Genomic DNA, 72,089 nt, shown 5'->3' with positions numbered 1-72,089 from the left:
GGTTATACACATCGCTGGACCCTGTTACCTTGCAATTAAACTGAAAGATCTGGTCGGCCCAGATTCTTCTGCAACTCAAAAACATTATTTCAAGAACCTTCCACTTTCAAACTGGAGCGCGCAATGACACAATCTTTCACTGGTAGTGTAGCAGAATGTGGAACTTTTCCCCCCAGCTTTAATTTCTGTAGTTTTTAATTGTATAAAAAAATATATATTTACATGGAGCATGGCGTATAATGTTCTCGTGAGCTCCTAGTGAACCTCGATTCGCTGAGAAGTGGGCCTTTCATGTTTTTTTCTGCTTCCCTGATTTAGCACTTAATGATAATGTTGTTCCTTCTATTGCAAGCGCTCCAACACCATCGGGCTATATTTGCGCGCTATAAAATAAAGTAATAGGTAAATAAATAATTCATTAAATAAATGTTGGGATTTGTCTGTTAATGAACTCGTGTTGACTTACTCTGCGGTACAATTTCTATGATAACCTGTCAGCCCTAAACGAACAGAACCATTTCGGGTTGATTAGTGCTGTAGGGAAGATCCTTACGAGACAATGGGCAGTCTGTCAGCGTTAATGGCCGCCATGACATTGACGCTGAAGGCCCAGTAACCTCTCACTGGGCGGCACACCTCATTAGCAGGGGCCGGAGGAAACCAGGCCACGCCACAGATTACGGCTCCAGGAACCAGCCCCCCCCCCCCCCCCCCCTCTCCAATTAGCCCAATCTATGCCTTGGTGAACGCGCGCACTTGGATTGGAACTGTCGGGCCGCAACCAATAGGATTTACTTTTCAATTAGGTGATTAGGAATACCTAATTGCAGATTTATAATCTTTCCGAGATCTCCTATTACGCTAGGACAGCTGATACAGATTTATGCTCATCCCCGAAGAAAATCTGATTTTGTTTCAAGACCTAATGAATTGTTAGCTGTGGCTCAACGCGGCCTGTGGTGTAAAGATTACACATTTCTATAAATAGATTAGAAAGCAACACAATATGATTTGGGCATGTACATTACGGATAAGTAATGACGGTTGACGCAAAGCTCTTGTCTGCGCATTCAACGACGAAGACGAGCTAAACAGCAAAACAAGGACCAACGTTTAAGACGTGACAGTTACAACGGTCGAAACACCGCCAGTGTTTGGAACGCAAAAACGTTGCTGGGCGCAACTTAATATTATCTTTGCTATGGCTGATTGTCGTGTGGATGTTTGCTAGACAGTTCAATACTTGCATTGCACAATTAGGGTCAAACAAAATATAACTGTGTACTTCAAATGCTACATTTCAAAAGAAATAGACCTCATTCTTTTGACCTCATTTACACAAGGGTGTGTCACAAATTTCACATTAGTGTTAAACAAATTGGTGAATGATAACGGCTTTTATGTATTTGTTTTTCTTTGTGTATAGTAATTGGTATGTGTTGGGCCCGTCTTCTTCCTCTACCTGAAGGGGCATTGCCTCCTCTATGATGGACAACTTTTTTAAGAGCAGCGCCACTGGGTAAGACCTTGCTCTTTCAGGCGGTTAACAGGCCAGTATTTTTGTGCCAGTTTGCATGGTTTTGACACGAGTACTTATGTTCATCCTGTAGATTGACAGCAGCTAGTTTTCGTAAGTCACTTGGAGACAGTACACATTCCACGAGGGAGGCACAGTCTTGTTCTTCTACTCAGTCGGAGTTTTCTGCAAAAGACCATCTCAAACGGGAAAGTGGCAATACATGTTTGCGGAGTACTTCACCAGTCTTTGGATCTGAGGCTGAGTTTCCGCAGCACTTTTTTTAATGATACTATTGTACCTATGGCGGGAACGGCCTGTTTAAAGTCTATTTAGCACTTCATATTGTCAGAATATATAATAGATCAGTGCATTTCTGCAATAGCATATGTTCAGCTTTTTGTGTTTTTTTTGCTTCTGTCCCAAATAAGCATTTTTTCTTCTGCACATTAAAAGGCCATCAAAGCTGGCCTTAATTTGAACTGGGACTCAGCAATGAAGCTGTGCCACATCGTTGTGCACTACCACAACCAACAGCATATTGGTCAGTAGTGGCCTGTAATGCGTAGGAGGTTTAGGGCAGGCACACACACGCACATTATCTTTCACATATGCACACACATACTCACACCCAGCACATACACACGTACACACCCATTTACAGCATGCACACATGCACAAATATTCACCCATACACACACACACACACACAACATTAAAAAAACGTACCAGGCCGCAGCAGTGATCTCAGGTGGCAGGAGGGAAGCCCCTGTGGTTTCTAGATGATTGGAAAAGCGCCTCCTCTGATTGGCTGACCTTGTTATGAGATAGACAATGAGAGAAGGTGCAGTCCTTTTACTTCTCATCGAGTGGGATGGGGCCAGTGAGCCTTGCTGACCTCACTCCACTCTGTGATGAGTGTCATTGATGGACATATGACCCTTCATCATGAGGGGGAGGCTCACAGAAAACTTTGCCGAGCCGAGGTCAGCCGAGGCTGTGAAATCTTGAGCTTGGCAAATTTCGGCACAGGCAGCTAGGTGTTTGTGCATTACTCGCATGTACAGTGCCTGGCTGCCCGACCCAAGCATGAGGACCATCTGTCAGGCTGGCCCTTGCTCAGCTTGACAGAAACTTCTCCTGGCAAAGAGGCCCCCTCCGTCCTAAATGATGTGAGTCACATATCTGTACTTGCAGGCATTATATATTAAGAGTGCTTGGTCTGGAGAGATACAAAGTCAGGATTTAAAATGTAAAACACATTGGTTGGGGCTGTCTGTACAAAAAAGATGTTATTACTACCCCAAGGAACCCTTTGAGCAACTTTAGAATCACGAAAGATGAAGAAAAAACAATAACGTTCCAAACCTTTTCCTTGCAGTTTGAATGCCGATCCATGATGCTGGTTTTCCCTCACTATGCTACATTAGAAGAATTGTAACTTATGAAGTAACAAAAGGATCTGTATGAGAAAAGCCATACCCACTAGCCATCTACATAAAATGTAATTCTTTGATCTGCATCTTATAAGTTGTGCTTTGCAGAGAGCACAATAACCCTTTCAGCTACTTTATGAACAGTCAAATCAATGAAGAGACAAAAGACAGCTCTATGCTGCAAGTGCAATAACCACCAGAGTTATCTTATGTTATTATTATCCCCTGAGAAGTGGTGGGAACGCAAAGATCCCTGCAGCAGGCGCCATAACCCAATACAATATTTTAAAAAAAATGAAGCCTCTTTGTGGTCAATTTAGTAAACTGGAACAGATTTACTATCACAGTTGCCATTTTTGCCATTTAATTTGTTTTTCTTTTAACTAAATGTTTCACTTGATGGTCAGACTCTGCTTTTCATGACTCTTTGTCATGACTCAGTCTCTTTTGTGCTGCCACACCGTGGCCCTCAATTTATGGGATCCGGCAGTAAATTTGTTCAACTTCCATCACTGGAGAAAAATTATTCTAAGTAGCTCGGTTTGATGGTGGACAAGAAAGGTTCCCTCTCACACTTGATGTGGTGGCAAAATGGAAACGTAAGCTTCTTCTTTTGTTGTTTTCTTGTCCCTCCCTTGCGCTTTGGGGCAAATGAACCTTACACAGTTGCAATACTGCAATTTTTACTTTTGAAGGTGGGCACCAGCACCTCTGGCACAGTGCAAGTGTACTTCACTCAGTCAGCTTATCTTCCTACTGCAGCCGTGATTGCGTCCCTCTCCTCTCCAGCCCCCTCACCAGCACTAGCGTGCCTGTGCCACAGTGTGGCTGCCTCTCCTCTGATGACTAGTCTGGTGAGAGTCGGTGGTGAGCCATGAAGGACATGGTACCAAGGATAGCATGCTGCCATGCTCCCTGACATGACTGCTCTTTGATTTTCAGCCTCCAAAACATATGATCTGATTCAAAGGCTTGGTAGTCCTTGGGACTGGTACACAATGATTCCTGACAGTGGACTAGCTACATGCTTTCGAGGAGGAGGAAAGGAACAACTGAACTTGGCACTCGGTTGAGATTGGATTGACCTGCATATATTGAATATTTGCCTGCCCCCTGCCCCCTTCCCTCCCACTGAGTCTTAGTCTTTGAGGGCAACATGTTTCTAACTCAAAAGGAACATATTAATTGTTGTGAACTCAAACTAAACAAAGTTTAAATTAATAAGGGCGAACAGTGCAGAATGCCATAATGACCAATATTCGAAGCTTCCATGTCCCTTTCCAGGGCGACATAAGAATGTACAACTTATAGGCACTTAACTTAAAAACCAACACGATAAGTGTGATTGACTGTAGCACCACATAAAACCTAATTTGAGACTTTTGCCTGTATTTTGTCATATGGTTTGTTATACTTTCATTCATTGTCTGAGACTTTTACAGCTAGAAGAAGAGGCTGCCTTGTTGGATTTTCCATTTATTTTAGAACATAATGAAAAATAAGAATGGTCCACTACAGATCTTTTACTATTTTATTCAATTAAACTTCGTAGCCAACACATTTCATACCTTGTTCTGGTAATCTTGGGGCTTTTTAAAGCCTGAAAGCTATAAGTTCAATATTAATAAATATTACTAAATGTAATATGTAACTTGCAGAATCAAATATCTTGGGTTCTGGGAACCCTAAAACGTTGATGGGCTATCGCTTCAAGAAACATGCCCGTGGTCTGGTCCCTTGTGTAATAATGTACTTTTTTCATTACATTTTAAAATTAACTGAAAAATAAACACATTAGCCATTTATTATAACGTGTGAATGAAGTAATACTTGATAAGGACAACCAAGATAGTCAAATTGCCGTTTACTAACACAGTCAATAGTATCAAACCTGGAATTATATAGTACGACAGGTCAAACTCCCTTATCTAGATGCTATAGCACAACTGTTGTAAGGTAAACCCAGTTAGGCCAAATACCTTGTTGTGATCTGTGTTCTCTGTCTCCGTCTCTTGTCACGTGGGTTTGATCAATATTCTAGAATGTGAATCTTGTTCAATCGACAAGAGAAACAAGAGAGAGACAGAGAGAGGAGCGGGGGAGGTTTGATAGGGAAGTTGGCTGTCCGTGTATCTCTTACATTAATAAAGAGGCTATGTTCACACCTAAGGCTGATCTCTACGTATTTGTTACCCGTTAACACTGGCGATGAGCGGTTTCGTTCTCGTGTTTAGAGGAGATCTAAACTACGGTTGGCAGACGATTCTTGCAGAAGTTCCCATTTGAGCTCGATATGGTGGGTTATGCCACCAGGTGTTACAATAAAAACAATACAGCAGAGGTTACTTACTTGCAAAAATCCATCTCTAGAAGAAGCAATAGCCAATTGTATTCAAGAGTCACAAGAGAAATCTGTTGAAGTCTTAAACAAGGATAGTGATGATGTTGTGTGTATCGTAAAAGGGATTCAACAAAAAAAATCATTACAGTACTGAAAAAGAAATTCTCAAACGGATCTTGTTTATCTGCCTAGGATCACACAAATTGGCCAAGCAGAGGTTTTCTAGTTTCATGATGTACACTAGATTAGTATAGATTTCTGTTAACTAAGCTGCTGATGGAGCAGGGTTTTGCAAAATGAAACCTGCTCGGATCAAACCTCTCACTGTGTGGATTATCAACAAAAAGAGTTGTGTAAAATTAACTGAGAAAAATTAACAACGGGTTCTTGGAAAAGGAAACAGGGAAAACGTGAAGATGTGCAAATATGCTGGGAACGTGATCAATGATTCCTGTAGACTGCAAATGATTACTGTACAAATGATAGCTGAAAAGAATAATATTAGTAGCGGGAGCTTTGAGAAGAGACATTTCTTTATCTTACTGGCTGTTTTGATTTGCACTTAAGAGGTGGAGAAGTGCAATGTAAAGAATGATGCATTAATAATGAAGCTTTATTATGAACTGTTAACTTATTTTATGTTTGTCTTTCCTAGAGAAAAACTGCATGTTATACCGGTTTGCAGAGAAGTCCTCAAACATGGTAGGTTTAATTTGCTTTCTAACACATCGGATGCAAAGAAATGTATCTTGTTTTTCGTGAATCAATGTGACATTCTTTTCTTGTCAATGGCTATGTGGAGGGAGTAATCTGCGGAACGTCTTTGCACACCAGGGAAATGTTCATTTTTGTGGTTGATTGTGCTAGAAGTTTGTTACAAAAATTACATGAAACACTGCAGGCTTCGGAAGAAGATTACCATGTTTTCCTCTGCTGAAGGACGATGACGACAGCTTGTTTCTAACAAAGAACTTTTGAAAGTTCGGTGCGATGGAACTGTGATCGAACACCCTATGTTTTTGGACTAATGAGAACTGTGAATGCTCGAGGTTTCGATACATATAGGGATGGACTTTAACAAATTAGGGTATAATTACTAGTGTTAGAATTATTCAGGGGTCTGTTAGTGTAGTTCTGTTGTGGTTCTGTTGCTGAGACAAGGCATGAACTTTGTTGCTGTTTTCCTTACATAACTGGCTGGCTGCTGTTCTGCTGATCCTGACTTAGCTCTTCAGACTAAAAGTCCTTTATGCTATAGTTTTCTCTTGGTTTGTATGATTATTCTGAAATTACATTGATCTTATTAACAATGTTCTTTTGTCTCTTCTCCTGTCCACTCACTCATGACTCGTTATTGAGATGTATTTGTAAATTGCTGTTTTCTCTTGTATGAAGATCTATGATTCGAGCTGTATTGCACGATTGAACATTCACATTCTTAAAATAGATAAAAACAAGTTGATAAGTAATCAGAGTCTGTCATTCCTAATGTCATTGGTTATTGTGACTTTGTAGAATAATTTCCCTTATTCTAGGTCCTCAAGGGGTGGGGTTTTAGAGACTGTTTTATCAATGTTCAATACCTGACAACTCTTCAAAGGTTTAACGAAAAGGACCATGTTATTATGAGTATGGGTCAAATTTAGTCTGAGCAAGGGTGATTGGTGGATGTTGAAATTAGTTACTGATGGTAAAATTTGTAAGCGCTTTCCCCTACATCTGTTTTTGGTAGTAGACAGGGATGGTTAGATTGATTAAATTGGCAATTGATTAAGATAGAATTATTATTATTTTTGTGTTATTAATATGGTTTATGCATCTAAGTTATAAGTTGTGGTCCGCCGTTTGACCCTAATGCAAGTTGAGTAACGGGTCCGGAGTGGCCTAGGATCTTGGGATATTAAACCTATTGGCAGGTCTTAGTGTGGCATACTCTTAGTAGTATTGCGGTAAATGTTATTGATGCAGTACTGCGCAATAGTGGTATGCTTAGTATTACACAGGGAACTTTGAAGTAAGTATAGTGGAGATTTATTTGGGTACCTTTAGAAAGCGCAGTTAAAAAAGTCCTGAAGATTTTCACTTGATTGAGAATAGAATAATGCTGGTTGAGATTCTAATGGTAGTGAAAGAATTCTTAGAGTAATTGAATCTATTTTCCTTTTAGTGGAGCAGACAAGCTGGTCTGTTTATATAGTCTAATCCTGTTTTATCTTTTAAAAAGTTATTTTTAAATTGCTGCCATTATTTTTGTAAAGGGAGGGTTAGTCTCAAGAGTTAAAGAGACGCCACAGCCGCGCTGGCATTGGTCAATGTGTGAGAATCGTCACAAAAGTGCTGTGCTGCTGTTGGTAGGTTGGTGTGAGACGGGTTGGTATTGGTCAGTGTGAATAAATAGGAGTTGTAGAGATACTGAAGACGTTTCTGTTCTTGTTTGGGTTCTAGTATAGTGAGCAAGACAAAATGAAGTTATTGAAACTGTTGAAAACTTTGTTTAGAAAGTATGCGCCAATACTCATTAGAGAGGGAATTCCTGTAGCGCCTGAGGGTATGCCTGCTTCTTTCATGTCCTTAGAAAGGGGAAATCACTCATGAACATGGTTAGAGAATTGGGCGAAATATACAGGAGGAAATGGAAACATGGCGTTTCCAGAGTATGGTACATTTAACACCAGAATTTTAGGAATCGTGAGATATCAAATGAATGAACTGAGACCAAGTCCTAACCCTATGCAGAATGAAGCGCTTGAAGAATGGGAACATGAGGCATACAAAAGAGACAGAGACAGGACTGAGAATAAATACAGAAATACAGTGAATAGGCAGTCAAAGGCAAAATTGGATGCTCAGAGGAAGAAATGGAGGAGACATGTGATAGCAATGGGGGAAGTATTAAATCCAGGTGTTGTAAGGGAGAATCAGGAAGGAGGAAAGTGCACAGAGAAAAAGAAGATTTATAAACAGATCCAGATCCAAATGAAGTTGATGGTGAGTTGTTAAATAGACCTCCACCATATCAGGAAGAACAAGAGAGACTTATCCCAAGTGTTCCGCTAATTCAGATAGAAGCTCCTCGGTTCCCTCAAATGTTGTGAGTCAGGTGAAAGATGATTTAACAAAGAAGATTACTCAATTGAATTTGAATGCAGATGCTTTGTCAGTTCCCATGACTATGGCCCCATTTTCCAATTATATAGTGATGGACAGAGTATTTCACAAGTACATGCATTAACAGTGCCCACTAATAATAGGACTAGTAGTGGTGCAAGTGAGACTGAATCGTTGATTGATATTTCAAAGAAGTCAGTGGAAACCCCAAAGCGTGGTGTGCAGATAGAACCAAGGAGATTGTTGCAGAATACAAAGGAGTGACACCTACATCAGGAGGGTCATTAGGGCCATCACCAGAGGAATTGGATGAGTGGATTAGAGGGATGATGTCTAACAAAGTTGATACGAACATAGATGTGGGCAAATTGAAAGCGGATTTGTAAGAAATGATTCGGGGTACGATCAGTCCTGAAAGATTGAGTAAATATCAGGAAGAGGAGTAGTTTTTTGTGTAAGAATATTACAATAAGAGCGAAGAGCCTTCATGAGAAGTTTGCTGAAGTTGCACAGACCTATGGTGTTGACATAGAAAAGTCAAAAGCTTTACAGTAAACATATCAATTGGATTTTAGTGATAAAGACTCGAAGAGTTTGAATGTGTCAGGGAAACGGTTGCAAATCAAATAATTAATGAATACATTGAGACAATGGGGTGAATTGGAACGTTGAAAAGGCAGATGGGCTAAAAAGAAAGAAGAAACAGTTGTGAATCAAGGGGTTTTACCAATGTTCCCAGTGAGAGAGACAGGTGCCAAGACAACTGAAATTATATATTCAATGAGAAAGGTACCAGGAGGTGGATATGTTTATGTCCCTGGGTCATTTACAAATTAATTCCCTAGACTGGGAGAAAAACCGGTTGGATGGTACAAGCAGGTAGAGAGGTTTGTGAAAGTTTAAAAAGTCTTGTTGAAGGACTTAGATGGTTTGTTTTACATTGTGGTTACAGCTGATTTATGGGTAGAGTGTAAGATTGCTGTAGATTGGCCGAAGGAAGAATATCCAAGAGATGCAAAGACTGGAGCACCATCAGATGAAGTGCTGGAAAAATACAATCAGGTCATTACCTATTTGAAGGGAAAGATTTTACCGAAAGAAATAGATGTCAAAATAGATAGAACAACTCAGGAATCAAAAGAAACAGTGCATGCTTATTATGAAACGCTTCCCCAAGTGTTTAAACAGTACAGTGGTATTGAAAATATTACTGACAAAGATATGGATAATTTTGTATACAGGTTTGTATCTGGTTTGAAACTGGATATTAGTAGTATGATTCAGCAGCATTTTATTTGTTGGCAAAGGAAAAGCATTGATGAGATATTGCATTATGCCAAATATTGTAGTGATGATATTGAGACAATACACAAAAAGCTGAAAGAGAAGTTGATGTGGGCTCAGATGAAAGTGACACAGGAAGGTGGTAATTTTGTAGGTTTTTGTCAAACAGGTTTCCAGGGAAAAGGCCAGAATGTTCAGGATGGTCAGAATGCTGCTATAGGAGGTGTCATGGTAATTGGTGGTGTTTCTGCACAACGAAAAGGAAGAGGTAGAGGCAACAGAGAGGATTTGAAGAAAAAATATCTGTGTCATGCGTGTGGCAAGTTAGGACATTGGAAGTAGGAGTGTAGGGCTTTACTAGGAAATAATGATATTTATAAGAATCAACAGATGCAGGTTCACAAGAATAAGAGTCAGCAACCACATATAACACAGGTTCAAATACCACAAGCTCCAATGCCAAATCAGAATATGAACGGTCAAGTACAGAGATACAGTGCAAATGTGGGTTTTCATACGGGTGAGTCAGTTAATCCAAATGTGCAAATAGTTCCACAGTTTTTGTTGCAGTTCCAGGGGAGTGATTCAGATACATCTCAATGACGATGCCTGACGGGGGAGGAGGAGTACGTGCTTGGCGCATCTCTAGTGGTAGATCAGTGTGGTCCCTTTGTGGATGTAGAAGTAGAAGGTAATGTGATTACATTCCTTGTAGACACTGGTGCTACCCGTTCCACTGCCATAACTGTGGAAATTCCTAACCACCCCTCTCTGGAGATAGTATCCAAGTCATAGGCGTTTCAAATCAATTGACCAAAACTCCAGTGATCAAGCATCATTTTGTAGTGTGTGATACAAGTCCAGTTAACATATTGAGCAGAGATTTGCTGTGTAAAATTAACTGTGCCATCTATTGTACACCAGATGGAATAGCATTTCATTAATTCATTCATTAATTCATTCAATAAACCTTTATTCGGATATAAAATATCCATAAAAACACAGAGCAAAATACCAGCAAAAATGTACATTTAAAAACATTACGCAATTTAAAACAGTTAGCAGACAGGGGCCTGTGATATCTAACATGCACGGCAATAACATACACGTATTACAAAAGGAAAAAAATGCGCAAAGCAGCTAATTCTTAAAAACTTATGGTAAACTTAAAAACTTATGGCACCATTTCTCATGACAGGTAGCAGCATAATTTGATAAAGTGCAAAGAGATTTAACAGATAGCAGCATAATATGGTATGAATACATTCAAATGTAAACAACTAGCAGCATAACATTTCATAGAAAAGATGAAGATGTGTGGTTTAAAATGGCAATGGCAAGGCAAGGGACATAAGTGAATGATTTGTATCCTTTATTTACAGCAAAGGTTTTGCATGATGAATTGGGACACACAGTGTTGAATGATGTGTGGGATTTTCCAGGGAAAGATATTGGACTAATGAAGGGAGTTGATGCTATTCAGATTTCTGTCAAGCAAGGGGCAGAATTTCCAAAAATGCCTCAATACAAAATGAGTCCTGAGACGATTGCAGGAGTAACACCTGTGATCGAAATTATGATTGAACAGGGTATTTTAAGAGAAAAAACTAGGAAGTCCTTGTAATTCACCTATTATGAGAATTAAAAAACGAGCGGGAAATACAGAATTGTTTAGGATTTGAGGAAGATCAATCAGACAGTAATACCCTGTTGTTCAATAGTGCCAAACCCCGCAGTGATCCTTTATCAAATTCCAGGTGACACAGAATGGTTCACAGTGATTGATTTGTGTCAAGCATTTTTCTCGATACCCTTATATCCCGATAGCCAATATTTGTTTGCATTCTGGTTCAGAGACCGTGTTTTGGCATGGTGCAGAGTTCCTCAAGGGTATACATAGAGTCCTTCTATCTTCAATGAAATTTTGAAGAAATGCTTTAAGTCATTAATAATGCCTAAAGACTCAGGGGCAGATTTACCAGAAAGTGACTCAGTGCTGAGCGCAAGCCATTGGGCTGCGCCACGCTGAGTCACTTTCAAAGCACAGGGATGCAACATATTTACAACAATATATCGCATCTCTGTGCTTCCTCGTGCGCTAGCGCACAAACTGCTGCCATGTGCCGGTGCAGGCACCCTTGCACCATGGTGCAAGGATGCCTGCGTCGCGGGGAGATTGTTTATTTGCAGGAAGGGAACCCTTCCGGTACATACATTAGAGATGATTTCCTCTTTCTAGGTGTGCTGCAGAATGCAGCACGCGTAGAAAGAGGAAAAGAAAATGAGGAGAAATTAATACATTTCTCCTAGTTGCTCCTCCCAATGCCTTCCCTGGGGAGGCGTAGGATTCACACGCATTTCCAGATTTACGATTCCTCATAAATCTGGGAATGTGTCTGGTTCCGTGGGTGTTGCGTGGGAACTCCCTCAGCAACACCCATGGAACATCCCTTTCACGCTAAGTGCTGCGTGCAAATGGGCCGTATTTACAAGGACAGAAAAAGTCACGCAGGGTGGCTTTTCCTGTGCTTGTAAATATGGAGCAGTAAAATGTGCCACCGTTACGACACAAAAAGTGACACACCGGTGGTGCAAGCGGCTTGAAATCTGCCCCCCAGTCTTGGTGCAGTACTTTGATGATTTGCTAATTGCATCAAAGACTAACGAAGCTTGTGTGACAGATACTATTGGTATACTGAACCATTTGGCAGTAGGTGGGCATAAAGTGTCACCAGCAAAACTGCAAATTTGTCAAAAAGAAGTTCTCTATTTGGGACACAAAATTGAAAAAGGAACCGGGAAAGTATCACAAGATCAAATAACTGCGATTTTGCAAAGGAATCCACCAAAAACGCAGAAAGAAGTTTGAATGTTTTTTGGTATGGTTGGATATTGCAGACAGTGGATCAGTGGTTTCCCATTGGCAGCCAAGCCATCACAAAGATTGACACACAAAGATATGACAGATCCGATTCAACTGAATAAGGAATGCATGAAAGCATTTGTGGAATTGCGAGACAGCCTTTGTCAAGCACCCGCATTAGGAATGCCAGATTTTAACATGGACTTTGCATTGTTCTGTTGCAATAGAGTCAGTTGTGCCTTTCAGTTCTAACACAAATGCATGGAACAGCATGTCACCCTGTGGTGTATTTTTCAGCCACATTAGATTCCATAGCTGCAGCTTTACCAGGTTGCTTGAAAGCAGTTGTTGCTAATTGTGTGAGTTTGGAACAGAGTGAAGCGATTGTGATGGGACATCCGTTGAAAGTGTATTTGCCACATTCTGTTGGGATTCTGTTGGTACATAAGTTCAACAAAATGGGGGTGCGCAGCTCACAAAGTCCAGACGTTCACAGTAGATGAAAAAGTCACTTCTTTATTTGAAATAAATTCACTTTTAAAAACATTCCATTTCAATCATCAGCCAACGCGTTTCGCTCCACAAGGGGAGCTTCCTCAGGGCAAAAATACTATCCAACAGCAAAGTAACCGTCACAGCGTTGTTCTATCCGAACTGAAAGAGCTTGTTAATCCAAAAATAACCCGTCGCCGTATATCCGACACGTCTTGAAAATCAAATATACTCCTGTATACAGACAATATCCAATGAAAAGTGTAGAATAATATGGAATAAAAGGGGAATTAGTGCTGCTGAGATTGTGGGTGATATTTTTGGACCATTGATACCTTCAGTTGGAGTAATTCTAAATGCGCACAAAATTGTCCACAGTGGTTGATCGATTATCAACAGACACTGCTGGTGGGTTCTTAATGATTGATACTGAAATGGTGGCTATGAGGTATATGGTTTTGCAAAATAGGCTTGCCCTTGATGTATTATTGTCAAAAGAGGGCAAAGTCTGTAGCATGTTGAAAGTCCAACAGTGCCGCACATATATCCCTGACAAAAGTAAGAACCTAGAGGGATATATAACTAATATTACGCATTTACAGGAAGATTTGACCGAACTGAAGGTTGATGGTGCTTGGGAAAAACTTGGTAAGGGTTTCTCTTCAGTGGGTAAATGGTTTACAGCTTTTGATAACAGCTTGTTAGGAAGAATACTAACACCAACAATTGCTATTGCTACTGGGATATAAATGCTGATATTAATATATAAATGCTGTAGGTGTAAGGGTCAAACATTGAAGACAAAACAGAGTAAGAAAGAGAAAGAAAAAAGAAATAGAATAGAATTGGAAGACAGAAGAGGAAATACTATGAAGTAGAAGAGGCTATAGATGGGGTTATATTGAAACAGATGAAAACCACAGCCTTTTGAGTGGAAAAAAAACCATTGTAATGACATTTTTGGATTTATAATGGCTTAAGTCGCCATCAAAGGAGGGATTGATGGAACAGGAATTTGCAAAATAAAACCTGCTTGGATCATACCTCTTACTGTGTGGATTATTAACAAAAAGAGTTGTGTGAAAATTAACTGAGAAAATTAACAATGGGTACTTGGAAAGGGAAACAGGGAAAATGTGAAAATATGTGATCAATGATTCCTGTAGGCTTCAAATGATTAATGCACAAATGATAGCTGAAAAGAATAATATTAGAAGCAGGATCTTTGAGAAGAGACGTATATTTTCTTACTGGTTGTTTTGATTTGCACTTAAGATGTGGAGAAGTGTAACGTAAAGAATAATGCATTAATAATGAAGCTTTATTATGAACTGTTAACTTATTTTATTTTTGCCTTTCCTAGCAAAAATGGCACGTTATACAGTTTTGCAGAGAAGTCCTCAAATGCTGTTAGGTTTAATTTGCTTTTTAAAACGTAAGATGCAAAGAACTTGTCAATAGCTATGTGGAAGGAGTAATCTGTGGAACTTCCTTGCTGACCAGGGAAATGTTTATTTTTGTGGATAACTGTGTTAGGAGTTTGTTGCGAAAATTACAAGAAACACGCGCAGGCTTCGGAAGAAGATTACAGTGATGACGACAGCTTGTTTCTAACAAAAAACTTTTAAAAGTTAGGTGCGATGGAAGTAGAGTGATCGAACACCCTATGTTGTTGGACCAATGAGAACTGTGAATGCTCGAGGTTTCGATACATGTAGGGATGGACTTTAATGAATTAGGGTATAATTACTAGTGTTAGAATTATTCAGAGGTGTGTTAGATTAGTTCTGTTGTGGTTCGCTGAGGCGAGGCGCGAACTTTGTTAGAGGAGAGAGCTGTGTTGCTGTTTTCCTTACATAACTGGCTGGCTGCTGTTCTGCTGATCCTGACTCTGTAACTTTGCTTCTCATACCTTCGTGAGGTGCCCCAGCTTTCCCTTCCGGCCGGAGGGTTAGCTCTTCAGACTAATAGCACCTTGTGCTATAGTTTTCTCTAGGTTTGGATTATTATTCTGAAATTGCATTGATCCTATATACAATGTTCTTTTGTCTCTTCTCCTGTCCACTCACTCATGACTCGTTATTGAGATGTATTTGTGAATTACTGTTTCCTCTTGTGGGATGATCTATGATTCGAACTGTATTGTACAATTGAACGTTCATATTCTTAAAATAGATAAAAGCAAGTTGATAAGTAATCAGAGTCTGTCATTCTTAATGTCATTGGTTATTGTGACTTGATAGAATAATGTCCCTTATTCCAGGTCCTAAAGGAGGGAGGTTTGGAGACCGTCTTATCAATGGTCACTCCTTGACAACTTTTCAAAGGTTCATTGAAGAGGACCATGTTATTATGAATATGAGCCAAATTAAGTCTAAGCAAAGGTGACTGGTGGATGTTGAAATTAGTTACTGATGGTAAAATTTGAAAGCTCTTTCCGCTGCATCACTGCTTTGTGTCTACTTAAAAGATGCAATTAGATTTTGGTGACAGCCAGAATCCACATTTTATTTTGTGCAATTTTACATACCTGAAACTTTGGGCAGATTTTTCCAGCCCTTAAGCACAGACCCATATATTAAGTTCAGTTAGTGCCACTGACAGCAATACATCCATTACTGAATCGTCACCCAGATGTTATGGCAAAATCCTGGCAGAACACCCACCCGGCACTAGGAGTGAGAGCAGCATGTGTAACAACTGCCTGCTCTGAGTTGTGTCATCCTCAATGACAAAACACATGTCTACAAGAGAAAGACTCTGCCTTTCACACACATTCTGCCTCTCCAACTGGCATTGGAAATTTGCGACTATTGGACTTAAGCTCTAAGAAACTGACCATTTGTTTTGCACCGCTCTTTAATGTTTCTAGGTCTTGCATGGAGCATTGAAGAGCGCGGTTTGTAAGAGTGCGTGCGCGCTGGAGAAAGGCAGTGTGCGCATCCGCCAAACACACATGGTACAGGGAACAATGTTAAGGTGTGATATCTTCATAGGGATTAGTCTAACTGAGAAACTGATCTGCATGTCATCATCATTGGAGTCCCTTTACTGAAGCTGTGGAAAAAAAAGAAAGGTGAGCCGTGGATGATGTTTTCCATTCCTGGGAACAGCTGTATGACAAGAGTTCTGAGGCAATGTTGTTTCAATTCTAGATAATCTTGTCAGCAAACAAGTTAGCTCAATTACTGTAGAGCCTTTGAGAAAGTGGGATCTGTTGAGGTTAGTTTGGTAATGTCCAAGAGTTTATTTGACAGTGCAGAGATGTATTTCTTTTTATTGGCTGTACATGAGATACTATTAAATGGTAGGCTTTACGGGTCTAACAGATGGCCTGTGTGTATGAAAAGAGTTTATTTTTATAGATAACATTTGCAATCTGGTAGAAGAATATTCTCCACATGCACTTGTTTTGCCTGGTTTCTAGTTTCATAGTGTGACGAAAAGTTGTGAACCAAGGTGATCTCTTATTTTTACCCTTCATTAATAGTTTTTTCTCAGGAGTGATGGAGTCTGCTACTGAAGATGCCCAAATGATAAATTCCACATATTTTCATTTAAGGGATTGGCTCTCTGTGCAGTAGGATTTAAAAAAAGTTCTGAAAGAATGACCTGTTCAAGTGAGAAGAGTGAGAAGTAGGAGTTGGTGAAATTCCCAGGATTCTCAACCGCTGTTAGGATATGTTCAGCAATGCAAGTGGGAACGGGCATCAGCTGGAACTTACAACAATCTACAAAGCAATTAGGGAGTTCAGTGGGACCAGCATTAGTCTTGTTATCCAAGCACAGACTGATGTCCCTGGGAGTGAATGGAGATTCATGGTCTGTAGTAAACAAAGACTTCATGTCAATGATTTCTGTTAAAAAAAAAATGGGGTGCCAGGAGGGCTATACAGCAACATTATCGCGATTGAATGGTTATGTGTGAGGATGAGAGATGTAACTAGGATGTGGTGCTAGGTCATAGTGCCAATATTGTGCAGTAGCTAGCCTCAACTGACTCATTTGGATTTTCTGGACACCAACAAACAGAAGCAAAAACCTATGTTGAAAAACCACAGCATGGTTCTGGTGTACACAAAAAAGATGAAAAGGGAATTTCTTGAAATGTTGAGGCAAGAGAGCACCAGCTAGACTGGTGAGAGTCCTCGGCTATTCCATACTCTGAGGTTCACATCTGCCGGACTCAGTTATGCCTAGAACATCTCACGCTCATTGGCTTAGCCAGGTAGAAGCTAAATTGAATGAGACCTAAGTGTTGATGATGATGGTTCAATCACGCAATTCTCTGCAGGGGCGACCATCACGGGCAGCAAAGACCATAGCTCCAAGCACGGCCCACCAGAATAGAAGGTTGAGCCTGAGAGTTAGAGCTGACACTTTCTTCCACATCTGCATTTCATGTGGTAACACTGCAGTGCTGCTGAACAGCAAGAGTCTCTGATTCCCCACGCCTTCTTCAGGCAATATGAGCATCTGCCAATGGTAGAGGACAGTCTGGTGATGGATGCAGGGTCAGGATCTTCTTGCTATTTCATGACCCTCTACCTTGAGGCTAACAAGACTGGGGGTTGAGGGGGGAACCAGAGCAAGCAGCCTCTGCTGCTCAGTTTCATGTTGGCACTGCACCATGGCACCTAAGTGCTGAAAGCGTCATGGAGGCGGTGTCACACATCTAGGGGAGTCCAGGCAGCAGTGCACCGTTCAGCCCAGGCCATCACTGCCCATTCTTCTTCAAGAGGCTCAAGTAGTTTTGTGAAGGAGACGAGGTAAGAATAAATACGATAATTATTTTATATTCTCAGTAAATAGCAGGGGCAGAGGTGCAGAGGCATTAAGAGTGGAGAAGGGAAAACATGGGAGCAGCACTCCTAGCTGCCAAGTTTTTTTATTTGCTTAAGTGCCACATTTCCATTTACGTGGCATCTTCATAAGCATACCCACTATTCAGTAAAATAGCAAAGAAGGCAGAGATTGCTTGCACAAGCAATGCTCTCTTATGTTTTTATCCTTTCTGTTTCAAGATCCTTCAATTCATATTCTAGCGCGTGTAATGTCCTTGGTGATTAGAGTGACACACTTAAGAAACCGTAATGTAAGGCTTGAGAGCTGTTTGGATCAATGTTTCTAAAGGTTTCCAATTATTATTTTTCCATGATCATATATTGAAATGCAGTACATTGTCTAAGCTTAGTAGCACAGTGTTTTGCTGCAGATGGTAATGTTACTGAAGGTTAAACATGAGGGTTATGACATTCATAACAAACTGGCGCTCAGCTTCCTTGGTACGTTTAGTGCAGAAAGTAGTGATAGTGAAAGATTTTATATACTGACTCTGCAGTAGTTGGAGAGCTAGGAGTAGGAGCTCAACACAGGCCCTGCCTGGTGGAATGACGCGCATGCGCTGTAAGCAAGGTCTTTCGCACAGCGAGGCTGGTCTCACTAGCCTTTACTTCACATATATATTTTTTTAGCCAAAGATGCCAAAGTTCTTTACAATTGACCCAAACACATTACATATGGACTTCAGAGTACCTGGATTACATATAAGATATGAAACAGATAATTGAGTATCTATTGGGACAGTTGAGGGCGGACACTCGGGGCCAGCAGGTAGACTTCCCTGATTGTGAAGAAAAATAAGCCAGTCACACAAAAAGGGAGACATGTACCACAGTGACAAGCCACAGACTTGCCTCTGCTGGCGGTCCTAATAAAACAGTCTCATAAGGTGACAGCATTTACACTCCGTGCTAAAGGGAACGATGCCACCTGAGAATGCAAGAAGGTCGTATTCACGAGTCTGCCTTAAGAACACTAATACCGTTCTCAGATTTCCAACCAGGTCAAAGCTGTTAAATGCGTCCACAGTCATCAAGACTGGGACCACCTCTTAGTTTAGATCCTCGGGTGCTTAGACACCTATGGGTAGTAGTTCGCGTTATGAATTTTTTTTAAAAAGCATGGTAGTGCCAAGCAGTAAAGCTCCTCTCTCTGTGACTAGGTGAGGCCATTGGGCTACAATTTGTATTGATTGGCAATATGTCAGTTGTTTACACACTGATAAATTTGGCTTCTAAACCCTAGCCAAGCCTAATACATAAAATCAGTGCCTGGCATTGGTGCTAAACCTAGCTCTCGGGCATGACGCTGGGCTCAGAATGTGAATCGGAGCTAGAATTGGCTCTGCTTCCATGACAATGTTTGAAGTAAGTAGCAGAAACACATTTTTATGAGTAATTGTCAGTCTTGCAGTGATGAGGAGATTAGACTCATTTGTTAGTCTAACATGAGATGCGTGACAATTGGCAGGCCTGAGCATTGCATCAAAATTCATGATTTTATTCTTCAAAATGAGGTTGGAAGTTGTTTTTGAGCCAACCCCAACACCTTCCTTTGATTTCGATTCTCTTAAAAAATTCAAAGAATGAATAGTTTGTGATTCATTAATCTACAGAATGACGTTATGCTTGCCCACTCACTTGGTGTAAAACATGAGTCATTTGATCATGTTTTCAGGGTTCATATTTAGATATTACCTAAAACAGCACATGCACTGTCTGTTGTGAGACATTTTGTTCGCTTTCAGTGGGCCTTGAGTCCATCCATTGCTTACCATTAGTCGGTCTCACTGACACTCTAATTTGCTTGCTTCTTATTTGATAGCTTGAATGGGCTATACTTCCCTGTCATACGTTTGACCTATCCTGGAGCATGGGCGCATTACTGTGACCTTACAGTACTTGTTTTGTTTTTGTGCTACTTCTTTCTTTTTAGTTCGGCACTCCACAAGAGTGTCTATCCATTTTCCAACTGTTTCCCTGGTGTCCTTCTCTGCCCCTCTGTCTCTGTTTTGCTATGTCTTGCCATGTGCTTCTTTGCCCTCTTCTCTGTTTTGCTCTTTCTTGTGTGCTTCTGTGCTCTCCTGTCTCCAATTTGCCCTGTCTCACCGTGTGCTTCTGTGCTCTCTACTGGTCTCCGTGTTGCTTTGTCTTTCTGTGTACTTCGCTGTCTCTCTGCATTGTTTCGGTCTCCCTTTTTGCTTTTCTCTGTCTCAGCATTACGTTATCGCTGTGTGCTCCTTGCTCCACATCCAACTCCTGTAATTGGGATAAACCTATGTTCTCTTACAAAAGAGTAAAAAGCCTCAAAGATGCTTTGGTACATACACGGCCTAGAAAAACACCAGAACCAACTAGAAACGTCTTGAATTTGTGGGGTTTACCACCGGTAGTAGGCCACTATCCGTGTGGCAGTTGTAGTGTTTGTCCTTTCACAAGTAGCTCAAAAACACTGACCCTGGAACCCAATAAAATCTGGGAACAAAGAAGCCACACAAACTGTAATACAACGAATGTTGTTTACCTAATAACCTGTCCATGTGGTTTTAAATACGTGGCAATGACAAAGAGAATGGTCAAACTCCGTATTTGCGAACATAGGAGCAATATACGATGTGGAAAGAGTAACACCAAGATGACCACTCACTTTTTAGATCAAAAACATTCCCCCGACAATTTCCACTGGACAGTGATTAAGCATCTACAGGGTGGCAATGAACAAAGATTATTCGAACAAGAACAGAGATGGGTTCATCGTTTGGCATCTCACCAGGTGGGCTTTAATGACAACATCCCTTGGGGAAGCGTACTCAAATAACCCCTCTAATCCCTTTGTTCATAATAATTTCTTAAGAAAATAAATATTTCTTATGATCAGGTGGTAAAATTTCTGAATCTGAATTCCAGACACCTTTGCCAATTTGCGAAGTGATTATATTTTTTGTAACATCACAGTTCGCATTAAATGCCTTGAGGAAGTTACTAACATTCAGCTTCACTACTGGCAAAAGGTTAGCGGTCTAGCTTTCCATTTGGCTAATACCGGAAGTGTATTCTCGCTAACAAGGACTAGAAACAAAACACTTAGGGGTCGATTAGGATCGCGGACGGACGCAAGTCCGTACGCGACCCCAGAGCAGGAGGGAACCTCCGCATGGCATGCGGAGTTCCCTCCTGTGCAATTAGGATGTGACCGCCACCCTGGCGGTCACATCCTCTATTTTTAACATTGCCGCGGGTGCAGCTTCAAGCTGCACCCGCGGCAATGTTAAAAATGCATGCATCGCATTTGCATGCAGAAAGAGGCAGGCACCGCGCGGTGCCTGCCGCTTTCTGCATGCAAATGCAGGGGGGTACCATAGGTACCCCCCAAGTGCACCCCCCACCCCCCCTTCACCTAGGGGGCCCGCAACGGGCCCCCGCAGTGAAGTTCCGTATGCTTTTCCACGGCGGAAAATCCGCCGCGGAAAAGCATAACTCACTGGCCATCCTAATATGGTGGACGGTGTCTGGAAGACACTGTCACCATATTAGAGCTTTTCCGCCGCGGTTGTAATCCGACCGCGGCGGAAAAGCTGCGGACGGAAACAAGGACCCACCAGCCATCCTAATGTGGCGGTGGGTCTTTGGTCAGTCCGCTGCGGTTTTTCCGCATCCTTGGGGCTGGCGGTGGCTTCCGCCGGCCCCGAGGATGCGGAAAAACCGCAATCGTAATGACCCCCTTATTTCAGTGTCCGAATAGAAAAATGATAGCATGACTAGGTCGGCTGATCTATATTAATGTGCACATTTAATTTTACAAAATATCCGATAACAAAGAAACATTACAGATCACGTAACAGCGTCATAATCACATGACCAATGACGCGATTATACGCCGGAACACGGTACTTCAAAAACCAGTAAACAAACCCGTGTGGTAAGATCCGGGCCGCAGTGGTGAGAATACCAGGTTTCGGGCGGCAAGTCTTCCGGCACGCAGTAAGTGTATGCGCGTTGTTTCAGTAGGAATGCGCCTCGCTTCTCGGTGGGGCGTTCCTCACAATATACATGTTGAATTCATAGCGATAATCACTCGCTTTTCCTAACATGCTCCGTTTGGGTTCATCAGACAGAGCTGGGAGTGAAAATATGCCTAACACTGCGAGCTTATGAATCAAGCTGACTTTTCAAGCACCGTAAGTCCATTTTGATTCACTAAGTCCGTTTTTACCTCTGTCTGTCATCTAGCCTCTGTGTTCCTCAGAAGTCGACTTTGAGGACTAGATTTTTATATGCATTGCTGGTATTTTAATCATGAATTTCGAAATCAAACAGATACATGTCTCCTTTGGAGTCAAGATGCCCGGTATATTTAGAATAGCATGTATATCTGCCAAAATAGCGTCAATATATACTAGAATATTACAATGGGCAATAACTAAAGTAAATGGAATAAGAATTACACAGCTGGTCATTTAACTTAAAGGGACACACCTAATACATTTGTCTGTTTTCTGATCACTTTACAGAATTCATCCTGATGATTAGCAGGAACTCTGATGACGGGAAAAACCGTGAGTGTAAAGAGGAGAGTAAAAAATTGTATTTGTCTTTTCTCTGGAGTCCTAACGGTGTGGGCACGCCTTAGCGTGCGTGGACCCCCATAGAACGTTTTCTTTTGTCTTCTTGGTCCTGATGAAAGCTGAGCTGAAATGGCATCACCAGCAGAAACATGTTGACCATCCACATTAAGTTACTGGAATTCTAATACAAATCCCAGTAACTTCACTGTTTTTATTGTGAACAACTGGCCTTTAATAAAGTTTGTTGAGGCACAGCTGTGATCTTTTAAATACACTTTTCTATCACTGATCACATTCACCACTTCTTTTCACACATACCTGCTCCGCTGCAGTTGCAGGCGTCGAAGCACACAGGTGGGGATAGTCGGCCCCACCTGTGACTGAACCCCATGATGAAGCATGTCACCACTAGGGTGAGTGAGGGTTCTTTTAGAGAATAATCTTTTCTCCTTCACCTTGGCCCTTGTGTTTTTGACCATTGAATTGAATTGAATTGAATTTATCCACTGTGTTGTTGTTCTTCACTTGTGACATGCTGTCGTTTAACAATTCACAATTTTAGGCCCTCTTTTGTTGTTAATAGTTACTCCTTGCTCCTCACCCATGTCCGTGCTGCAATGTCTCGCTGTGTGCATCTGTGCTCCCTCATGCTGCTTTATTCTACCGTGTGCTTCTCTACCTATCCCGTGTTGTTTCTGTCTCCATGTTGCTTCCTCCCTGCCCACATCCCTTATTTTGTGCCCCTGCCCACCCAAGTCTGTGTTTTGCTTGTGCGCCCTCTCCTGTCATATTTTAGGTATCACCTGCACATCGCTTGCGCTGTGCTTGTGAAATCTTTTGTATTTAATACATTTTAAAAGTGGACATTTTTCAGTTCCCAAACCCAGATTACTGTGTGCATTCACTTTTTATGGAACTTTTCTTTTGTTAACTTCCCTTGGCTACACGCATTTACAACACTTCTACTAAAGCTGTTCATACTGTTTAAGCCCCATTCACTGTCAAGATAAGATCTCTTCCTACAGAAAAGGGTGACAGCTTCTAATGATTACTTAGTTGGGTAAAGCAGATGCTTTAGCCTTAGAATGTTTGTGGAATTTCCCATTCATGCCTCAGTACCTTCCTTTGTACTTTGTAGGGATTGTCAGAATGATATTTTCAATGTAATCTATTTTGGCATTATGATCAAATCATAAATGTTGTAATAAACATTTCACACAAAAAATAAAGTTAGTATACACGAGCTGTGTTATTCTTTAAAAGTAAACAGGCGGCCACAACTGCAGTTACCTTGCAGACAACACAGTCATGGTTTTAATGGTGGCACCAGGCCCAAAGGTTGTCAGACTCTCCTAAACACATGATATTGCTTAATTTGCTAATATACAGGCAGACACAATTGCAGTTATCTTTCGGTTAAAAAGGGCTTTATTTGAATGGTACAGCAGGTGCCGTGGCAATGGGGCCAAAAGCTCTATGGACCCCACTAAACGCAGAATATTGCTACATTTTACTGCTAAACAGGTGCAGTTATCTATCAGGCTGTAGGAAGTGCAGTGGCACTGGGCCCAAACTTTGTCAGACCTCCTTTAAACACCAAATATTGCTATATTTAACTACTAAATAAGCAGCCATAAGTGCAGTTACCTTGCATGCACTATGGTCATTATTTCAATGGTGCAGCAGGTGCAGTGAAATCGGGGCCAAAGCTCTAGGAACCCCTCTAAGCACCAAATATTGCATTATTGTACCACTAAACAGGAAGCCGAAAAGTGCAGTTACCTTACAGGAAATAGGGTCATGATTTGAATGGTGCAGCGGGTGCAGTGGTACCAGGGCCAAGAGCTGTCATAACTCCTCTAAACACCAAATATTGCTATATGTTACTACTAAACAGGAAGTCACAAATGCAGTTATTTTGCAGGCACTACGGGCATGATTTGAATGGTGCAGCAAGTGCAGTATCAGGGGGGCCCAAAAGTTGTCAGAACTCCTCTAAACATATACTATTTCAATTAAATCAATTAATTCTATGATTTCCCTCTTTTCTTTCATTTATCGAAATTTTGCTTTTACTTACCCACAACATACCACTAGTAACAGCACAATATATTGTTTTTTGTACATAAATAAGTCATAACACTTTAACAGAATTTCTGTAACTTATATTGGACAACTACTCAGCAAGCTACAACTTACAACAAAAAACTGCTTATTATTAATCACATAGGCAAAACCTAATGCATTTAATAATGCTTGTTCTTTTTAGTTACTGTTCCAACTCAGATAGGTAATTAAAAATAAAAGATAACACCTGCATATTTTGTAGGAGAATTCATGTGTGATGCGTGTGCTAACAAAATGGCACCAGCATCAGCGGGGAAAAGTTTTTAAAAAAAGAATTTCTATGCAGCGTGGCTAAAACCCAATAGGTTCCAAAGATGAAACCTATTGGCTTTACCTATGCTTGTTACAAAGGCAATGGCCTCTATGTGTTTAAATAATCATGTGAGAATAAGTTAGACACCTCTGAAATATCTTTGAAGTAAGTTTAGATTTATATGAGGAAAATATACTTTCTTTTGCTGATTTCCCCAATATGTTTACTAGACTTGACATGAAAATACAAATAGTTATGGTAAAGTACATGCCAGTTGGCAACCTATATATGCAGCGTGCCAGCTCCAGTTTTTATGTACATACTCTACTTCTGCACTGCAATTTCAGTGACAAAGAAGAAGCAGAAAAGTGTCCTTTCAGATATCATTGATGCCCTGGTACAGCATACCTGCCAGCTGTCCTTTTATTTTTAAGGCAATATCTTTTAAGCAGATAACAAACTTGTGGCTGATTCAAAGAGTACTTAGAAGTATTAGTAATTAATTATTAGAGCAACTAAAAACTCAACTCCTTGGTCTTCAACTTTGCCCTGAGTTTCCATTATTGACATGTTATGTTATGTTATGTTATATTGGTATTTATAGCGCGCACAACTACTCATGAGTATCCTGGCGCGAAGCAATAATACACATATGGCGAGAGAAATGCATTAATAGGCCTGGCCGAAGAGGTGGGTTTTGAGACGTTTTTTAAAACATTTTATCTCCTGAGTATGGCGTAGGACTGTAGGAAGGGCATTCCAAAGAATGGCTGCTTTTACAGAAAACGATTGGCCACCCAACCTGGCGCGACGGAAGTAAGGAATTACCATCAGCATTGGGATGCCGATCTTAAAGGACGTCGGGGAGTGTAGAAGGCCACTCTCTTCCTAATGTAGTAGGGGCCTGAGTCATGCAGGGCTCTGTGAGATCAGACATTGCTCTTTGAGAGAAACAGAGGTTTGGAAAATCTGCTTCTGTCCTATCTCCTACCCCTAGTAACGATACTGCAGTTAACCCTTTCCAGTGTTGTGGACTCACCAAGAAACTATTTAGTCAGGATCAGTCCATGCATTAAACTTATTTCATAATTCAGGGGAACGACCACCTCTTTCATCCAACATAAACCAATGCACAATTTCTTTACAATCCTGCCTACCCTATACATTTAAGGATCTTAGGTTTACTGAAAGTCAAATGTTGAGCGTTCTTAACCCCAAGGGATTTTAACTAAGATAGTGTTGCATACTATAGCTTTTTGTGTCCACCCTGGCCAACATAAGCAATGCACATAATATAAGTCCAGCAGCTTATCTTTTCATTATCGTAAGAGGTGCAAAATTTAAGCTAAAAAACCCAATAGGTTTTAAACAAATGTATTAATTGAGAGTTTTATTTACAATTGATGTTTCATCTTTCCAAACGGCTAATGTACCTACATTTGTCATAATTCAGACTCTCAATACTGGACCTTTCTCCAGGTGTCATATGCTTATGATCAATAGCTGAAATACTCTCCAACTCAATTTGGTTGAAGGACTACGTTCTGGAGTGTCTGTACATAAAATAAATACATTACCTATTAATAAACCCCCTGTCCCCGAATGTGGTTCTTGCCAGTCAAACATTTTCAAAGTAAAACTCTAAGTGGACCTTCCTAGCATGTTGCAGAGAAGGAAGAAGTAATTCCTTGTTCATGTCTAGCGCCACACATCTTTTGATTACACGTTTTTATCATTTCAGTGTCTCGTGTGGGAGTGTGTAACTATGCTGATCTGTATTACTATTTCTATTTCAGGTTGCATAGTCATTTAACTATCCAGTGTGTCCATGTTGTGTGTGTGTCATTAACTGCCTGTCATGGCGGATGTTAACCAGTGCAGCTCCCGGACTCGGGCAGACAAATCTTCAGTCATCCAACAGAAAAGCTCGTACCTGAAGCCATAATTACCCGCAGGATACCTTTGGGGCTTCTGGAGATCCTTCTGAGGAGATAACCGGCTGTCCTGTTGCGCTTACTAATGAGGGATCCCTCCAGCTGCATAGCTGAAGATAATGGTGGCCATGGCAAGCACTTGAAGGGCTGCTGCGACACTGATCAATCATTCAATCAGTCAATCAGCGTTGGTAAAGCGCACCTATTCACCTGTGAGGGTCTCAAGGCGCTGGGGGGAGGAGTGGCGGCTCTCATGAGTGCTGGGGTTTTCCAGAGAGCCAGGTCTTGGGGTCTTCACTGAACTGGGGCCGTGTGGGAGCTTGCCGTATGTGGAGGGGGTGGTCGTTCCAGGCTCTGGCTGGGAGGTAGGAGAAGGACTTTCCTCCCATCCCCCACTGATCATTCCAGCATCAACCACATTGGTGAGAGAAGAGGCTTCTGACCTGTTCCCCAGTGACCCAGATCTCAGCGGGGGCCTGTACCTATGGCTCATATTTAAATAGTGTGCTGGTGCCAGTGTGAAAACTTTGCCCGGGGGTGTAGTATTCCATGGTGGAGTGGGCGGAATGCTGGAGCGGGCCTCGGGTTTGGATGCTCCTGGAGCGCAGCCTCCCCTTTGGACATCTGTTCTCCTTCCCCTGAGACTGATGACTGTGTTAAGATTCTACCGCCCCTGGGGCACTAACTGCGCATAGTCCCAGAGCAGCGCCTCTTGTTCTGCTGGGGGCTCCCTGAGACCAACCTTTACCAGCAAAGTGTCAGAGGCCTGATTTGGTGGTGGCCGCGCAGGGATGTTGCTGGGGCCCATCTCACGTGCTGCAGACAACGGGGCCACTCTTCTGCTGAGATTTAACCACCATTCACGCTGCCTGATTCTACCTCTGGGATGGGGTACAGGATCTCTGACCTGCCTCACCGGTGCCATCTCCAGTGGTGCTCTCCGTGGGTTAGCATCCGGTGTAGAATCATCACCCACCTGACTATAGCATTACAGAATCTGACGTAGACTATCTACGAACACCAGCTCCAAAGTGAATGATGCTGCACATACACCCATAAGAGACTCGGCCTACGCCTTACCTGCTTGCAAAATGAGCTCTTCTGCCTCCCCCTAACTGCTCCAACCATAAGTTATAGCCATTATGTCCTCCTACAGATTGCTCCTGGACTCCTCTATGGCGACAACAGCTGCTCTTGCGGATGTCGGAGAGCTGGCAATTTCCTCCCACGAGAGACTGGGGGTCTGTACTATATTCCTCGCCTGTACACGGGCTGGACGCTACCGGGAGTCTCGGCTCACCCAGAACAAGGACTAATACGGACTTCGTTTTGAACCATTGTTACACGGGACATGATTTACACATTCTTGACCTGACGGGAGGGTTTTACGCCAATATTACGTTTCATGGAATATAGTATTTTCACTTAATCTATACTGGCCTGATGAGATTTGAATTTCTTGGGAAATCTAATATAATTCTGAAACCAGAAGCTTTAAATAACTTGAGGATCATTAACATCAGTGGATTAACTACAGCGAGGTATCGAAACGTTTTGATAAGATTAAGCCCTGACGAAGCCGCAGGTTTACCTAACCACAGCGAAACGCGTTGGCACAAGGAATTGGAATGTTTTGAAAATAAAGACCAGAATTACAAGAAGCCCCACTGTTTATCTTGGAATTTTTTTGTTGCTTTGTGTATCTTACGGTTTTACATAATTCAGACTTTATTTGTGCTTGTGTGCTCTGAAAACTTTGTTTTATATTCCTTAGCACAGTCTACACGTCTGGATATGCATCCTTGTGAACTTACTTCCCTCAAATGGGTAGGAATAAAACTAGGAAGACCTTACCACAAGCGACAAAAAACCTACCCAGCTCCGCCACTGCAGAAGACTTTCCCCAGGCATGTATATCGGACTTGGGGCAATTAAATACAGAGGATACATCACCAGAGAAATCAGAGGATCTTGGCAGCTGCTCTCAAAGCAAAAATAGATGCTTTAACGATCAATTTGAACTTTCTATGGGAAGATCAACAGAAATTCTATGAGTCAAGCATAACAGGAAAACACTTAAGGAGCTCTTTCCACAGACCTCTGATATGTCCCACACTCTGCTAGACTTCAAAGAAAGGATTGCTTTACCTGTAGTGCTACGCCAAAGATGCGGCGTGCTACATGAAACGAAATATAGTGGGTTTTCTGGAGAATACTGAATGGTCTAATGCCACTCTGTATATAATGAAAACTGGCTCAAAATCAAAGTATCTTTGCAACGCCTGTCACACATGCTCATGTTGAAGAGAATGCACTGAATCCTGGGAAAAAGACCCCCATAGTGTCCCACCCAGGTCAATCATTGCAAAAATCTTGAATTTCCGAGACGCCAAGCCCCCAGAAAGCCTGAACTGGTCTTGAACAGTCTTCACGGTTGAAAACTTCAAAATAATGATTTTCCCTGGTTATGCAGCAGCGTTGAACATACAAATCAAAAATCATAGCTGAGTGGCGAACACACTTCTTCACAAATCCAGACAGTTCCTGGGATTGGCTGGAACAATTCCAGGGCACGTAGCATGCTGCTAGACCCAGTGGCAGGAAAAAGCGATCACCAGTACAGTCGGATTCCAAAAGACGTGCCAGGAAGCAACACCGAAAACTCTCTACAGCTGGTCCATCAGACAGGCAGCACCATGAGGGCCTCAGAGCAGCCATTGTGATGCAGCAGCAATTAGTGGATCAGTTCCAATCCTGCCATCTGGGAAATCCTCTGAAGGCACACCAGACTCAGACTCTAGTGAAGAATGCTGTGGTTCCCCACTTGGTAACTCCTAAAACTGCAGACAACTCGTCTGATGCATGAGAGCCCACACCAATCCACCAGACTCGTGTTACTTTAGCAACTTTCAGCCCAGAGCCCCTCATGTTTGACCCATTTATATTCATCCTGACATAGAGGTTGGCTTTCCTAGAGCGATGAGTTGAGTTTTAATGTCTGTTGCTGAAGACACAAATGCTGTTTACTTGTTGGTGTTGTCTTCATTCTTCAGCTGCCTACCTTGACCCGCTGGGCTGTCATCGTTGTTGTCAGACTGTTTGTTGCTTCTGCAGGGCCTTAACAAATAGGATCATCGCACGATACATTTACAAAATATTACAAAGTATGAATGTCTTCCAAAAATAAATAAAATAATTAAATTAATCAAACAGATGAATCAAAATATATATATACATAAAAAAATACAGGATGAATAAAGAACATTAAATTGGGATCCGCTGACTCATGGATTCCAGTAAATCAATCTGTGTACATTCCTCTCATGCAATCATTCTCCAACAGTGTTTGTACAGTATTTGATTAAGGGTATGCCCACCCTCCCTCACATCAGACAATATCTCAGGTTGGTCTAGCTTATAAGAATGATTTCCCAAAATAATTTCCTAGAATAGATTGGTAGTTTCAGAAAGTGGTGATGGAGATTTTAATATGGGAGATTTTATTATGGGATTAGGAATAAAGCTGGTCATATTCATGTTGTGAGGGGAAGCAAGAGACAAGTAGTCCTTGTATAATTAAATGCTCACAAAAATGGGGCATATGTACAAGCCCCTATCGCCACCATACAATCACCTATAGTGACGTTGTGGTGTGCCTTATGTACATGGCAGCGTTAAGCCACTTAGCATGGATTAACGCTGCCTTGTACATAAGACACCCTTTCACGCTATGGTTAGCGTGGAAGGGGCGTACAGTGGGTGTTGTGGTAGGCGTTCCACTCCAACACCCATTGTATTTGTTGCTGCCTTTTATGTATAATTGTGCAGCACACATGGAAAAATGCCATGGTTTGTTTATGTACATGACGGTGCCCCTTCCTGTACATAAACAAACATTTAAAAAAATACTATTTTGTAATTTTCATGTGTGCTGCATAAGGCAGCACACATGAAAGTTACATAGTGGCATTTTAGGATTGTTTATGTGCAGGAAGGGACACCTTCCCCAATCCTCCTCTGCACACAGACACCCTTGCACTCTGGTGCAAGGGTTGCCTGCGTTGGCGCTAAGTTGTAAAATGTAGTGCCATCGCAGGGGGAGCCTTTCATTGAGCCAAGAAGACACGCTCCGCCACTTCCTAGTACATATCTCCAAAGGTATTTAAACCACAGATATTAAGTTTAAATGCCACCCAAATTTGACCAATGTTAATTTACTAATATGCTTTTAAATGTCACACTGCCACCACTAACTTTACACAAATATTCTCGAATGTGAGCCCCTAGCCGTCCTAGCACCTTTGTAACGTTGCCTTTAAATCAAACGTAGATTTAAATACTAGATATAGCCCAATGTGCCATTTACCTCGGCTTGCCTTAGTCTCCTAAGAAAAAAACCTTCCAAATTTCTATGTCAAATTATCTTTTATTCCTGTCCAATTTTGATCTTTAAAAAGTAACATGTGTTCCAATATTTCTTGTCCTTTTCTTACGGGAGAAACCACAAACCTCTCTGAAAAAACTACCTTTACTTTGTATCCCACTTTGGCCCATGTTACCGGCCTTATATGCTTTGCTGTGCGCCATTTTCCTTAACGTTCCATAACATTTCCTTTTGTGGAGAACTCACAAAGCATATATTATTCATCTATGACAGGTATTTTTGATGTAATATGCTTCAAGAGCGCCTTTTGAAACAGTTTTGAACCATGATGCTAGTCCAAAGTGCTTTCAGAATTCCTCGAATACTTCTTCAAGTGTTGAAATGTGCCTATTATAACCATAAAAGCCCTAATGTTCTCATAAAAATCCTATGGGAGAACTACCAAGTCCCTTCATGAAATCACTTGCCAGTTCAATAACTTTTTGTCAGAGTCCATCCTATTGAGAATTCCTGGGGCTTCCTGTACTGGCATGTCAGCTCAACAAACGGAAATACCTAACTTTAGCTCTGCCACCCCAACAAGTGATGTTCCATAGGCTATTTCTCGATCCCAATTGTAAGTGCAATTAAACATACAATGTAAACTGTCTTGCATCATGTAATGCACCCTGGTACCACCTAATGAACACATGTCAAATGTGAATATATGTAAGCATAAACCTAGCCAAGAGCGTTCAGCAGCTCTACAACAAAAGACATTCCTATATATTAAGCACCCCAGGGGCTATATCATACATACGGCGCATTCTCCGTGTTTGCCACTGGGTGCACCTTTCAAAAGGTGTGCCTGACGTATACAAGGAAAATACACCATATTAGGATGTATGTGCTGCCCCCACTGCAGCTATGAACTCGCGCTGCCCTGGGAGAAGCGTATTCATGTGAAAAAGGGAGCGGCTGTTTTAAAGTTGCACCGTGTTTCACAGTGCAGGCGGCAACCCGTTTGCAATTTAAAGGAACTTCAGCACTGTTTCTGTGTCCATGGACTCTTGTACATCAACTTCCGGCCATTTTGAATATTTGTCGACGACCACACACAAGAATTTATTTATGCCTCGGTTGTCTAACACTGGTCCTAAAAGATCAATGGCCAAGTTTTCCCACGGGTTCTGGGGGTTCTCAAATTTCCCCAGCGCTGGCCTGAGGGGACGAAGTATCTTGTCAGCTCCTTGGCATTGTTCGCATTCTCTCACCTGCCTTTCTATCTGGGCGTCCATGCCTGGCCACCAATACATTTGTTTCACTCGGGCTTTTGTCTTTACGATGTCCAGGTGTCCCTCGTGCAGTTGGTTTAATAACGTCGGTACAAGGGTTTCAGGTGGAATGACTCTCTCACCTCTGTACAGGAAGACTCCTGAGTCGCTCAACGACAGTTCCTCCCGAATCTCGTAGAACTTCCGCATCTCCGCTGTGAGCCTCCGTTTGTCTGGCCATCGTGACTTGAGGTGTTGTTTGACCTCCGACTTCTCCAAGTCGTGCTCATACGCTGCTGCCCCGTCTTGTCTGCTTATTGTCATCTCGTTGTCGGCCATGCTTGCTACCATCTCCTCCATGTCCGGTGCGATTTCTGGAGCATCTTCCATGGCGGAAGCTCTACTGAGGTAGTCGGCTACCCTGTTCTGGGTTCCTGGTAGGTATTCGACATCGTAAGTGTAGTCTAGTAGCTTGAGCGTCATTTTTGCAATGCGCGGGGTAGCAGTGTCATGGCCTGAGGACGTCAGGACTTTGACCAACGGCTTGTGGTCGGTTTGGAGTTTAAACCTGGTGCCCCAGATGAATTGACGGAATTTGCACATTGCCCAGGTGACCGCTAGCATCTCTTTCTCTATGACGCTGTACCTTTGTTCCGTGGGGGAGAGAGCACGTGAGGCGAAGCTGATAGTCTCTACGGAGCCATCCACCCTCTCCTGTGCGAGCACCGCGCCCAGGCCTTTGTCGCTGGCGTCCGTGGTTAGGATCGTGCTGCTCGAGGGGTCGTATCCTTGCAAGGGGATGGCCCCACTGATGTCCGTCTTGACGGCTTCAAATTCACTCTGCGCTTCAGAGTCCCAGTCAAACTTTGACTTGTCTCGGATGAGCTGGCGCATCCTGTGCGTTTTGGTAGCAAAATGTCTCACAAATTTACTATAATACTCGGCCATGCCGAGGAACGACCGTACCTCTTCTTTGGTTCTCGGGGCTTTGGCTTCCTTGATGGCTCTCACGTTCTGTTCCTTGGGGGATATGCCGTGTGTACCGATCTCGTGTCCCAAGTAGGTGACTGATGACATCCCTATCTTACATTTGTCCCATTCCGCCGTGAGTCCCCTTTCTTGCAGTACAGTGAGGACCTTGGTTAGCTCTTTGTCGTGATCTTCTTGGGAGGACCCCATTACCATGATGTCGTCCTGGAAATACTGGACTCCTGGTATTTCCTTGAACAACCGGTGCATCAACTTTTGGAAGACCGCGGCTGCCGACACCAGGCCAAATGGCATGCGGCGGAATTGGTAGCACCCAAACGGCGTGATGAAGGAGGTGTACTTCCTGCTGTTGGGATGCAGGTCGATTTGATGGTACGCCGAAGTGAGATGAATTGTGGAGAAGTGGGTGACACCTTTTGTTCTCGCCAGCATTTCCTCAATTCTAGGAAGAGGGAACTTTTCCACCACAAGGCACTTATTGAGTTCGCGTAGGTCCACACATAGACGGACCTTGCCGTTGGGTTTATTGGCTACGACCAAGGGGGCCAACCATTCTGAACTGTCTATGGGCTCTATGATGCCCTGTCTTTCCAGCCTTTGGAGTTCTTGTTGTACAGCTTCAATGGTGGATAGGGGAATGTTCCTAACTTTGTGGGACACTGGAGTCGCCCCCTCCTTGAGTATCATCTTGTGGACGAATTTGTCCAGTTTCCCTACTGTTCCATCAAACACCTTGGGGTAGGTCGATTTCCACACCTCACCGTTGGTGGTGCATAGTTCTTCATTTAGGAGGATTTGTTCCTTGCCGCCGGGATCTAATTTGATTCCTAGATCTCCTGCGTCCCTCCAACCGAGTACGGAGGGTCCTCTTTCCGCCACGTATAGTTTGCAGGTTGCTGTTCTCCCTCTGAATTCGAACTTCAGCGGACGATAGCCTATCATGGGAATTGTGTTTTCCGTGTATGATATGGCTCGGATGTCCGGTGGGCGTAGGCCAGGCCCTACTACGGGTACAAAATCGCCTTCCCAAATGAACCGTTGCACAATCGTCCAGGGAGACCCCGAGTCAACGGCCACGTGCACTTTCACTCCGCCTATGAACATGTCCGTGCGTGGTTTGTCTGTGCGTTTCCCATTGACGTCTAGTACCTGACCTTCTATACACAGCACCATGTCACCGTCCTCCAGATCGTCCTCCGCTCCGAATTCTGATGGTGCTGACTCCACGCATTTAACAGTGGACCTTTTTCCCTTTTTGCAGCATACTTTTTCAAAATGGCCGACCAGGCCACAGAACGCGCATCTGGCGTGAAAAGCCGGGCAACGTTTGTCTTGAGCTGAGTGAGCAGTGCTTCCGCACCTGTAACATGAGAACTTGCTGTCTGCAAACTGTCGTCCCATCTGCTTCGCTGCCCCTTTGGGTTCCTGCTTCTGGTCACCCTGTGGTCCTTTTTGTTTGTATGTGGTCGAGGCCTCGTCGATCTTGTTGACCATCAGCTTCTGTGTGCTTTCACGTTTGGCGGCATCCGCACAGCGTTTGGACATCTCGGCTTTCTTCACCATGGCTATGACGTCCTTGAGTGATGTTTCGCTCTGTGCCCAAAGTTTGTCCTGGACCGATTTGTTGGTGGTATGCATGACAATCTGGTCCTTTATATACTCATCTTTCAGTGTTCCATACTTGCACGTGATGGCCAGACGTCGCAGTGCGGCCACATAGTCATCAATAGATTCACCCGCTTCTTGTTTCCTTTGCTGGAAATTGTAACGGTCTATAGACACACATACTGCTGGTCGAAAGTGGTTATCTAGATCTTCCAGCGCATTCTTGAAGACGTCGTCCTCTGTTGCTTCTCTCTCCTTGGGCACTATGTTGGCGAAGACCCTCACCCCTTCGGAACCTAGGTTGTGGAGCAACAACCTCTTCTTCCTTGCTGGGGCATACGGTTCCCCATTCTCGTCCTCTAACGCTTCAATGTAGTTCCTGAAGTACTCCCTCCAGTCTTCCCATTTCATCTGGGGTTCCCCTGGTCGGGGTAGGAAAGGGATAGGAGCCATCAACGCTGAGGACTGGTTTGCCATCTTCGGTTCGCCTCTGGGTGCTTCTGCTTGGGCCCTGGGGCTGTTGGGCGCGCTGGGGGCTTCCGCTACACCTGCGGCATCTCCCTGGTTTCTGGGGCTGCCTGGGGTGTTGTCCCCTGTCTCTCGTTGTGGATTGGTCAATTGTTCGCCCTTCTCTGGCTCCTGGTCGATGCTTTTAGTTGCCAGTGTGCTGGCTGAGGAACCTCCCTCTTGCGGGCTGCACTGACCTGAGGATTGTCTGTGACTGCACCTCTGCCGAGTGGAGGGGGTTGCGCTGCTGCCACGCTCTATGCTTCCACGATGGTGCTGCTGTGTTCGCTGCTCTCTGGGCCTTGGGATGGTCTCTCGAGTTCAGGCTCCGCTCCCAGCAGGCTGCGTGTGGACAGTGGGGTGATCCCAGTCCTCGTCGCCACTGTAATGATGTCAATGTGTCCTACACACAATGCTCTGAGTCAGCTGGAGTTAGGGTAATAGGTTTATTCAGCATTAACACAAGTGAAATGCACATAGAGCGCCGAGCGTCTAACTAGCGTCTGCTCCGGTCGCCAACTGCCGTTTCGCCTTCGCGCTCTTCAGTTTCCCTTCATCTGCGCATGCGCGCGTCCTACGCTCTCGTGTACCGCGTGACGCATCATCACGTACACGCTGGTAAACTAGAGCGCAACACCACAATTCCCATACAGACGGGTGCAGTGAGTGACTTCATCCACCTGCAAGGAGATGTCTTGGGGTCCATGAGACCCCCTTTCCTCCCACCAGAGGCTGCCAAGAGTTGGCGCACTAACAGTGTGCCACCTTGTAGGTGGTGAACTGTCAGTGCGCCTCCTGACTGCTTCTTTGCCTCTTCACCCAATATAGCACAAAGGGATTTCCTTATTTGCAGAGGTACCTCTGTGACATTTAAGTCTTCGTGTTATATCTGTTTTGGTTCTCCTTATATTTTTCGGGGGCGGGGTGTTCTTCTTCTTCAAAAAAAAAAGAGAGAGAGGGAGTAAAATATTTCATCAGTCCTCATTCTTCAGGTGTTCACATTTCTCCCTTTTTACAGGTTTGAGACAAGTTGTTTGCATATAATTCTTGCATATTTTTGTAAGTAACTTGTGATACTATGGCTGCTATGAATTTGCTGGCTCCACAACTATTCATGATAAGCAAGGATGAAGTTAATAGTTTGAAATGGTAAAGTGGAAAGACTATTTTATTAATTACATTGACACTTTCGAAAAAGTAACACCTGAAAGGAAAAAGAACACTCTATTACATTGCCTGGGTCCTGGAGGTCTGAAGGTCTACAACCACATGGAAAAGAAACCGCGGTCCAGAGACTAAGGAGACGTTTTCACACATGCAATAGCTTATTTCACACCGACAGTTTGTAAATCAAAAGACTACCATAGGAAGCAAGGACGAAGCGAAAAAATTGAGGAATATTTTGCAGATTTAAGGAAACTAGCTATTACTTGCATGTTTGAAAGGTTGGAAGATGAGTTAGTAAGGGACCAAGTTATGAATTGTAACAATCCACATTTGCAAGATAGGTTGTGGGTACACAGAGAATCTAGTTTACAAGAGGTCACTTTGGTTATTAGCAAATCAGAACTTACATCTAAATGTGCAAAAGCTGTTGTATCCTCGGGAAAGAGAGAAGGAAGAGACCATACTGTGAAGAGATTGTGAAGAAAAAAATACCTGGAGGGACATTCCTGATAGAAAGAAGCTGAAGGGAAAATTGTGGGTAAATATAAATATAAGATGGATGATCTGAAGAGTAAATGTTTTCGGTGTAGCAGTACTGGACACTTAGCACATGATTTGAGGTGTCCAGTATTAGGGCAAACTTTTGCTAAATGTGGCACCAAAGGGCACTTTGCACGTGTTAGACGCAAAGCAAAATCTGTTAAGTGCTTGATAGAGGAGTTTGGAGAGGAATATAACTCTGATTCTCACTGGGACAACACATAGGCACTGTGTGTCCAAGTGGGTGTTTTGTGTGTAGAAGGTTCTAATAGGAAGAAACCTGTGTGTGGCCTAGATGCGGGAGGAGTTCAAGTATCTTTAGTAGCCGATTCAGGTTCTGCTTTTACCATAAATAACAACGATGCATGTTCAAAACTATTTTGAGACAAAGTCAGTTCCAATCTAGAGAATATTACATCTGGCCTCAAAGTTTCACTGGGGAACCCATTAACCTTTTGAGTTTATGGAAATTACTTTTTGAATTTAAAGGTAGAAAGGCGGAATGCAAATGTTTGTGGCTGTTGCAGGACCATGTTTCTTAGGTTGATGGGATCAGGGAGACCTAGGCATAGTACTCGATTCTAACAGTCCTGAACCTGTTTTGATTGTGAAGAATGACAGTAGGGACAAAAGGGATGTGGTGAGAAAATTCCCAAAAGTATTTACGGGTAAAGTAGGTGAGCTAGAAGGATTTGTACACAAAATTGTTCTTAAAGAAAACGCTTAACCTTGCATTCACAAGCTAAGAAACATTCCCGTGAACGTTAAAGAAAAGGTAGTCAAGGGACTCAACAAACTAGTAGAGATCGGTGTGATAAAACAAGTGGAATCCTCAGATTGGATGGCTCCTTTAGTTTTAGCACGTACGTCTAATGGCTACAGTCACCCATGTGTTGACTTAAGGGAACTCAACAATATTATTTTTGTAGATATGTTTACCCTACTCAGGATTGAGGAATTATTAGCGGTAACCAAAGGGATGCAATGGGTGTCAACCATAGATCTATCATCTGCTTATCACTAGGTACCTCTGCACCACAGTAGCAAACACCTTATGGCATTCATAACTCACATTGGCTGTTTTTAATTTAGGAAGGTTACATTTGGGTTAGCCTCGGCTACAGATGTTTTTCAGCGCTTGATGTACAAAATGTTCAGGGGCAAGAACAACGTCATTTCTTTCAAGATGACATCCTCATCATGTGAAAAGAAAGGAAGGGGCATGATCTAGAACTACATGTGATACTTTAGAGAGATTTAGATGAACGGCAGAGGAATCTAAATGTAGATTTGCAGAAAATACCGTAACTTACCTTGGGCATGAGATCAGTTCAAAGGGCATTAGTCCCAAGTCGGCTCTTGTGGATACTGTAAGGAAAGCTCCTGTCCCCCAGAACAAGGATGAGGTACTCTCTTTTTTAGGGTTAGCAGAGTTTTACTCCAAGTTTGTGCAGACTTTTTCAGGGAAAATGTACAATATAAAGCAATTGTTGAAAAAATGTAACAGTTTTTGTTGGTCAAAGGAATGCAGAGCCAGCTTTGAAAGCATCAAAGAAGATATTTGCAGCGCTCTTGCCCTCCAGGTTATGATCCCCTGTGAAAAAGTTTTGTCACCAATGATGCTAGTGGGAAAGGGTTAGGGACAGTTCTGTCACAGCTGCAAGATTATGGATGTTAACGGATAGTGGTGTTTGCTTCACGAGCTCTCACCCCTACAGAGAAGAAGTACTCCGTTATCGAATGGGAAACTTTAGCATGAGTATGAGGGCTTAAACACTTCACACAGTTTATTTGGGGTAGTGAAGTTGTAGTGAGGAGTGACCACGAGCCGCTTACTAAGGTGCTCACTTCACAGGGTTTGAGTAGTGACTCTCCAAGGATCAGTAGGTTGTCCATGCAATTACTAGACATTGTGTATGAAGTAGAGTATGTTCCAGGTGCACGCAGCAGGATTGCTGATTTTTGAAGTCACTTACCCTTAGCCAACAATGATGTAGGTATTGATGAGTGGGATGAGTATTGTGTAGCTCTAGTAGCTAAAGAGGATGTCCAGGGAAATCCTGAAAGAGTAGTGTTTTTTTTAAAGGAGGTGTTCATAGTTTCTGATAACGGAGGACAGTTTATGTCAGAAGTATTCAACGCATTTATAAAACAAACAGGAATAATGCAGAAGACCACATCCTTATATCACCCGAAGGAACCGGCAGTGTGGAACGTTTCAATAGGGTCATCGAGGGATCCATTTAGTTGTCTAGCAGCACCGGCATGGTTTGGGAGGAGCAAGTGAGAAAGACCATGGGAGCATATAGGATTGCCAAGTGTGCAACCATGGGACATAGCCCTTTCAAACTGATGAGGGGTAGATCACCTCACAACGTGGGTAACGTGGGTCGATTAAGTAATAACACGAAGGTTGACTCGTCACCCAATGCAGTAAGGAAACATATGGAACAAGGACTGGGGAAGTACAAGCAAAGGTGTGAATAATACCAGGGTGTAAAAATAAAAAAAGAGTAGATCTTAAGGAAGGAGATGTTGTGAAAGTAAAAGAAGAGCGGTTGGTATGCAAGGGTGAGAGTATGTTTTCTGACCCTTTAAAGGTAATCAAAATATTGTGCAATTTCTCTTTATTGAGTGACGGTAAAGTGAGGCGTGCGAAAAGGTTGACAGTGTTACAGGATAAATTAGGAGTGGTTATCCTAAAAAGAACTTTGTCATAGTTTTGGGTAGATGATGTATGCCTGGATAGTAACCATTTTGATGTTGTTAACTGGAGACCCATCATAATCAACCAACACAGTATTAACAATGTTCCGGAGCAACAGGGGGATGATAACAATGACACTACCATAGTCGAGATTATAGTTTCTGAGCAATAGAGAGGAGATTAAAATGGTACTACTTCACTTTTTAACAAGTCTGAATATGGAAATCTTGTTCGACATTAAATGGTTTCCAAATATGGCAGGGTTTGTGTGAAATCTAAATGTTAAAGTGATTTTTTTAGTTTAGGGAATTCTTCAGGGCTGACATGAGTGTCTGGAGTTCCTTTAAACAAAATGTTGTTTTGTTCGCATTCACTGTATTACCATGTTGGTATTCAATGTGTAAGTTTTTTAGGGGTAATCATTTATTTTAGAAGGGGGGATGTGTTTTGTTTAGTTCTTAAGGTAAGAGTGCTTTCTTTCTCGTTAGTATTATGACCATTCAGCACCTCTCCTATTAGAATGTACAGGCGTAGGGTAGAATGTGTTGGTGGAATGCTGGGGAGATTCGAACTGGGACGAGCTAGGAAGAGGACAGTTGCCTCATTTCTCCACTTGCTATATGCCATTTGTTTCAACTGCCTACCCTTACTATATTTTATCTGATTTTTTAATGTGGACAAAAGGGTTTCGGCCCACCTCGGGGTACTGACAGTTGTCAATCTTAAATTAAGCCACCATTGGATGTGGTTCTCTTAGTCAGCCCTCTGATCCTTCTTTCAGATAGTCCTAAATACTTATCTCAAATCTGGAGAGATATGACTACATTTAATTTTTTACATAGAGGTGCTTTGTTGTAAACCCCCTACTAGTGCATAGTTACTATCACTGCCAATGGATGCTTCGGTGAGTGCATTTATGGAGTTGCTACATAGTTTGCAACTCCCTGTGGTGATCTGGGTAACATCATAGATGTAATTCCTTATACTTCACATGATTACCCTCTGTTGTAATTGATCCACCTCCACATTACCTTCAGTACCCACTAAAACTGACACAGCACTAAATACACTATATACTTGAGATACAAGCCTAATGTTGGTCCTGGGTGAGAGGGTTGTAAAGGGCTGCTATATAGGAGGTTGCCTTGGTTTGCGGGTTTGCGCATTCCACCTGAACCTGAGATTAATCCTCAAATATGGTCATTGGATTTTTTATTCATGATGGTAGGATATAGCCTCCACTTCTGTGATAGTCTTAAATTTTATTGGGTGCTGGATGTTGCCAGTCTGTGCAGTTCAGCAGATTACATTAAGCATGTTCACATTCAAGCCCACCACAATGTTTAGATCAAAAAATTACACCTTGAGAGGTCATATTGAATATTGTTCAAGTTAATAGAGCAGGAATTAAGGTTTTTGGAAGGGCGCCTCAACTAACTACAACTTATTATGGCATGCTACATCATAGATGCCCTATCCACACCAGGCTCGGTATATTATTATTATTATTATTAGTCGGGTTTTGTAGAGCGCAAACAACCCAAAGGCCTCGTAGCGCTAAGTACCGTCATACTAAAAGAAAAGAAGGGATTAGATGAACAGGTGGGTTTTCAAATCCTTCCGGAATTTTAGGAGGCTAGGTTCACTGCGAAGGGAGGTGGGCAAAGAATTCCATTCTTTTGCGGCGTTCCAGGAGAAGGAACGCCCGCCCCATCTGGTCCGTCTGATTTTGTTGACAGTAGCCAGGAAGGCAGTGCTAGATCTTAAGGACCTGTGAGGAAGGTAGGGTTTTGCCAGGGAACAGATCATAGCAGGGGCATTCTTCCACATAGCTTTGTGCATAAAGCAGAGTGACTTAAACAGCACTCTGGCCTTGACCGGAAGCCAGTGCAGTTTCCTAAGGGCAATGCTGGCTGAGTCTCGTTTATTGAGGCCTAACAGGAGACGAGCTGCAGCGTTTTGAGTTACCTGTAGCTTTTTGATTGTAAAAGCAGGGGCACCTAAGTAAAGGGAATTCCCGTAGTCTAGGCGGGACAGAATGATGGCTTGAACCATTATTCTGCGGGCTTCAAAAGGGAGAAGGGGCAGCACCTTTCTCAGCATACGCATTAGCCCAAAGCATGTGGCAGAGAGAGTAGTAGCTTGCTGCATGAAGCTGAGGTTGGAATCGAGCCAAATGCCTAAGCTCTTTATATGGCATTTTGGTTGAGGCATAGGGCCCATACATGGTGGCCAGTCTAGCAAAGGAATAGGAATGGTTGAGTTACCTAACACCATAAGCTCAGTTTTCTCGCCATTTAATTTTAAATGCGAGGTTGCCATCCACTGAGCCACTGCTACCAGGCAGTTACTTAGATTGGAAGGGGAAGAGTCTGCCTGATTCATAGACACGACTAATTGCGTGTCATCAGCGTAGGTTATTATGTCCAGACCGAATGAATGGACTATATCAGCTAACGGCTGCATGTAAATATTAAAAAGAGTAGGGCTCAACGAAGAGCCCTGAGGTACACCACTCTATTGGGCAATCCAATGATGGGAGTGCATAGATAAATTAATTCTGGATTAAAAAAGGGATCACGTTATTAACATATGTATTTCAGGGTACACTCATAGAAAATACTTTTATTTACTGGGTACCCTAGATATAGCTAAAAGCAAAAGGTGGTTTGGATTTGGATGAAGCACAATGGCTCATGTATCCAAGTGGTTCACTTCAACATGTTTCATCGGATTTAAAATACCTGTATGGGTTGACGGCCTTCTTGAGGACTATTACACTCCCTGCCTGGTTTAAACATTCATGCCATGCACACACATGATGCTTAATGCTGTCATACTTATTATATTACTTTTCATGGGCACACCTTGATTTAGGGTGGATTTGAGCTTATATGGTCAGGACTGGGGCGGGGGCATGTACCTGTAGACACACATTTGTCACGGTGTAAATGCTGCTGTTATACCTGCTGCTTTCCCGCCTGCCAATTGCAGAATTGTTTTCATAATAATAATAATGCAGCACGCAGCAGCTTCAGAAGAAGCGTTAATACGCTAACAGAAGAGAAAGTCTTCAGGCACTAAAAGGGGATCAGATAATCAAAATTAATTGAAGAGAAAGGTCTTTAGCTTCTTTTAAAAAATGGATATAGAGGGAGTCATGGATAAAACCAAGTGCAGTGTTCCTAAAGTTTGGATGTGAGGTGTGAAAAACATCTGCCCCTCTTCTGTCTTTAAGAACTTTAGGAACTTGCAGCAGCCTGAGATTGTTAGGTTTGAGAGATCTGGATTGGTAGTGCGAATTAAGTATTTTCTTTATATAGATAGGACCTTTCTGGGATAAGGCTCTAAAGGCAAAATTAGAGATTCAAATTGAATATGTGTGATCACTGGTAGCCAGTGCAAACATTTCAAACAAGGAGTGACAGATTGCAGAAAAGAGTATTCTCAGAATCAGTCTTGCTGCAGCATTCTGAATGATCTGAAGTCTGTGAATCCAATAGGCTGGGAGGCCCAACCACAAGCTGTTTGCAAAATCCAATCTGGATACTACTACAGTATAAACACTGGTCTTTCAAGGATATTCTGGGACTAGATCAAACATTCTTTGTAGAGACTTGAGTTTGAAGAATAAATGGAAGAGATATTCAAAATTTGAAGTAGAAATTTGAGATTGGTGTCAAATCGTATACCCACATTTCACACTGTGGAAGCAGGTGTAGGAGAGAGACCTAGTTTATCTGGCCACTATCTACTTGAACTTGGAAAGACATTGAGACAGTTTTTACATTTGAGACAGTTGTTATCCACCCACTCAGTTACTCCTCTTAAACACTGCTTAAAAACTGTCAGAGCCTCATCACTGTTCTCCTGAAAAGATAGGAGAAGATGGGTATCAACTGCATATGAAATTATTGGTATATGCCAAGATTCAATTGATTTAGCCAATTGCTCAAGATATATATTAAATAAAGTGGTGCTCACAGCAGAGCCATGTGGGACCCCATAGCAAAGTGGTTTGGCAACAGATGTAAAAGGCAGAATATATACCGTCTGAGACCTGCAATTGAGGAAGGATTTTAACCAGGTAAGAGTATGTCCTTGGATCAGTGCTTAATGTGAGCCAGACATCGAATAAAGAATGCCGCCTATGCAAATTTAATATTATTTTCTGTGTTTGCCGAGAGATAAATGAAAGAAAGGAAACAAATGCTGAAAGGAGAGCTACAAATACGAACATGCAGGCAAGCTGTTACCTTTTGGCTGGGTGGCTATACCGCTTATGTGTCGGGGAGTAACATTCGCAAAAGTAGACATTAAGCAATCGAACAACCAATATAAGACAGTTGCACCTTAATAAAGAAGAACAAATAGTAAACAAAACCAGCAGATCATTTCATGAATAAAGTAAAACGATTAATTTGCACAATGGATCAGCACTTTAACCAAGGGTTGTAACGCTGAAAGGAAGAACATTTTTACTCTGGGCATTAGAACAGAAGATCAATTAATTGAAACCAAGTATTGAAAGGAGCAATGAAAAACAAGAATTTCTGTATTTTGTGTATTAACTGGCAGATGCATCAAGCAAAATACCTCCCGCTAAAATACCGAATCGGTAAAACAGGCCGTTACCGAACGCAAACCCTGAAAATGCTATGCATCAACCCAAAATCTGTAAAAAATAAAGAATCGCTAACAATATCCCCTCGGTAAATTACTGAATCGCAAATCAGACAATCGGAAATAACGAACACCAAAGCTGACCTCGGAAATACCGAATCGCTATTAAAGAATCGCAATGGAATGCATGAATAATCGTTAATACCGAAAAACGCAAAAATCGCTATTTAGCATCAGCAAAATAAGGGGAATCACAATCAGGAGGTAAAGTTATCTGAAGGATAGGAAAAAAAAAAAAACTTCTCAGCAGGTGCTGACAATCAGTAACCCTTCACAAATGCCCTGGCAAACCCAACATGTCATCCAAAATGGCTGCCCTCTACGTGCTTGCTAGGAGGAGGAGGATCAACGCCCAGGCTCAGCGCAGGAGGATGATCCAGGACAGGGTCTTCAGGGTGCACTTTGCTGGGGCAGACCGAGGAACAGGTGTACGATAAGTACAGACTCAACCGTGCCATGATCATGCGCCTAATAGCAGACCTGGAACCATTACTGCAGCACGAGACCCGTAGGACCAACGCCATACCAGCCCATGTCCAGGTCCTACGCTGCCTGCACCTGCTGGCGTCTGAAAGCTTCCAGGGGGTAATAGCTGAGACTGGAGGCGTGTCGCAAAGCGCATTATCACGCTTCTTCCACCGGTTCCTAGAGGCCATGCTGACATTCTTTAATCGCCACATCACCTTCCCCACAACCCCCCAGCAGCTGACCCGCACCAAACGGGAATTCTACCAGGTGACACAATTCCCCCATGTGATAGGGTGTGTTGACTGCACGCATGTTCCCATCTGTCCTCCATCAGCCACCTAATACATATTCCGCAACCGGAAGTCATATCATTCAATTAATGTGCAGGTTGTGTGCAATGCTAAGTACATCATTACGGACCTTGTAGCCCAATTCCCCGGGAGCACACACAACGCTTACATATTCCGTCACTGTGGCCTCCACAGGCGCCTGATCAACGGTGAATTTGGAGAGGGACACCTACTAGGTACATATTGATGCATCATCGTTCACTCCATCCCCACATGTATAGTTGCATTCATGCTGATGACCTTTCTCTCCCCATCCTGCAGGTGACAGCGCTTACGCATTGCGTGAATATCTACTCACTCCCTACCTCAACCCAGCTACACCGCAAGAGCAGCGCGACAACAGAGCACACATCAGCACAAGGAATGTGGTGGAGCGAACATTCGGCATCCTCAAGAGTCGCTTCCGAATACTGCACAAGACTGGAGGTGCCTTGCAGTACGACCCAGTGACCTGCTGCCAGATCATAGCTGTCTGTGCCATCCTGCACAACATCGCCACGCGCAGGGGGATACCCATAGAGGTGGGCTGGACGGAGAGGATGAACTACGTGCACAGCAACCCCCCCCCCAACACCAACAGGCGCATGTGTACAACACAGCATAAGGGCAACGGAGGCGGACATACATCACACAGCATCATTTCTGAGACAGGTAAGAGAGTGCCTTGACAACAGGATTAGATTTGGAAGGGTTTAATGGTCATGAACACCTGACTGGTGCAGAAATAAGTAACTCAAACATTATGCAGCTGCAGTAGAAGTTAAACTTAAATTGTCCCTTCTCAACACGGGCGATGCTTGTGGCACGATAGTTGGCCCATGGTTACGTCATCATGGATAGTGTGTTTTTGCCACATGTCTACTTGCGTCTGCCGCGTACCCCCAGTCTCTTGTCCTGTGACTCCTCCGCTTATGCACGATGGGTGTCAGTGGCTGTTGCGCTGCGCACACTGCGCCTCCTCCCGCTGGTCTCCGGCAGGGAGACGCTGCTCACACTGGAGGCTGCCTCACTCCCCTCATCCACTCCCACATTGCTGACACTGGCAGACCAAGGCTGCAGTTGCTCCACGGCAGTGGTCACCCTCTCAAGGGCCCTTGCCACATCCCCACAATAATGCCCTAGGTCCACTTGCAGGGACACAGACCTGCGGGAGAGCACAGCTGTGCTGTTGCACTGCTTATTGATGGCCTTGTTGGTGGAATTCACAGCAAGCATGATCTGCCTGTGACGCCGGCGCTCACTTTGTTGGCCTGTGACTACGGCACGTGTCAGTTCCTGCAGGCAAAGCTTGATCTCATTGTTGCCGGCAGCTACGGCAGTGGTGTGCTCATGCACAGCGTCAGTCATGTTGCCTAATTTGTTGCACAGTTTTGTCATGGAGAGTTTCATAGCACCCATGTGTCTCCCCTGCAGGCACTGGTCACGCAGCATCTGGGTCTCAACAACTCCGTACCCACGGATCCACTGGTCTTGCAGCTGCCCTACCCAGGGGCACAGCCCTCTGTCTGACACGCTGACGTGCTGCAGTTTGGGTGGTTGGAGTGACGACAGCCTGGCGTGGGACATTTTGGGGTGCTGAACTCTGCTCCGACTCCATCACGGCCAGGGAGGGAACATCTGCCCTGCGGCTCTGCGGAGATGTCCGCACTGGTGGTGGTGGTGGCGGTGGTGTCTTTGCCCGCAAGGATGGCGGTGGTGGTGGTATCTTTGCCCGCGAGGATGGCAGTGGTGGTGGTGTCTTTTTCCGCATGGCTGGTGGAGGTGTTGTCCGCGGTGGTGGTGAAGGGGAGGACATGGCTTCATGTCCCTGTGAGCACTCCACATCGCTCAACACTGGTGTCTCAGAGATGACGAGGCGGCCACTGTCGTCAGAATCCATGGGGGATGCATCTGTGTGTGAAACAGTGCATAGTTAATAATAAGGTATTGTATGTGACTATAGCATTGTTGTCTCTAAATAAAGCTCTTTTTTGGACAGACATTTGGCCCTTTGCTGCTGTATTCATGTCATTCACCTCTGGGATCAGACATGCACTCATTCATGTATTGACTACAACTCCCATGGTGCAACACAGTGGTGAGGGTATGTGTTTTAGGCACGGCTACATGTGCACTGGGTCTGGCATGGGGGAATGGGCAGGGATTTACTACACGCTGCATTGCTACGCTGCCATGCATCTTACCTTGTCCTCTTTCCGCAGGTCCAGAGGTGTCCAGACGTGTGACCCCCACAACAGCTTCCGGTTCTATGGTAGACTTCACTAGGTCCTCCAGGGCTGTGTTACGTATCACATTGGATGTGCCCCCGCCTGTGCCTGCAGCATCCTTGACCCTCGGCGCAATCCTCTCCTTGGCCCTTTTACGCAGGTCATACCAGCGTTTTTTTAAATCGTCGATGCTGCGGTGGGTGACTCCGCAGGCATTGACCTTGTCCTTGATGCGCAACCACATCTTTCTTTTTTCTGCCTCAGGCGCCTTCAGCGGCAACTTCCCAAAAAGTTTGTCATTGTTGCTGGTCACACACTCTATCAGGATTTCGAGTTCCTTATCTGAGAACTTGCGCTTTCTCTTTCTGTGTGTGTCCTTTCGCTGCTGGGGGGCCTCCTTCTCCATCTTGACCTGCTTGCCTAGTCCTGGTTGCTGCTGGTTCAGTCTGGCTCCTCAGCTCCTGTGCTCTGCTCCTCCTCTGAGCTCCTCGGGCACTGAATGGAGCATGGGCTGTCCTACTTCCTGGTTGTGATGTCATCAGCCTGCTTCCGATGCGTCGCATATTTTTACCGTTTTCGCTATTACCGATTTCGCAAATACCGGATTCACTAATACTGAATCGGTATTTGCTACATCGGTATTTGCTAGTCTCGCTAACGTACTTTTGCTATTTAATAGCGATTTTTACCGAATCGGTAATTAATACAGATTTCATTGATGCATCGCAGTTTGCATGTCCTTAATAGCGATTCCTTATTCTTCGCTATTAACGACATGAAATACCGATTTTTGATGCATATGCCTGTTAGAGAATTGTGTTATGTATGGTATTTTGATTTTCCGTACTAAAAGCAAAAGATGTTATATACTACTATAAAATGAGTTTGGAATTGTAGTAATATTTAAGTTGCTATGTTGCAAATCAAATGAACAACACAAAATTAAAAGTTACTAATATTTTGTGTGTCATTCCCTGCACTAGTGGTTTCATGATCACTTTTGTGACTGTTTGAAAATTAGAATTTTTTCTTAAAACAATTCCTGGGGGGACGCTTTGTATTTTTGAGATTTGATGGGGGCTTTTCCTCCCACTGTAGTCTAATCAATACCAGTAGTTTATCCCCATTTATTCTGCGACTTTTTCCCATGGCCAGCCATCAATCTTATCGACCCCTTTTTCTTGCATTGGTAAATTTTTAAATTCCCCGTAGTATTACTTTACCTAAGACCTCTCACATATTTTCTATACCTCTTGCACCAACAAATTTTCTGACCACATACAAATTGAAAGCCATATACATTTATCAGTTTGTTATCGCCTTTGGATGTATTGTGGGGGTGTTTTGGACGGACATGCTCACACAACTCGCAAGCTTCATATTATACTGCTGAACTATAACAGCCTTTATCATTTTCTAAAGCATGAGAAGATTCTTCACTTTCTCAATACAAAGCAATGTGACATTGTGTTTCTTCAGAAGATGCACATATCTGAAAATGAGTCATAAAAATTGAAAAGGATACAATTATGTCACACATTCACATTTTCAAAGAGGAAAATGAAGGCACGCTTCATTCAGTTCAGATGCAATGGGCGATGGGCAAGGTGTATAGAAGTTTTTTTTTAATGTGGGTCTTAGTTTTCAAATTAGATCTCAGCAAGAATAAATGGAATGAACAATAAAAGATCTGACAGTACAATGTAACTGGAAAGATGAAATGGCAAATAGATTTGTCAAAACAGGCCTTGAACGTCTATTTCACTGTGCAGGCAGACAGGCCTTAGTGTAACTTATACAAGGGCACTAAGAGCATGGGAAAATGCGGGTAGACGTCTGGCTGCACAACTATCCACAGAGGATTATGGATATCCATTGCTGCTGTATGCGTACATTCTCATCATCTAGAAATACTTGAAACCTGTGTGTTATTCTATGAAGAACTATGTGGTGCAGGTGGAAGTGATACCCTACGACATGAAGACCATTTTATACAGTTATTGTGTCTGCCTACCTTCTCTCAGGAAGGTAGGTCCCTGCTTGATGTGGAAATATCAAAGGAGAAGCTAGTGGAAGACATAACTGGGCTTCATAATGCAAATTGCATGGTGAGGATGATTTCCCATATGATATTTAAAAAACTGGAAAAGGACATATTAATCCCTTTCTTTCAGCAGCTTTTAAAGAAGATGAGGGAACTGGCACTCTGCAGCCTATCTCTATCAAGGTCACTGTCTCTCTCCTTCCCAAAGATGACACAGACCCAGTGCATTGCTCTACGTACCAAGCCACATATTCCTTATGAATGCCAAGGTGGAAATACTTGCTAAAATTCTTGCAAATTGATTAATAAAAGGGTTTTTGCTGGGTCGTTTATCCAGGGATCATCTACAAATAATATTTCATCTGTTCTGGATGTCTTGGGACAGTCAAACAAAGCTCTAAAAGTCTTTCATTGAATGACACGAAAATGTATGGTTTGTTTGAAAATGTATATCCAACCATTGTTGGCTCCAGATAAGTAGTTCTGCTCACATTAATTGTAAGGGCTTTTTGTCTAGAACAATTGACATTGGCGAGGAACCCATTAGGGCTTCACCCTATCTCCCCCTATATTCGCTCCTGCCTTGGAACCATTGTTTGCTACAATATGACAATCAACGAACATCCATGTGATTAACACATTGGCCAGTCACTCTCACTAAGCCTGAATCCTCGCTACGGACTCTAATGTCCTTGATTCAGTTGCTTTCAGGCTTTTTGGATTATTAGGATCCATTGGGTCAAATGTAAGGGTTCTCCCATGATTCCTCTCATTCCAAGAGCCTTTCTGTAGAACCTGGGCATGAGATTCGTCCTGATACGATAGATGAGGAAATACCCTTATACAAATTGCCTCATAACCAAAACCAAGTCTAATTTGATAAAATAGACACATCTCAACATATCACAGAGTACAAACTATTAAAATATTTTTACCATCCAGGTATGCTTATGTTTTTGGCATTTTCCCACTATGAATCAAGAAATCACTACTAGCAAGAATATAGAGAGATTTGAAGCCATACATTTGGAGAGGGCTGAATCCCAGTTTGAGGCAACATAAACTGTAGCAAACACCACATTGGGAGGTCTATTACTACCCCACATGGCATCTTATTATTGGGCCCATCAGTCATCACAGATTTTATATTTTATTCACTCCATATCATAGAGATTCTACACTGTCTTGAGGATGCTTTACAGATCTATACATGATGCACTATGCCAAAGTTAATGGAAACACATGATTTAATATGTGTTTGAAACATGGCGAATGAAAACAAACAACTGCAAGTGCATAAATGTTTGCATAAGTTGGTCCCCATTTGGCATAATGAGAGTGTCTTGAATGATGGAGCAACAGGTAACTGAATGGGCGGGTTAAGATTTTGAGGTCACTCAATAGAGCAATGGATGCCAAGTGGATCATTTAAATCCTTTTAGACCTTGCAGGCCAAGTTCGACCTCCCACAGTCATTCCATTAGCGCTATCACTACTATAACGGTGTATGCAAATATTTTTGCCCTGATCTGATTGACTTACTGACATCTCCTGTAATGCAATACCATAAACTGGTACAGTATCAAGACAGTATGGAGTAATTGTGACCAAACCGCACTCTAGCCTGTTGAATGCTTCACTAGTTGCACTGACAGATCCAGCTGCAGTGGGAACACACAATAAAAGACAGTTTGACTCTATTTCAGGAGTATGGTAGGATGTAAAAAACTGTAGTTGTCTACTTTAAGATCTTGAATGATTGGTATTGAACCCCCTCAAAAACAACTCAATTCATACTGACTGTTGGAAGTGCATACTTTGCCTGGGCATAACTCACAAAGTTTAACTCTGCGAAATTGTGTGGAATTCAAAAAAGAGATTTCACAGATTTCGATGAATGGGCAGAAATCGGCACATCACGCTGGTTGTGCTACAATTTAGCATTGGGAGGACTTTATGCGCTGAAAAATCAGCACAAACAGGACCACTTGGTGTGCCATAGGGCGTAGCTTCTTGAAGTGGTTTTGCTGCCACTCAGGTACATTTCCACTAGAGCAGCAGCTTTCTGACTGTGAACTAGCGCGACCTCCTGCAACCGCCCGCATTGGAGAAATCTCTCCAGGTGCCCTCATAGCAACCAAAAATAGAGCTAGGGGATGCCAAATATTGCTTGTGTTCACGAAAGTTGGCAAACCGCTCATGAGAAAAAACACTGCCATGCAGCTGTTGGCGAAATTTGCCCATGACTCCACCTACCTCACCAGCGGAGCAGAATATATCACCCACCCCTAGTGCATACAAAAGAGATGTGATGTACTACAAGGTCAAAGGTACCGGAAGGACAAGTAGGATAGATTAACAAATGTGAGTGAGACCTGAATTATCCATCCACATACATAGCCCTTCTTCATCATATCGTTGACAGCTGAGATGAGTAGACATGCCACTGGCCACAGTTAAATTGTGTATTTTGCACCATTGATGATATGTCAGCCTGCCCTGCTTTTGGTGGAAAAGTGGCTGTTAAAGCTACAGAGGTTTGTCCACTGTGAACTTAATATATTTAAGCTTAATTGTCATTCGGACATATGCAAACATATATTCTCACATCTAGGGACCATTCCTTGGCAGCCATGAGCATTGTTACTTAATATTGAGTTGTCATGAAGAATTGTAAGGTGAACACACTTCACTGTGACATGGTACGAGGTGGGACAGAACTGACCTACATGTTTTGGACTTGCAAATCCTCACCACAGTGTTTTAATGGGTATTCAGAAAACTATTGCGTTAGAAATGTCGACTTACACAAATATTGAGTTATAAATATCGTGACAGAAATATCGACAGCAAGAATATCGTGGTCAAGAATATCGATTTTAAGGTAAGAAATATAATTAAAAAAAATATAGAAGCCATTAATATAATTTGCAAAAATATAGTTGTTTAAAATATTATTTTTTAATTAGTGTTATGTATTTTAGTATATATTTAAAATGTATGTGATGTATTTTTTTTGTATAAGTATTGTTTAAGTTTTTGAATATATGTGTTAATTTTTTAATAGTTATCAATTTTATTTTTATTACATTTTGTGCTTTTAGTTCCGTAGCAGGTTTAAGGTTTATAGGGGAATATAAAGATTTTTAGATCCAACTCAAAATGTTCCCTTGGGGGATCCCTTAATATCCGGTTTGGTTGATAGTAAATTTAGATCGCCAGACAGACACCATTCAAAATGTTCTCCCGGAGGAATCCTTAATGACCTGCCCGACTGTTATCGATCCTAGACCCTTAGATCGAGATCTAAATGTACTTAAATTGAACTCAGAGGAGTGGATTAATCTGGTTAGTAACTTTGACATTTTGATGTTTCAAGAGACATGGTGTACTAGTGATCTGCTCCTCGAGAGATTTGTATGTTATAACACCATTGTACCTAGCCCTGCAATTAGCCGACCAAGTGGGGGGGTTATCAACATGGAAAAAGATTTCAACTGGGAGTAACACAAAACCCTTGACGACAAATAATAGAAATTTTCAGGTTACTATCTATTCACAGGGAGTTACAATATGTTTTATCAATTTTTATAACCATTATTTTACATCACTACCCAATAGGAATCGTATTAATTTGTTTGAATTTATTGATGATTTAGTAGATGAACAGAGGTATGGCAAATTGGACGGAATTTGTCTGGGGGGGGATTTTAATGCACATTTGTTTAGTGGAATTGATAACCTTGTCGCTGCACCTGTCCGGGCTATCCCATGCAAATGAGGGGAAGAACTTCACAATTATCTATTCCCTAGGAATTTAATTAATGTCATGGAAAAGGCGGGTGTCGTTTCAGACAAGGGACCAATGCCTACTTATAGAGGACATGGCTGTTCATCCATTATAGATTATGTTTTTATATCATCCTCACTGGTAAAATATTTAGTCAAGGCTGAGGTTTTAGGTACTAGTGAAAGCAACCATAACCCAATTTTAACAACTATTAGAGTCTTAAATAAAATCATAATCCGGAAGGAAATAGGGGCTATGAATTTGGTAGCATCGACTGACAAACTTAAAGTGCTTTGGAAGGGCATAGATAATAAAGCCCTATTTGTGCGGATGATAAAATCTTATCCCCTACTAGTGGAGACATGTCTGTCTAGTAGCTGTTCAGGTGTAGAGATTGTTCAGGCCTTTACAGAGCTATGCACCGGCATCAAACACGAAATCTCAAGACCTGTTACTAATTTGAGTAAGAACCCTAGATGGTTCGATGGCACCTGTTCCGGGCTAATAGAGAACTCCGCGAAGCATTAGCGGATCAACCCCGGGACATAACTTTAGTCAGCAAAACCAACAAAAGGTCTGGCTCATTCGCAGTAAGGCCAAGCCTCAAAGTAAGAAAACAACAACCAATTGCCAATACTGCAATTCACTTAGATCACTCTTAGGCTATGAAGAGCAGACTCAAACTGGTTCTTCAAAAGACTTAATCATTTGGATCAATTCATTTATTTCCAATTAGTAATCAAAAAACACATTTCTTGAACATCAACTTATTCTTCGTTGTTCATAAATTCACATTAAGTATACAGGAGAGGAAAGAACAAGGAAAGAAATCCTACCTAAAAGTGTTAGCATTCACATATACAACCAAATTGTGATCTTCATTCACTCATGTGTCTTCATTCATACTCATATATACAATATTGCAATCATCCTAAAAAAGTGTTCAAAAGAAGGGAACAAAGAAAAGGGGAACAATCAAAAGTGACTAAAACTCTTTTCGGCAGTCAAAAGATACATTTAGAAGAAACCATTTACATTTTTGGGCATTAGGCCATCTACACAACTGTATACACTCTTAACAGTTTATTCTAGACTCTTAAGAAGATTGGCCTAACACGATGATGGTCATCATTGTGTTAGACCAGTTTGAGTCTGCTCTTCATTGCCTAAGAGTGATCTAAGTGAATTGCAGTATTGGCAATTGGTTGTTGTTTTATAACTTTAGTAAGAGCACTGAGAGCGCGTTATAAGAAGGCAACCAAACTGCGCTCGGAAGAGATACTGAAGGAACGGTGGGACACTTTCACTTGTGCTGCCTCACTTAAAGATGTAACTGGGTTTTGGAACGAAGTAAAAGCTATGAGGTCTATGGGATCGAATATTACTCCCATAGGTTGCAATATACCTAGTGAGTTATGGGAGGAGCATTTTGCAAGAATATACACAGCTCCCATAATGACCTTTAACAATCACTGCCTAGTCACAAAGGTTGATATATCTATAACACAGGTCGAAGATGCCATACATCAAAGCGCAGGGAAGAAAGCCCCAGGATCAGATGGACTGTCGATCGATCTCATTAAATCTGAACCTGACTTCTGGTCTCCGCTTTTATGTAATGTTTTTAATAATCTGACCCACACAACTATTCCAATCACTTTGTCAACTAGTACTATTGTGCCCATTTTTAAGAAGGATGAGAGATCCAACCCAGTTGTCATCGCCCAATTTCTCTGATAAATAACACCTTGAAGATCTTGGGCAGGGCTGTCTTCAACAAGATTAGGTGTTGGGCAGAAGACAGTAAAATTTTTAATTATTGTCAGTTGGGTTTTAGGACTAATGTCGGAACTGTGGAACAGTGTCTGAACCTAAACCTTATATTGGGTAAATACACTATTACTCAAAAAGTTCCACTATATTTGGGTTTTATGGATTTGAACTAAGCCTTTGATTTTGTCAATAGATCATGTTTATGGGAGATTCTTTTAAATTATGGGTTGGACGAGGCACTGGTTCACTTCATGGCGTATTTGCACAGAGACGTGAAAGCACGGGTTAGGATAAGCAATGAGGGGGATGTTTCCGGGGACATTATAATCGGCAGAGGGGTCAGACAAGGTTGTGTTTTAGCCCCCCTACTTTTTATTCTCTATATAAATGAACTACACACTTCCTTGTCTAAATTGACCTGCGATGTACCCAACATTAATGGCAAATTGCTTCCTGTACTTTTATATGCAGACTTTAATTACGGGTTTTGTGTGCTTTATGGCAGATTTGGACCTTTGCACTAATTTTAAAAAATCGTATATAATGTCTTGCGTGGCAAAAAAACATTGTATTGACCATATAACATTGGGTAATGATTAACTAACATGCACTAGCACTTTCCCTTATTTGGGTCTAGTTTTTTCAGACTCAGGCTCATGGCAAGCCCATGTTGCTCATGGCAGAAATAAACTTGGCAAAGCAGTTAATTCTATTATCAGTCTGCGGCAGCCGAAACAAGCTGAGGTGGTGCTACCCCTATTACAGATATATAAGTCTCAATGCGTACCAACGGCTACTTATGGTGCCGAAGTTTGGGGGTATGTGTATTGCAGTGGGATTCAAACTGAGGAAAACAGATTCTGTAGAAAAAGCCTTGGGGCACAAATTTCCTCTCCAAATTATATATGCCATAAAGAACTGAACTTACATTATGTGGAAGATTTCATCAAATCCCGTCCAGTATTATTCTGGTTAAAGTTATGGCAGAATCCCGCCGCGATTTTAACTCAAGAAATAATTGCAGATTGCCTCAAGTGCGATAGGGGTAGCAGTAGACCGTGGCTTGGCGCAGTAAAAAATAGCCTAGTCAGCGGGAAGTTGGAACACAGCGCTATATGATCTGTACAGCAAGGAAAGAGAAATCACAGAGTACCACAAACCTACGTTTGTTAGATATATTCCTATTCTGGTGGTATCCAATAATGAACATCATTTACCACAGGCATATCTTAGGAAAAACATCGGGAGATGGAAAAGGAGTTTACTTTTCTGTCTCAGGGATGGCAGCATATAATACTTACTTTGTTTTACGATAGGATTTAATAAAAATCTTGAGAAGGTGTGCTGTCTATGTGGTACCGGTGGAAAACAGACATTGTCACATTTTTTATTTTTTTGCAAATTCTACGCCATATACACCAAACAGTATTTAATTCCTTATTGCAAGGAAAGAGTTATTACTGATTTTAATTTAGCATAACATGAAATACTCCAGTTAGGAAGCGATGAGATGATTCTGCGAGTGAGCGCATTTTTGCAAGCCGCGGTACGTTCACGTGCTTCCATGAACCAACTTTAACGTGCCAACCAAATATGTAAAGTTTTCATGGCGTTCGTTTGCATTTGTACCATTTGATAACCCCTTCATTTTGATGTGTATTATTGATTGATATATTGAACTCCATAGCACTTTAATATAAAATATTGCTGATTCGTATATTGGATCACTGACAGAATATCGACAGTCAAAATATCGACTTGCCAAAATATCGAGGTAAAAATATAGAATGCCAGAATATCGACTTCCTATCTACAATCAGGTAATTACAAAAATATCGACCCCAAAACATCGATAGGAAAAAATATAGACAGTCAAAATATCGAATTTTTTGAATATCTTAAAAGTAATTTAAAAGTAATATAATAATAAATATAATTAATTTAAACATACTTAAAATACTTAAATAAACTTAAAAATAATAAATAATTAATATAACTTAAAAAATATATATATAACTAGCAGCCCGCCCCAGCGTTGCCTGGGGCAGAAAGGGGCTGGGGGCAGTACACCCGCTCCCGCCCCGACCCCCTCCCGCACCGACTCCCTCCCGCCCCGACTCACTCCCGCCCCCCTCCCGCCTTGACTCACTCCCGCCCACCTCCCGCCCGACTCACTCGCGCCCCCCTCCCGCCCCGACTCACTGGCGCCCCCTCCCGCCCCGACTCATCACACAGTCTCGCACTGAACTTTCCCTTTCCTTACCTGTGCAGCTGCTCCTCACTGCACAGCCGCTCGTCACTGCACTGCCGCTCCTCCTTCGTCATCATCACGCACGTCGCTTCGTGGTCATCACGCACGTCGCGTCGCGGCCAGCGCTAGGTCCCGGCCGGCGCTACTTTCAGGGGACTTAATTTTTTTAATTTACTTTTTTTTAAATATATATAGCCTATGTCCATCTACACACCCTGATATTTTCATAGATGTATCGGGTGTGTAGATTGGCGCTGTGGTTCCCGAGTTTACCTGGCCAAAAGGTGCAAGTTCTCTCTTTATAATAGTAGTATAGATTTTAAAACATATATATATATATATATATATATATATATATATATATATATATATATATATATATATATATATATATATATATATATATATACATATTATTAACAAAACATATACAATATTTTTTCCGTAGGATAGCGAGAGGGTTAAATGTACTATTCACACTCCAGAGAGTGCAACAGTAGGGAAAGCGTTGAATAGCGTAGGGGTTAAAATTACTATTCCCACTCCAGAGAGCGTGACAGTAGGGAAAGCGTTGGATAGCGTAAGGTTAAAAATTACTATTCCCACTCCAGTGAGCGCAACAGTAGGGAAATCGTTGGATAGTGTAGGGGTAAAAATTACTCTTCCCACTCCAGTGAGTGCAACAGTAGGGAAAGCGTTGGATAGCGTAGGGGTAAAAATTACTATTCCAAATCCAGAGAGTGCAACAGTATGGCAAGTGTTGGATAGTGAGAGGGTAAAAATTACTATTACCACTCCAGAGAGAGCAACAGTAGGGAAAGCGTTGCATAGGGTAGAGATAAAAATTACTATTCCCACTCCAGTGAGTGCAACAGTAGGGAAAGCGTTGGATAGCGTAGGGGTAGAAATTACTATTCCAACTCCAGAGAGTGCAAAAGTAGGGAAAGCGTTGGATAGCGTAGGGAGAAAAATTACTATTCCTACTCCAGAGAGTGCATCAGTAGGGAAAGCGTTGGATAGCGTAGGGCTAAAAATTACTATTCCCACTCCAGTGAGTGCAACAGTAGGGAAAGTGTTGGATAGCGTAGGAGTAAAAATTACTATTCCCACTCCAGTGAGTACAACAGTAGGGAAAGCGTTGGATAGCGTAGGGATACAAATTACTATTCCTACTCCAGAGAGTGCAACAGTAGGGAAAGCGTTGGATAGCGTAAGGATAAAAATTACTATTCCCACTCCAGTGAGTGAAACAGTAGGGAGAGCGTTGGATAGCGTAGGGGTAAAAATTACTATTCCAACTCCAGAGAGTGCATCAGTAGGGAAAGCGTTGGATAGCGTAGGGGTAAACATTACTATTCCCACTCCTGTGAGTGCAACAGTAGGGAAAGTGTTGGATAGCGTAGTAGTAAAAATTACTATTCCCACTGCAGTGAGTGCAACAGTAGGGAAAGCGTTGGATAGGGTAGAGATAAAAATTACTATTCCCACTCCAGTGAGTACAACAGTAGGGAAAGCGTTGGATAGCGTAGGGGTAAAAATTACTATTCCAACTCCAGAGAGTGCAAAAGTAGGGAAAGCGTTGGATAGCGTAGGGGTAAAAATTACTATTCCTACTCCAGAGAGTGCAACAGTAGGGAAAGCGTTGGATAGCGTAGGGGTAAATATTAATATTCCAACTCCAGTGAGTGTAATAGTAGGGAAAGTAATTACTTCATATATAAATATAAATAACATAAATATTAATACCAATTACAAAATAATTAAAATATTTTACAATTTTATAAAACCTATTAATTAATCAATTAAAATTACAAATAAAAATTAACTAATAATAAAAATTACCTACTAATACTAATTACTTACCAATTACCAATAAATTAATTTACAATATAAAAATAAAAAAACTAGACACAAAAAAATATTTTAAAAATGTAATTACTTACAATTAAATTACTTCCCAAGCTATTGCCCTATAAACACACAACCCACTACAGAAAATAATGTAATAAAAGTAACATATTTATCAATTAATCAATTACAATAAATTACAAATTATATTTTAATAATTACGAATTAATAATTAATTAACAATTAATTCAAAATAAATACCAATAATTAAATTAACACATTGAATTCAATACAATTAAATTACTTCCTACCCTATTCCCCTATAAACCCACAACCCGCTACAGAAAATAATCAACTAAAATTAACATATTTTTCAATTAATCAATTAAAATTAATTACAAATTATATTTTAATTAATTACCAATTATTCATTAATTAACCATTAATTCTAAATAAATACCAATAAATAAAATAACATATTTAATTAATTATAATTAAATTACTTTCCACCTTATTCCCCTATAAACCCACAACTTGCTACAGAAAATACATTACTAAAATTAACATATTTATCAATTAATCAATTAAAATTAATTAACAATTATATTTTAATTAATTACCAATTAATAATTAATTAACAATTAATTCTAAATAAATAACAATAAATAAAATAACATATTTATGTAATTATAATTAAATTACTTCCCACCCTATTCCCCTATAAACCCACAACCCGCTACAGAATTATATTACACAAAAATTAAAAATTAATATTAACTTACCTTAAACTCGATATTTTTGTTGTCTATATTATGTCTAGTCGATATTATGTCCATTCTATATTTTTGATTCGATATTATGTCCATTCTATTCGATATTAAAATGTTCTAGTCAATATTTTGGTAGTCTATATTATGTCTAGTCAATATTATGTCCTATATTTTTTACTCAATATTATGTCTAGTCGATAATAAAAACTCGATATTTTGACTCTATACCTCGTATATTATTGCAAAGCTTATAGTATTCGTTCCCGCACTATGGGGTCCACTAGTCCGCCCGCCACCCTAACGGAGATCGGGACCGCCCGCCTAAAGGGCGGGGGTCCCGACATTGGCATTAGGATGCGCCCGCCACTGTGGCGGGCGCATTCCTCAAAGTAACATTGTGGCGGGCGGTGCTCACTGCACCGCCCGCCACAATGTTAAAAACAAATGCACGCATTTGCATACTCGAAGCGGCAGGCACCGTGCGGTGCCTGCCGCTGCGATTATGCAAATGCAGGGGGGTACCACAGGTACCCCCCGTGTGCCACCCCCCTTTGCCCGTCACTCTGGGGGCCCACAGGGGCCCCCCAGAGTGAACACCGCATGCCTTTCCGTGGCGGCATTGCTGCCACGGAAAGGCATTGAGAAATGCCTATTCTAATATGGCTGGCGGTGTCTGATAGACACCGCCACCATGTTATCCCTTTTCCGCCCCGGCCGCTATGCGACCGGGGCGGAAAACAGGCGGGCGGTCTTTCCGACCGCTGGGGTCCCCTCCGCCATCGTAATATGGCGGGGGGGAATACAGGGAAGGATGTCGGGCGGATTGCCTCCGCCAGGGTGGCGGTGGCCACCGCTACCCTGGCGGAGGCAGTCCGCCCGACATCCTAATGGGCCCCTATGTTGCTGTTAGCTTATGCTGCTTGTTTGAACGTATGTATAGCACTTCACTTGCACTTTATTGCCAATTTTTTAACCTGGGTCGAAAAACCTTTGTATTTGCACTATGCTATTAGTGATGCTAGATTTTACAGGTTCGCCCGCCACCCTAACGGAGATCGGGACCGCCCGCCTAAAGGGCGGGGGTCCCGACATTGGCATTAGGATGCGCCCGCCACTGTGGCGGGCGCATTCCTCAAAGTAACATTGTGGCGGGCGGTGCTCACTGCACCGCCCGCCACAATGTTAAAAACAAATGCACGCATTTGCATACTCGAAGCGGCAGGCACCGTGCGGTGCCTGCCGCTGCGATTATGCAAATGCAGGGGGGTACCACAGGTACCCCCCGTGTGCCACCCCCCTTTGCCCGTCACTCTGGGGGCCCACAGGGGCCCCCCAGAGTGAACACCGCATGCCTTTCCGTGGCGGCATTGCTGCCACGAAAAGGCATTGAGAAATGCCTATTCTAATATGGCTGGCGGTGTCTGATAGACACCGCCACCATGTTATCCCTTTTCCGCCCCGGCCGCTATGCGACCGGGGCGGAAAACAGGCGGGCGGTCTTTCCGACCGCTGCGGTCCCCTCCGCCATCGTAATATGGCGGGGGGAATACAGGGAAGGATGTCGGGCGGATTGCCTCCGCCAGGGTGGCGGTGGCCACCGCTACCCTGGCGGAGGCAATCCGCCCGACATCCTAATGGGCCCCTATGTTGCTGTTAGCTTATGCTGCTTGTTTGAACGTATGTATAGCACTTCACTTGCACTTTATTGCCAATTTTTTTACCTGGGTCGAAAAACCTTTGTATTTGCACTATGCTATTAGTGATGCTAGATTTTACAGGTTCCCTTATTTCCCTATTCTTTTTAATGTAATTTTGTACATGTGTTGGATGCTATCGTATATTTTAATTTTTTGTATTGGTGGTGATTATCTGTGCTTTTATGAATATTTTATCTGAATTAAGTTCATTTGACTTGACTGACTTATAGGGGAATAGCATGGGAAGTCATTTAATTACAATAAATGTATGAATATTTTGTATTTATTCATATTTATTTAATTGAGATTTTATAGTGTTATTTGTTGGAAGTAATACATTATAATTGTTTGTTAATTAATATGAATGAATTAAGTGGTAATTAATGATGGAAATTGTGTATTTTGTTTAGGTGCAGGTTGTGGGTTTCATAGGGGTAAATGGTGGGTAATAATATATTTTTAATTAATTAATTTGTAGTTGTTAATATATATATATTTGTAATTTTTATATAATTTTAACATTATAAAATACATTAAAATTAATAGTTTATTAAATTGTTTTAAAGTAAATATATATATATATATAATAATTATTACATATTTGTGTTTAACTTTTTAATGATGTTTACTAGTTATGTTAAAATGTATATTAAATATAATTTCTTTAAATTAATTTTATTGTTTAATATTTATTATTTCATTTTAAATATATATAAAAAATGATATTTTGTACAACTATATTATTGCCATCGACATTTTTTTCTCAATATTTTTGTACTTACCATTATAAATATAGGATGTCGATATTTTTAACCGACATTTAAAACTCGATATTTTGTTATGGTGATATTTTAGGTGTTGATATTCTGTCAGTGAACCGTTTTAACGTGATGCCCACAGACCTCTTTGTCCAACAGGTTGAGCCTGCTTTTGCAGAGTCTGAGATTACCTAATATACTACAGAATATTAATCAGCTGCTTTTAAACCCTCCCTCCTAATAAAACCTTTGCAGGGCTATTCACAAAGCTAACTTACGATTGGAAGTAATTTACACATGTAATTTACTCCTACGCTTTTGAATATTTTTACTGATTTTAGTTCTTCACAAAATCCAGGGGTAAAATTAATTAAAAGTGTAAACTTCCCACTCTCAACCCCTGAAAAAGGGTGTGGAGCTAAATTTGTGAGTGTAACTTGTTACTGGTAAAAAGAAACAGTAGTAAGAACAGCAGCGCAAGTGGTCAACCACCGATACTGCAACACCTTCTTACAGTAAACAACAGAGACAGGGACCTAAAATAAAACATCATAGGAAACACTGTTAAATTGCATAAAATTATTCATTCCCAGTGTGTGTTGTTGGCCATTGGCAAAGGTTTTAAATATCCCTTTGGTGCTCGCTGATTTTTTTCCCTTTTGGTAATGACTATCAACGTGTAGGGCATGTTGACTTGACAAAAGTGAAAGTAAAATTGGCCGATCAGCTTGTTTTACTTTCAGTGCATCAGTGCTCAGTTTCATATCTCATCCCCCCAAGCACTGACTGAAGTGGAGGAAGTATCAATAGACAGGGGTGAATCACCCCTTTCCAACTGTACCCCTACCAGTAGATCCCAGAATGAGGATTGCAGCAGGACAGTGATTCCCAAGCATAGATCCACCCACTAGACACAGGGTATCAAGGTATTTTTGGGCAAAGGTTTGTGCTCCCCACAGCCCTCACGCCAAAGACTCAGTATTTCTACCTCCTTAGGGGCAGAAATGGGACAATAACTCCCAAGCCTAGTAGACACCATGGAATAATAAAGAACAAAAAAACATAGGGATGGCCAAGACCCCGACACAAAAAATAATCAAATCTTTCTGGCCCCACTGGGAATGGATTGAAAGTTTGCCCTTACCTGCCTCCCCTTGAGGGGGTACAAAGCAAACACAAGGAGATGATGGGCGGAGTGCCGAACCTTTGAGTCACTCACCCCCAGTCACAGATTTGGATTGAATCCACCCTTGTTCTTTAGCTCACTTTGCCACCCCAGTTTGGACAGAGCCATATGCAAATCAGTCTTGACCCTGTGCCTCACAGGAACAGTCCAGTCCGAACTGCCAGGCCAGATGCTCCCTGGCATGGAAACAAGCATTCTGTTACTGGTTTCGGGATAAAACCCTTCATCAGCCAGGCTAGCTTGAACCCAGTTGCAAAGTGGGTCTTGTGCTCTCCAAGCCACTGGAGTCAAGCTTGCCTGGCTGATAAGGGATGAAACCCTGAAAACGGTCCTAGGATGCTTGTTTCCCGTTCAGGGAGGACCTGGCCTGGCAGTTTGGGCTTGACTGATCCCATAGGGATTAGGGTCAAGACTGATTTGCATATAACTGGGTTCACACTGGAATGGCATGAGGAGCAAACAACCGATGGATTTAGGCCCAGATCTCTCTACTGTGATGAATGTATTACATTGTTCTGCATTCTGTCCATCAATTGTTCTTTTTGCATTTGTCTCCCCTTGAGGGGGGGGGGGCAGAAAGCCCACTATGCATCAGGGAATTAAAAAAACGCACAGTATGGGCATGGCCGTACCCCATCCAAAAAGGGTGCTACAGTCTTTCTTCCCTCTATGGGGGCGGGGGCAGATTGGAGGCTAGCCCCAATATGTCTTCCCCTAGGGGCAGAAACCCCAATATAGGTTAGGCCTCCTAAAACAATATCCTGTGTCATTTACTAGGTTCCCCGTTGGCACCTGGTGAGCCATGTGTCTTCCACTTGCCTTGTGCCCTTCCCAATGTCTGGTTGCACCTTGGACCCCCACCTTTGTTTATGCTTTCCTCCACCCCTCCCTGGTTTCCATATATGCCCCTTCATGTGAAAAGGTGTTCAAAGGCATGGTCTTTGGCAGCATCTCCACTTCCTATTGGATGTTTTGTCTCTCAGGTACTCTTTCAAGAGTATGGAGCATCACAGGACCTGGTAGCCATTTTGTAGGCTGGGCATGGTATAAATACCATGTCCCAGCCAACGGATGCTGCTTGGCTTTGTTATTTATTTAAACTGCAGCACAAGACTCCTGCTCTGCACCATTTACCTCTATGCCGATGTAACTGACCTAATGCAACAAATATTGAAAGGCATTTTTGAAAACATTAACATTCAGGTTTAACGTCAACGGACTATTTTAAATTTGAGCACTGACTGTGCAGTCAACAGTCGAGAAAACAGAATCTTTGGTCATTTGGTTATTTGCTGACTGTGAAGGCAGTGATTTAGGATAATCATTCATTCTGTATTTTTTCTGTTAAATAAGTGTATACACCTTTGTGCAATAAGCCTTAGAGTTTATGTTGGTTAATTACGTGCTAAGTTTACCTGTTCTTTGCTTTCCTAGCAAAGAACCTAGATAGACCTTGGACCTAAGAGTCCTTATCCTCGCAGTGAGTCAACAGCGCTCCTTGAGAGTTGTCTTAAAGGGCATGGGTAGACATTCTTCACTCCCGCTGGGTCCCTATTACCAATAAGGCACACTTTTCCTGCTTGCACCATGGCATACCTTTAAATAGGTGCACAAACAGGGAAGGTGCACCCTATTACGATGAATGCACTGCCCTGGGGGCTGCTGTTAACTCTTGCTGCCCTGGAAGCAGCACATTCAAGTGAAATAGGGAGAGCTTGCTTAGAATCTACTCTGCGTTTCATGTTGCAGGCAGCCCTTTTACAAGGAATTTGAGAATCCCTTGTAGGCCGGTGCTGTGAGTAATAGTACCCCTCTAAAGGGGATGACCGGGAAGAGATCCATAGAACCCCACTATTCTCCTCCAGAGAGCTCCCATCAGCACAGCCGGTGCAGGTAAGCGCAGTGGAGTGGTGGAGCGGGGCTGGACAGGGGGAAGTCGACAGACATAATAGCTGTTATTTATTAATTTAATTTTACCTTTTCCATTGTCTGCCGACTTCCCCCCACCCCGCCCTCCTTCACCTCATCCCATCGTGCTTACCTGTGCCCACCGCTGCTGCGAGGTCCACTAACAATGCACCACCTTTTGGTGATGCACTTTAAGTGCACCTCCTGACAGCTTCTTTGTCTTTGACCCTGATTTAATCCATTCCAGTTGAGGACACCAGGCCTAGCTGTACAAGTATGGTTGCATTTTTATTGGGACAAGTGAGGGGACAGTGGATGGTAGTCATTTTCTGGATCCCTGCAGATTCCGGACATTTACATAAAAAAATGCAAGGAACATTTGTGACTTTAGTACAACGTTTGAGAATTGCAGGACACTCTGGGTAAGAAAACATTGTGGGAGTCATGCAAAGTACACCACACTGGAATCCTCCAGGTATGTCATTTTCATAAATATCTGGGATGCGCATACGTGTGGTTAAGGCAGAACGCCTTCTAGCTGCTGGCTCCTGCTGGGCTGAAGCAGGAAAGGTTCGTCAGGAAGAGAGCCACAGGACACGGTGAGGTAAGTGGGGCTGGGCAGGGTTGGGTGGGTAGTTTTCTATGGTCTAGCTGCTGGCTGCTGCTGGGTGGAAGCAGGGAGACCTCACCAGAAAGAGAGTCAGGGGATGCAGTGAGGTAAGTGTGGCTGGGCTGGGGATAGTTTTCATGGCTAGGGGCTTAGTTTTCAGGGATGGGGTACTTTTTAGGGCTGGAGGGTCGGGGTAGTTTTTAGGGCTTGGGGTTGGCGTAGTTTTCTGGGCTGAGGGAGGGTTGGATAGTTTTAAAAATTAGGGGTTATGGTGTTAGGCCTAAGGGCAGTGGAAGGGGATGGCATAGTTTTAGGGACAGCATGGGGGAGGGAGGGGTTCAGGGTAATGTATGTTAAGGGTTAGGGACAGCGCAGATGGTTGGGGGTCAGGGTAGTGTATATTAAGGGGCAAGGATATAGGCTTCAGGGCAGGGGGAGGGGAATGGGTAGTCAGGGTTGTTTTTAGGGTTTTGGGAGGGCGGGGTAGTTTCTAGGGCTCGAGTTGGGTTGGGCAGTTTTTTTAATTATTGGGTCGGGGTTTAAGGCATAAGGGCAGGTGAATGGGTTGTGGTAGCTTTAGGAACAGCACCGAGTTGGGAGGGGGTCAGCGTAGCGTATGTTAAGGGTTAGGACAGGATAGGATAGGATAGGATAACACTTATAAAGCACAATCATACCAGAGGGTGGCAAAGCGCTATTGCAGAAAAAGAGGAGACAGGATGGAAGTGCACAGGCAACAACCTAGAACAAAAAAGCTAAGTTTTCAGATGTTTTTAAAAACCGGATAGGAGTCTGTGTTCGATAAGAAAGTGGGTAGGGAATTCCAAAACTTGGGGGCTGCTACTGAAAAGGAGTGTCTACCCTGCCCACTACACCATTCACTAGTGAGTCTGACACTATCTCACCCATTAACCAAAGGAACTATCAGTCTTCACTTTAGATGAAGTAGTCGCAGCGTTAAAGACAAGCAAGGGTGGCAAAGCCCCTGGCCCGGATGGAATCCCCATTGATTTGTTTAAATCCAATATTGATTGCTGGGGCCCCATCATTACCCTTCTCTTCAGAGTCTGTCGGGAAAAGGGTTTTCTGCAAACCTGGCCTGAGTCTCTTATTGTCCCCATATATAACAAAAGGTGACCGTAACAGTCCAGCACAATACAGGCCAATTTCTCTTTTAGACTCTTTAGTGAAGGTGGCGGGCGCATTCTCCTGGATCAGACATGAGTCCCTTGCTCACTTTGCCACTGGATTCAAGCAAGCCGGGCTGAAGACGGCTGGAATGCCAGAAACCGGTCCTCGAAATCTTGTTTCCGGTCCAGGGAAGACATGGTTTGGCAGTTCGGGCTGGACTGTTCCCATGAGGCACAGGTTCAGACTGATTTGCATATAGCCATGTCTGAACTGGGGTGGCAGAGTGGGCTAAAGAACGGTGATGGATTAAACCCAGATCTTTTGAATGGTTGTGAGTGTTTGATTGATTGATTCAGATGCTCCGTCCATCACCACCCCCTTTTGTACCGCTTTTGGCCACCATAAGTGTGGTAGGGTATGCTCAGACGTGAGTCTCTTGCTCACTTTGCCACTGGATTCAAGCAAGCCGGGCTGAAGACGGCTGGAATGCCAGAAACCGGTCCTCGAAACTTGTTTCCGGTCCAGGGAAGACATGGCTTGGCAGTTCGGGCTGGACTGTTCCCATGAGGCACAGGGTCAGACTGATTTGCATATAGCCATGTCTGAACTGAGGTGGCAGAGTGGGCTAAAGAACGGTGAAGGATTAAACCCAGATCTTTTGACTGGGTGTAAGTGTTTAATTGATTCAGCTGCTCCGTCCATCACCACCCCCTTTTGTATCATCTCCAAATACCCCTGTGACTGGTCTGACCACCATGCCATTGCCTTCCTACTACCCAGCACCCACAAGACAAGGGCACCACAGCCAGTGATTCCTAAACGCTGGGTCAGAGACACCAAGAACATGGACCACAAAGAACTGGAGGCGCGGTGCAAATCTAACCTCCCACTCCCCTCGCATCTCACTACAGTCAATGACCTTAACAACCACTACTCTGCGACTATATCGAACATTCTTCATGACCTAGCCCCTCTAAAACTAAAAAGTCAAAGAAAGAAACCCCTGGTTCACTGAATCCCTCAACAATGAGAGGAGAACCCTCCAGCAATCTGAAAGAATCTGGAGACAGCACCACTATGCTGTTTACCTAAAAGTTCTCAGCTAGGCCGGAACACGTACAATAGGAACAGCTTCAACTCAAAAAAGAGTTCTTCAAATCAGAACTGGGGAACACCCAAAGCACACCCGCAGACTCTTCGAACTGGTCAAACACCGATCAAACAAACTGGACAAAACATCGAGGCTCTAATATCTTCTGAGGAAATCTGTTTTTTTGCGAAGACAATTAAAGCCTTAGGTAATGAACTCAGTTCCGCCTCATACCCTCCACCCCCCTCTGACCTGCCTCCTCCTTCCACGCTGCCCCAACAGGCTTCACCTAAGAGTCAACAACACTGGAGCGACTCCGTCTCCAAAATCCTCTCTACCTTAAATACCCAAACAACCACATCAACAACCCGCTTCCCTCCAACTGCCTAGCTGCCACTGCCCAATCCATTATTCCTAGCTGGACTACAATAATCAACGCCTCTCTCCAGCAGGGATCGATTCCTGACTCTCTGAAAGCCGGCCAAGTCCTCCCCATATTGAAAAAAAAGCAGTCGTTGGATCCAGCCTCCCCCAACAACTTCAGACCCATTTCCAACATCCCTGTTTTAGCTAAAGTTTTGGAGAAGTGTGTGGAACTGCAGCTAAGTCAACACATCAACAACTTCCACCTTCTCGATGACTTCCAATCTGGATTCAGACCAGGACACAGCACTGAAACCACCATGCTCCACATTGTAGTTGATGCCCTCCAAGCCCTTGACCAAGGTAAAACTTGTCTCCTAATCTTCCTAGATCTATCCTCGTTCTTCGATACGGTCAATCATGGAAAGTTACTTGAGCACCTCAAACTAAGGATGGGATTGGATGGCTCAGTCCTAGAATGGTTCAGATCCTTCCTCCAAAAGCGGTCTCAGAGATTCCTAATTAAAGGCAACCTGTCCGCTCCCACTCAGGTCACGGTTGGAGTCCCTCAAAGATCAACACTGTGTCCCACCCTCTTCAACCTTTACTTAGAACCACATGCCAAAGTCCTACGCACTGCAAATATCTCCTACCATATGTATGCTGATGACACCCAGATCTATATCAAAATCTCATCCCTCAAGGAGATTCTCTCCCAGAATGAAACCCTGAAGCTAACCGTCCAATGGCTCACCTCCAATCAACTCAAACTCTATGCAAATTAGCAGAATTTCTGCTAATTTCCCTTCCCAAAACTGACCCTGAGATTCAGAAATGGATTAAGGCCATCACAGCCTTAAACTGCCTTCCGACCATTGTGGAGTCGGCCAAATCACTGGGAATAACCCTGGACTGCAATGGAACATGCGGAACCACATCAACTCGATGGCCAAATCAGCCAGATTCCACCTGAGCTATCTATGGAAACTAAAATCCTTCCTTGACGCTCCTGACCTAAAAATGGCAGTCCAAGCACTAGTCATCTCTAGGCTGGAATATGGATTTACCCAAGGTCTCCCTGGCACCCCTAAAAGCCTGCCTCAACGTGCCCGCTAGACTACTCACCGGTACAAGGAAATTCAACCACATCTCTCCACACTTGAAAGCGCTGAACTGGCTTCCTCTCGAGGCCAGAATACAGCTTAAGCTGGCATGCATCACACATAAGGTTTTATACTCAAACTCGCCTGCATATCTCGCACAGAAACTTGTGGTATCCGGAGGAAACAGAAATTCACCGTCCGCCAGAAACCTCATACTCCAGCCGGCACGCTTTCGAAAAAAAAAATTTACAATCGGGCATTTGCTGGGGCCGCTCCAAGAATATGGAACTCTCTCCCACACGCCATCAGAAGAATCCCCTCTCTTGCACGCTTCAAAAAGGAGGCCAAATCCTTCCTTATGAGTTAAATTCCTCGCTTAAACTTGGCCTACTCTTGCCTCCTTCAGATGACCTACTCACCATGTAACCTGGGACCTTGTCTTGAGTAAATGGATTGTAAAATGTCTATGTTATCCCTCCATCCCTTTTGTACCCTGCACCCGCCCCCTTGCTATTGATGATACACTATTATCATTTCATGCCTTTTGAAAAACTCTGCGACTCTGTAAAGCGCTCTGATACCCTAACGGGTCAAGTTCGCGCTCCATAAAGCACAAAAATAAATAAATAAATAAAACATACACATTAAGAAAGGGAATCTGTTTCTAGTTTTCGTGGACTTTTGATTTTGTGGTTCACAAAAAATAATGGTTTAAATGTGATTAGCCTGGGAGTTGAGTGCCCTATTGTAAATTTCCAGAGACTTGTATGATCTAGGTCGAGGCAGGGTAAGCTATAGCCTTAACCGCAATGGCACCCAGCCGTTCAATATAAGTAGAGGGGTGCGACAAGGTTGGGTTCTCGCTTCCTTTCTGTTCAATCTTCATCTCAACAGTATAGGTGATACCTTAACAAGCAAGTGCACTGATTTACCCCAAGTAGGTCACCGTCCAATACCCGCACTTTTTTATGCCGATGATACAGTCTTAATGGCTTGTGCTCCCTTCAGACTCCAACGTCTAGTTTATGAATTCACAAATTTTATGCAGGACTATGGCCTGAAAATTAACATCAGTAAAACGTTTGCCATGAAAATTGGGCACACGATCGCCGTGACAGTTTTATTGAGGGTGTAAAAATACAGCACTCTACTACTTTCTCTTATCTGGGGATAGAATTCAGTCATGCTGGGAAGTGGTAACTGACAATAAAATCCAGGCATCTCCATTTTGATAAAAGTACAAGAGCCTTGCTGCAGTTTGCTAGTACTCAAGGTATTAAACATCCGAGAGAAATATTGAATATTTATAAGGCAAAATATGTATTGGTCTGAACCATGGGGGCAAGGGCTAATTGACAGTTTTCAATTAGAAGAAAATGCATTCTTAAGAAATATTCTTGCTGTCCCATAAAAAGTAGTGCCACTTATGTCTGTCATACAGATTTAGGAGTTCCCTATCTCGTAGACTTGATTAGGATAAAGCCAGTGTTATTATGGCATACAATTTGGTCATCAGATTGTGCCTTACTGAACAGATCTATCATAACTGACTGTTGTAGATCTTCGTCTGCCTTAAAAATCCCCAGGCTCAAATTTGCGAATAACTTTTTGGCAGTAATTGGTCATCCTGAGTACTTTGACCATCCCGAGAGCTTGGTTGTTGTCCAAAGAAAAGTACTCAAAATGAAATGCTTATCACTATAAGAGGAAATGAGACTAGCATCTGAAATTCTGAAACCTTCTTTCCTGAGGAATCAGATGATACTGACTCGCTTCATTTGCAATTTTATTTAGCTTATGTGTTCAATGTGCGCCAAAGGTTTGCGCTGATCCAGTTCCGATTAGACATTTTCCATCATTTAATCAGCTTCTCCACTATTAATAACTGATCACCTGACCTGGGGAAACGCACCTGTGACGATATCTCCTTGCAGAGCAATAAGCACAATGTCCTATTCTGTAAATATTTTTCTTAGATGAGGAAGAAGTATGTCAAACCCATGCTATTGCAGCTGGGCTTCACACAATGCCGACCAGCTTTTTTGTATCTATATATGTGCTGTAATGTCTCGATTTCTGTGGGCCGTTATCAATTGCAGGAAGCAGCTATAGATTACTGTTTATAGTTTGTAATCGAATTTTATAA

Source organism: Lissotriton vulgaris, chromosome 6 (assembly GCF_964263255.1).
Source record: "Lissotriton vulgaris chromosome 6, aLisVul1.2, whole genome shotgun sequence".
Taxonomy (NCBI): domain Eukaryota; kingdom Metazoa; phylum Chordata; class Amphibia; order Caudata; family Salamandridae; genus Lissotriton; species Lissotriton vulgaris.
The sequence above is the reverse complement of the archived record's forward strand: the minus strand, read 5'-3'. Positions refer to the sequence as shown.